The following is a 72,089-nucleotide window of genomic DNA, read 5'->3' on the forward strand; positions in this document are numbered from 1 at the left end:
AGAGCACGACTCTTATCTCTTACTGCCCCAACTATAACATTAAATAGGATTTTTTACATCATGATTTACACTAAAAAATATAATATATTCCACCAATTCCAAGATTTTGAGAGTAAAGATGGTTAGATATAATCATCTTGTGGTATTTTATGACACTGACGTGATATATAAATATATGAATAAAGTATATTACTACAAAAAAAAAACAGTATGATGAATAAATATAACTACAATGAAATAACTGGACAAAAATCTACAAATTACATGAATATATATCAGTAGATTAACCATCCGCTTTGATTTAATACTATATGTTGAGAAAAATACATCTTTGTTACATGTTATAAATACATGTTGTGTGAAATGACACCTGAAGAAGAGCAAAACAGGAAACAGAGGGTATCAGAATTAGGAAACTGTTCTTCGCTCCACTTTTTTTTAATCCATAGAAAAATCTCATTTGATCAATTAAAAATGATTGGTTTGTATTTCCAAAATGTATGGGAAACATTTATTGTGTATTTTTTTCAACGTAAACGATAAAAAACAGAGGAAATGACATCGAAATAAAAAATAAAGAAGAAAAAAAATAATGCTACAAAAATGTGATGCAAAAATATGTTTCTTATATTGCACACATTACAAAATAACATTAGACATGGTGTTTACTTGAGGTGATATAAGATATATTGCACGGACGCTACAGTTGCATCTATTTTATTTTAATTTTGTGATAATTTACTGTTTGAATATTAACAACATAGAACAGGGATTTGACTATTTAGGTCAGAGATATCATAGTTTGTACAAATAAGTTCACAAGAAACATAAATAATACCATATTAAAGTTTTAAAATACAAAAAGCTATGTTTAAATGTGATGATATTTACATGAATACATTTGTGACAAACTATTATCTATAATATCCTAAAATACTAAATAAAACGTTTTTGTTTTCTTTTTCTTCTTCTTTAAAGTAAAGATTCAGAAGATTTCAACATGTAGTATATTGTGATGTATAGAAGAATAATACTACAAAATAAATACAGTATGATAAATAGATTAAAGTTAAATATTAGGCAAAATTATACATGCATTAAATACACACATATATACACTATAATTGAGCCACTAGTTTTTGATGAAATATCAAGAGTTTGGTAACCCAAGAAGCTAACAAATGTATCTTTAAATGTTATTTAGAATAACACCTGAAGAAGAGCAAAACAGAAACAGAAAAATATTAAGATATTTTCTCTGCTTCTGTTTAATATCTAAAAAAACTTAATTGATCAGGTAGAAATTGTTGTACTGTATGTTTAAGATGTATATGAGACATAAATTATGTATTTTGTAAAATTGTGTATAAATCTGAGGAAATACTTTTAAAGTGAAAATTACATTGAAATAAAAAATAAACAACTAAAATAATGCCAAAATAAAAAATGTAATGAAAAAAATGTTTTGTTTTTAACACTAATTCAAAATATTATTAGACATGGTGTTTACTGAAGGTGATCTAGAGCACGGAGGCTACAAGGTTACACTTCAGTGATTTAACATTAATAACAAAAAGCGGGCTTTGACTATTTATGTCCGAAATATGATGTTTTGTACAAATAGGTTCACAGGGAATAAAAAATGCTACATAATGAAAGTCTTTAAATATAAAAAGCTGCTTTTCAAAGGATCTGTCTCGTCTGCAGTTGATACAAAACTCTGCAGCGAGAATTCTGAGCCGCTCTAGTAGAAGAACTCACATTTCTCCGATCCTTAAAACTCTTCACTGGCTTCCAGTTTCTTTCAGGATCAACTTTAAAATTCTGGTTCTTACTTTCAGATCTATTCATGGTCAGGCTCCTCCTTACATCACTGATCTGATCCAGCCTTACACCCCAGCTCGGGCTCTGAGGTCTGTGGATCAGAATCTACTTATGGTTCCTGAACACGGTTCAGGACCAGAGGAGAGAAATCTTTTCAGGCTGTTGCTCCTAAGCTTTGGAACGATCTTCTCTCTCTTTGCTCTTGATGGATCTACTGACTCCTTTAAGAAACATCTTAAGACGTTTCTATTTGTTCAGGCTTTTCCTTGAATTTCTCGAACTCCTGTGTTGTTCTCAGTATTATCTTGATCTTTAAAGTATGTACTTTTTTGAGTATTGTTTTGATTGTTAAAGCGCTTTGTGACCCTGGTCTCGAAAAGCGCTATATAAATAAATATTACTTACTTACTTACTTACTTTTAAAAATTGTTGGATTGTATGTAGATGTGGGCAAAACATAAATCGTGTACGATTGTATATAAATCACAGAAAATATAGATGCTCAACTTTTGATTCGATTAAAAATAAACAAACAGAAATATTACAAAATCAAACATTGTGATGCAAACATGTTTTTTTGTATGTAGCAGAAATAGTTCAAACACTGCATAATAATGTGACTTGTCGCATTTCTTTTAAAGACAAATGTGATAATTTAGTGACCGTTTATGTTGTAGATGTGATATTTTGTACAAATATGTTCACAAGAAACACCAATTATTAAGTTTTTCAAAAATGTAAATCTACATTTAAATAGGATTATATTTACATAAATACAATAGGTAATATTACTAATACTAAAGTGATGAGAAAATGCTTCAAAAATGCGATGAAACATGACAACATGAAGAGTTTATAGACTAACTTAAACTTTGGGACACGGTAAGATTTGGTTACGTTTTTTTTATTCGTATTTTTTGTCTGTTTTCAAAGAGTTCCGATCAGTAATGGAGTGCACGAGTGCTCCTCCTATGATGCAACACTAATAGACTCAGGGACTCATACATTTCTCATGATATTGTACTGTTTAATTCTGAGTTTGGGGCCAGAAGTGGAGTAAAAGTATATCAATAATAAAGTCATTCCATCTTTCCATCCATCCTCCATCCATCCATCCATCCATCCATCCATCCATCCATCCATCCATCCATCCATCCATCCATCCATCCATCCATCCATCCATCCATCCATCCATCCATCCATCCATCCATCCATCCATCCATCCATCCATCCATCCATCCATCCATCCATCCATCCATCCATCCATCCATCCATCCATCCATCTATCAATTTATCCATCTTTATATCTCTAGAAAAAGTAAACCAAACTGTAAATCAGGTGCCAGACATTCCAGATAAATGGTTCATGTCGGCGTCGAGTCGAACCCCGGATCTATAAAAAGACTTGATGCTTTTAAGGAAGAGAGAATGAAGAGAGAATGAAGGGAGGAACAACAGCGGGAGGCTCTCACTATATTAGCTCCTCAAATCAAATCACCGCGGAGCCAAAGGCAGCGGCATTAAACAACGCCAGAGCTTTTCGGACGGACGGAAATAAAGGGAACGCTCTTTGAATCCGTCCATACTTCATAGATTTTAATGGCTAAAGGTAAAGTGAAGTGTGTTAACTCTGATAACTGCATTACCACGGGATGGATTTTTAATGCACAGAGTAGCTCGGACTATTTAACACTTCCCACTCGGGTTGTAAATGAAATCACGCTCTTAGTCCGTTCCTCTTTATCAAGTCGCGTTGAATCGTTCGCCGCTAATTCCGGAGACTGACGAGCGAAAAAGAAGGTTTACCAAATTTTTACATTTGCAAACAGCGAGAGGCGCGAAGATGGATGTCCTGTTTCCGTCACGAGCGGCTGAGATCACTCAATACTAATCAACAGGCTGGACACGAGCTGGTCTTTATCACTTTGTCCCCTTTATATGACTCCCAACCTTGGCGACGGGACCACTCGCCTGATTTCTCATTTTGTTGCAGTGCCACTGACAGTGAGCGGCTCTGATTGAGGGGATCCATTAGGGATCAGGCTCAGGAAAGCCGGCGTGATGGATGAGACCAGCAGTCACCTTCAAAGCTTGCTAACAACACCTGTATCCTTTCTGTCACACACACACACACACACACACACACTTGCTGACACACACAGATTCAGTGGCATTTGAGTGTGAAAGCATCGACACACTTTTATTGCTGAGTATTATGTGTCGCTGAAATATTTGGATGAAACTATGGAGCAGGTTTACAGAATTAGTAACTTTGACAATAATGATATATTTTAAAGTAACACACTAGGTCAAGGGTCATTTCTTCGGGGGACAAAGTATACCCTGAAATTATTGAATATTTTATAAAGATTCTATAGACTAGACTATGACATATTTTATGACAAAAAATATGTTTTCCAGAATATACTGTATTTTAATAATGCAAATATCTCTGTCAAAATGTTACTTGTAATACAATAGACTGTATTATATATCAGGGATCCCCAATATTTCTCATCGAACCAGTTTAATGTTATAATCACGGACCGATCTTCAATTAAAAAGTATAAAATTAAAACATAAAGAGATTTTTCTACTCATTTTCACTTGTTTATAGGTTTATTTTGAAGTAAACTCGAATGAAACAAGTGTTTTTGACGTGTCACAGACTAATGTTTTTCAGAGAAAATACCTTAAGTTTTTTTTTAAAACTAAACAGTTTTCAGGCAGTTATAATAAATACTACAGAAATTGTCTATTACCATTTAGTGGGAGCAAAATATGTTCGATACGTAAACTTGAAAATGCATTAAAAGAAAGACTTTTGCATGTTATGTTTAGAATTCAAACATTAAAAAGTATTTTTCCCCGAAATATGTTTATATATAAAACATATACAATTGCATTAGAATTATTTTTTGACAAAACTGAAAAAAAAACAAGTTTAAAAAAAATATAAGACTGAATTATATACCAGGGATCCCCAACATTTCTCATGTTCAATTAAAAACAATAAAAATAAAACATATAAAGTTATTACATAACTATTCCAATATATATATGATTATAATATGTGAGAACTTGAAAATGCAATTATAGAAAACTAAAAATGAGTCAATTAATTATATATATTGTTTTAAAGAATAGTGATATAGAGAATAACAATGATAGAGGGATGTATTTTAAAGTATATATTTAAAAAAAAAGTAAATTAGTAACATGTTTTGTTGGAGTCCAGAGTTTTATCAAAATACAGGCAACTGGCCACATATGACCCCGGGTCACACTTGACCCCAGTACACCACAAAAATAAATCACTAAGTTTGTGTTTTAATAATTTTCACTAGTCTACACTTTTATTTTTTGAGTAAACTCGACTAAAACCAGCGTCTTGACGTTTCAAGACTCACAGACTAATGTTACTTCAGAAGAAAACACCATATTTTTCCTAATAATCAACAGAAACGACATCAATTGACTTCCTTTCTTTTGGACCCGGGCCTGGTCCTGGTGACTCAGCGTCGTGGCCGACGATGCGTTCACTGTCATCACGTAAAGAAAAACACACTGGGGTCTCGCAGTAGGAAATTCAAATGGATATAATAATAGTTTCAGAAGTCGAGAGACTCTTTCCAGGACGTGTACCCCGATGCTAGAAGCAAACCTCGACTGTCCGTCACTCAGACTGACAGCCGGCGAGGAGAGAGGGATGAAGAGGAGCTCGGAGGTCAGCGGAGTGGCGTTGCACGGGGAAGGTAGACTCTGATGGGCACCAAATGAACAAATTATGACGGGCTCCATTTTGCCGGATGGGGTCACCCCTCCCCCCCCCCCGGTCTCTCCTCCACTCCTCTCCTCCACTCCTCTCCTCTCTGACAGTTCAATTTCCCCCTCTCGCCTCCCTGCTCCTGCCGGCTAATTGTGAGTGAAGCCTTATCATTGGGCCCCCCCGTCCGGCGCCGGCCCCCGAGAACGGCGGCGTCGGGGAGAGGAGAGCGGAATGTCAAAATGTTATCCGAGACAGAAAACAGCCAGAGAGACAGAGGTCACACCCGATAAGACCGGGACGTTGATCCCAGAGACAAACGCCCGACAAACACTCGCCCGACACACTCGCTGGGACATGATGTTACATCACACTCTGAGGCTCCATGCTGTCATGGAGAAGTTTGACTCGGATGATGTCTTCACGTCACGGCTCTAGATGTGTTGATAAAACATTGATGCTGTTTCTTTTTTTAATAGATTTATTTTTTATTTATTTAATCTGTTTATTTTTTGTCAATACACCTTAATATATATTTATTTTTTAACATTTGAATTGTTTTTTCCTCTACATCAAATTGTTATAATGATTATTGTTTTATTTTTCTTAATAAACTCTATTTTCTCCTAAAATTAAGGGCAGAATTATTCTACGTTTTTATCAGAATCAGGAACTTTTTATTGCAAGTGTTGAAAAAACACTGGTGTCAGTACAGAATAAAAGTGTGAAATAAGATAACGAACTATATAAGCAACAGAAAAACTGAACCAACTAGTACAATTTTTGATATTTTATAATCCAGTATTTTATACGATATGATATAAAAGGCTTGCCATACGTTTTAATACAATATAAAAGTCTAAAAATATGATTCAATTCAATATAAAAGTCTCACGACGGGATTGATACGATAGAAAAGGCTCAGAATACAATTTAATATATAATATTAAAGGCTAACAATACGATTCTATACAATATAAAAGTATCACGATTTGATTGATACGATACAAAAGGCTCACAATGTCATTTAATACAATATATTAAAGGCTCATGATGTGATTCTATACGATATAAAAGTCTCACAATATTATTCAATCCAGTATAAAAAGGCTCATAATAAATACGATATAAAAGGCTCACAATAGGATCCATACGAGGCTCATCTTCTAACTTGTTCCTAATGTATATAATTGGAAGGAAACAGTGGTCACAAGCTTCCTTAGCTGTTAATGGAAAACTGCAGTACTTTTTACAAAACTAAAAATTGTACCTAAAAACTGAAACTGGACCACTTGTAAAAAGATTCAGTCCAACTTGAAGGAAAAAATATGATTTTGTCTGTTTTATAGTAATATGTCAGTGCAATCAGAATATGAATGTTTGATTTAAAATTTCAAAAGTTTTGAAGTAGTATTTTTAAACAGTGCATTATGTATTTATTTTAATAATTGAATTCAATCATTTTTATACTAAAGGTTGATTATTGTTTTTATAAATGATTTTCTTTACAAATACAGTTTGATATTCCAATACTTATAATTCAAAAATACATTTTCTAAATTAATGTTAATTAATTCTTATTCTTCAATATGCTTTTAAAGGCAATTAAAAAATGTTTTTTTTATTAGATTCAATATTTGTTTTTAATTCAGAGCCTTTGAAATTCAATAAATAAATGTTGGTATAATCGTTCCAGCACAAAATACGAAGCACCGGCGTGTAAATCCATCAAAGTGGTTTCCAAAGCAATGGAAATAAAGCAAAAATAATCAGATTTTCTTCTTTTCTTTTCGTGACAAAAACCTGGTAATGGACACATTTCCTCAGTTCCCGACTTCCATGGTCACATGATAAATGAAGACGATGAAATAGACTCATTAAAAGTCATCGTTCAGACTCGGGTCAATGAAATTGGGACACAACGGGTTTGCTTTCCAAACATATTGGATTGTGCGAGGAAATGAAAGGCGTGCGTTCGGGGCCGAGTCTCCAGATTGATAAGCTCAACAGAAAAGATGCATCATTGAGTAAAACACTCGCCGTCGTCACAGCAATCTTGCCTGAGAGCCCTCGACGGCGCAAAGTGGAGCCGAGGCGTGTTATTTACAAACCAGAGGAGGCCCGGTCCAAATGACACCTGAGGATAAAGCTCATCATAGCCGTCTGTGGACTTTTTGTCGTTTGAAATTGAACCGTCGCCGAGTGGCAGAGTGTTCATTTGGTTTTCCTGTTCAGACGGAAGATGGAAGAACGTGAGACAATCTCGGCGCCGAGAGCAGCAGCTGGCCGCTTTGCCGGTCAGGCTGATCCCGGGTCAGCGGCGTCTGAATGCGGCAGGAACTGTGGCGAAGGAAGCGCTGACCCCAGACGTCCCCCATCACGGCGAGGCAGAGGACAGGATGAGAGGAGGCTGCAGACGAGATGGCTCATCTATATTCCAACATCAGGACCGAGGGTTAATTCCACGGTTAAAGATTAACAAGGAGCAAGAGAATGATGGGATGGCGGCTCTGGTCCGTACGCTTAGATCAACCCCATTAGGACTGATGTGATTTCAGATCAGGGCCTCCGGGCAGAGATTACCAGGTGACTTTTGGTGACTCTTTCAAAAAAGTACAGGAAGAATGTGAGGAAATATCAACGGGATATCAAGCTCCTGTCCAGGAGTCCGACGGGTAAGAAATGGGAGAAATAAAGGTGGAGTTTAAATTAATTCCTTATTTTATTCATGTACCTCGACCTGAACTTCAATGTAAGAAAATATTAACTAACAGGCAGTCGGAGGAGTTTAGGGAAAACTAGGGCTGAAGCGATACACTACGATACAATATAAGTATACAATTACAAGTTCATGTACAATAATGCAATACAGTATAAAATGCTCCTGATACGATTCAATAAAATATAAAAGGCTCACGATACAAAACAATACAGTATATAAAAGGCTCATGATATGATTCAATATTGTATAAAAGGCTCACAATACAATGCAATACAGTATAAATGGCTCATGATACGATTCAAAACAGTATAAAAAGCTCACAATATGATTCAATATTGTATAAAAGGCTCACAATACAATACAATACAATACAGTATATAAAAGGCTCATGATACGATTAAATACGATATAAAAGGCTCACGATACAATACAGTACAGTATATAAAAGGCTCATGATACGATTAAATACGATATAAAAGGCTCACAATACAATACAGTACAGTATAAAAGGCTCACGATAGGATTCAATACAATATAAAAGGCTCACGATATAATACAGTATAAAAGGCTCACGATAGGATTCAATACAATATAAAAGGCTCACAATACAATACAATACAGTATAAAAGGCTCACGATACAATACAGTACAGTGTAAAAGGCTCACGATAATATACAATACAATATAAAAGTTTCATGATACAATTAAATGTGATATAAAAGGCTCACGATACAATACAATACAGTATAAAAGGCTCACGATACGATTCAATACGATATAAAAGGCTCACAATAAGATTTAATACAATAGAAAAAAAGGCTCACAATACGATTCAATGCAATATTTGAGGTTCATGATAAGATTAAATTCAATATAAAGGTTGAATTGATAAAACTGAAAGCAGACACAGTTTTAAAAGCTTCTGGAGCAACTGTATCCTCTCATCCTCAGTCATCGCCAAGATCTTACAGATGTCATTTGCCGTGTCAGCATGAATTCAAGGCATATCCTGAGAACACAAAATTATGAAAATGAAAAAAGTAAAAAAGTTGAAGCATCTTTAATCTAAGAAATTGCTGACAATTGTTAAGTAAATTCTGGTGAACATACCTGATTGGTCCAGTTGTAAACTACTGTAGCAGTTTAATTGTACTACCATAGTTCAAGTATTCAATTGTACTTCTAGCCAATTTTGATCATTAATATATTTAATTCAGGAGACTGAGAGGAATTCCGTAAGATAATCAAGATTCTACTTCAATCATGCTGTGCCCTCTATAGGCCTCACAAAAAAAGCAGTAGAACCACAGTCGTATAGATAACCTGAGGTTTTATAGTCCCGACACTTTTACACTTTTTCATTTTCAGCATCAACTGCATTCTATTGTTTTCCTGAGGAGAGGTTATGAAAACATTAAAAAAGTTTAAGCATCTTAAATCTAAAAAATTGCTTTTAATTGAAAATGGTCAGAATTATTTTACTTTTAGAAGTGTAGAAGTTGTAATAAGGCTTTTTTACATTTTATACTGTAGCCATCAGTGCAACGATGAGCGAAAAGTTTATATATAAGAGTATTAGAATGAATGGTCTTCTTTTCATGAAAGTAAAACAAATTTCCCTAAATAACCCATTTTCCTATATTTAATATATTTATAAAGACTTTAAGGTGTATTATTTATGCGTATTTTAACGTATCCTCACACCGTTACCGCGAAGATCTTCTCTGTGCTCCGTCGTAAAATGAACACATTAATTTTTAATCTGCCCGTTCTTACGTCTTCGGGGGAGACCGGGGTGACCTCGGCGGCCGGTCCAGACTAACTAATGGCGGCGTGAACTAAGCTAATATGTCATCATCAGCTCACAGTGCAGGAATGATGTGCTATTAGTCGACTAAATACTCCTGCCGCGCGCCGACACACTTAGCATCTGTGGACCCGTTTAGTTGGGACGCCTCCATGAAATGGAGACACGAGAGGGACGGGCACGGCAGTGACCCCGACACATACAGACAGAAACACACACACGCCATCAGGACATGGTGACCCCTACATGCTTGATGAGACGGTGGGGTGTGTGGTGGTGGTCGGGGGGTGGGGGGGGGGTGCTGATATGCGAGTCAGGCAGAGCCACATTTGTAAAAAGAGATAGCCAATTACAGCAGATCGGCCTGGAGGATAATAGCCTGCCTGTCAGGGTCTGTGCGCACCATACGCAAGTGTGTGTGTGTGTGTGTGAGTGTGTGTGTGTGTGAGTCTGCCTGAGCTCTCCAAGAGTGAATACCAGGTTCCTATTTTCACCTATTTGCCCTATATCTTCATCTGAAAGATATTCATTGGAGAGCTGCAGCTCCGGGTCGTTAGTAAGATTCATCTCCTCGGAGGAGGAGGAGAAGAAAGAAAAAAAGCCCAAAATGTTTGAACAAAAACATCGACTGTACCGAATGAATTACGCGGCGTTTGTGGTCGTTTCTTTTACTTGAATCGTGGGGTGACTTCTGGGGTGAGGGTCTGTCGAAAAGTCCAAGAAGAAAGACAACAATGGAGGTTGGGAAAATGGATGAAAAGATCATGAAATAAAAGGCGATAAAACAGAAGGAAGGCGATAAGAAGTGGGACGTTTAAGGCATCAAAGGCTTCTGCTTTTATTTTGAAGGGAACAGACAGTGATGACAGATTTTAAAAAATGTACTAACTGAAGTATATGGCCGTCATCAGAATATTAACACTTTAAATTGAGTGAATTTATTTTTTTAAGCATTAATTATTATTTGATTAATAAGTTAATATTTTATATATTAAAAGGTACAGCATATTTAGGTTAGGACGTTTTATTGAATAATTATAATTTAGTGAATAAATGTGAATAATATTTTTTTTTAAATGCTAAACTTTTTTTTCAATTCCATTACTAATTTAATAAATTAATAAAGTCAATCTAATCTTATCTACTAAAAAAAAGAAATTTAACATTTACATGCAAAAATAATTAAATTCAAGTATTGAAAACAAATTTTAAATTTCAATTTCCAAATTGTTTAATTAATGTATTTAAATAATTAGAATAAAAAAAGAACCAACATTTTAACAATTTAAACATAAGGGGTTGAGATTAAAAAGGAATACATTATTATTTTATAATTGTATATTATAATTATTCTCCTTCAAGATAAGTATTACACTTACTAAAAGTGTTTTTTGTTTTAATTTAAACATCTTCAAGTGCATGAACGTTCATCTTTGATTTGGAGCCAACCGTCCGGCGGACCACAAAAGAATAGCGTGACGAGCCAGGTTTGGCCCCCGGGCCTCACGACACATGAGATTTAGACGACACCACACACGGACCTCGCGTCAATCAATCAATCATCGTGGCACAGAGTTCTCAGGGAAGAACTGGTCGTGACACCTTCCTCATAGAGACATCTGAAATGGAAGCGAGAGGCTGAGCGATAAAAAAAGACAATGGTTTGAAAAGCCCCGACATCAGAGCTCGTCCTGTACTTTCACAGACACATGATCTCCTCAAGGACTCGGCGCCGTCAGCCGCAGTGGTCAGTGGACTGAAACACGGGGATGATGGACTATCAGAGGAAGAGAAACTGTTCCTGGGAATCGTGTGGATTTAGTGCTCTGGTGCTGACACATGGCTTTGAGCATTGCTAGAAAAGCACTTTACCTCTTCAGTGCTTTTATCGCGGCTACACACTCCATAAAACACACGTCTCCGAGTCGCACAACACACACACACAAAACACATGTGTACATAAGCAGGTGCCTTCCATACGTCTGAAGATTTCAAGTTAAAGAACTTTTCAAAAGCATAAGTTTGCTGTAACTATTCATGGATCTGAGAACATTATTTCTTCCTTTAGAGGAAGGCGAAGAAGAAAATGCATGCAGGGTGGAACCACACGTGACAACTGCGCGAGACACTGAATTATTGTACAATGTATTATGGTTATTTTGAAGCCGTACCAGACTCTACACTGTTGTGTTTCCACCGGTCCTGCTGCCTACTCTAGATGGACGGGTCATCATGACCCAGTTCCATGGAACGTGGAGGCCATGGTGTATTTCCCAGACCCAAAAATGTCTAGACCTTGTCAATAACAGTAACAATAATTGACAATAACGTTTCTTGTGTTGGGATTCGAGCCACCTAAACTCACTTACAACCAGAGTGGAGCAGGTACTATAAAAAGTATCTGCTCCAAGATACCTCACTGGTGGAAGCGCAACACAAAACCGGTATAGCTGAATCGAGTCGGTGAAAAAGATTACGTGTAATAAAAAGTCTTATTTATCTTTTTCTGGCTCCCTTTACTGTTGGAACAACTTAATTGCGTCTTCGTGAAAACAGAAGCGTCTCCAGCCAACAGTCTACTATTGCAATTGTTGCAAAGAATTGTTTTTCTCATTTCTTAACTTAGAAATAATTAATAAAATAGAAATCATGGGTGTAAGAAAATATCGGTATAACGATACATCGCAATATTTTTATTCTCGATATTATTCACTGTATCGATTTTTTTTAACTAGATACTGGATATTGCATGTTGCTCCAGGTTGTTTGAGACGGTTAATGCACTTCATTGTGAATTGTTAATATAATTTAAAAATGTTGTTAATATTTTAATTTTTTTTCTCCTAAAATCGCTTTCGTATTTGATTAGAGAAAGAATTTACTTAATCTTTGATGTAAAAGCCAGAGAAAGTGTTATATTGTTGTTCCTACAGTATCGCAATGTATCGCAATGTACTGTAATATATTCGAATACATCTCAATATATCGTATCGCGGTATGAATCGTATCGCCAGATTCAAAGCACTAATAGAAACGCAAACACAAGTCAACGTCTACGACAAACGTCATCAAAGAAAATACGAATATGACTAGTGTCATAGTACTCAAGAGTACTTTTTTAAGGGTCTCAGTTTCGTTGTAGTATCGAATGCAATTTGACTCAAGAAGAAAGAGTTTTTACTCTGAGCGTACGACCGTTTTTAGTAGAAGATCCACAAACTTCTTAGTATAGTTCTACAGGGACATCGACGAATGCACTGAAAGCATCTGAAGAAAGTTTCTCTCTTCTTTCTCCCGAACTTTGATTATTTTGATGTTTATCTACCTTAACTTCTAAGTCTTTAGGCAACACGAGAAACCATCTTAGGGTTGGGGAGCCCCTGATCTTAAGAACCGCAATACGATGTTAAGAATGAAAAGATAATCTTGTAAAATCAGGTTGTCAAATGAAGAATGTTGGCGACAGGCCGGGTCGTCCGACCCCCCCGGGAGGATCGGCTCCTATGGGCCGTCCAGAGACAATCAAGAAGCCTGGACGCAACAAGGGGGACCATAGAAGCCCAGGTCGCCCCTATACGCTCCCTCTCTTCGTATTCATCTCAGTAATAGAGATGCAAGCTCCGTAATGCTCGCTGGGAGCCAAGCATGAGATTGAGGATTTCTCACACGCCATGCATTATTCATCGTCCGGGGCAACAGAGTGTGTAAGATGAGAATTACACAGCATGAAGAGAACAGGAGGAAGAGGACGGAGGGCTGGAGGGGGAGGAAGGAAGGGGAGTAAAGGTGAGAGATGGTCAAGAAGTAGGAGGAAAAAGAAGTGGAGAAAACAAAGGAAACCGTCAGATGTCCATTTCCCATTTGTCTCAGGTTAACCGCGGGATGGTTCTCGGAGTCGGGGAACGGCGGGGCGGAGGAAATGAATATGGATCCGGGGGCTCGGCCGAGCCGGCGCAGAATTTGCATTTGTTAAATGCGCGTGTTGTGAGTGGGTTTGTATTCCGAGCACAGACCGAACGGCGGACCAGGAAATTTCAGGCTTCTGTTGCCATTCGTGTCCGGCCTTCGTTCTCCGTAATGAAAAAACAGTGGGAAGTGACTCAGAGCTGAAATTGATTTGTTTAACAATGCGAATGGAACAAAGTCGGAGGCACGGACCAAAATAGGAGGCACGCCGCCTCAAATGAAACCTCGGGAGCAAAGAAATTGCGAGATTGGGGCCGATGCAATTTGACAAATGACTTGTGCGGAATGATATAGAGCATTTTTCATTAGAACGAAATTGGAAGACGGATGGAAAAATGAGTTCACGGCCATTACGATGCAAAAATATAGATGTATATATGGAAGAGATTCGAGGCGCCGGCTGAGATTCCCCAGGAGATATCATTTACATCTGGAAAGTTCTTGACCACAGAATTACATTTATTCAAAGTCATTTGTTTCCTGATTGGAATTATTCAATCAGAGCAGAATTTACTTTGTAGAACACAAGTTATTAAAGAGTCTCGTTCGAGCGCGACCTCACGTTATTTCTCAGGTTAAAGAAGAACTTGCAGCATTTTATTACAAAACTAGTTTGTTTTATTAGTTTGTGAATCTGTGTCATTATCTATGTTCTTCTTTTAAAATGTCCCCGATTGTGTTTGTTCTCCATTGCAAAATGTACATTTTTCAACATTTTTTAAATCAAAATCTTTGTTAAATTTTGGCCAAAAATGTGTTTTTTCATTAGTTAAATGAAAACATCAAAACCTACAGTAAAATTGTAAATATATGTATTATTTGTCTTGCTTTGGAATTTGACATTTTCTTGTATTTAATTGGTTTTCTCGTTACATGTATCTAAAGTCATACTAAATGTTTTACAAAGCATCTAAAGTGTGATTCAAATCAAACAATCTTAATCACTATCCTTAAAATGTGTCCTCACTTATTTATTTAGCTGAAAGAAAATGCATAAATATTGATTTGTATACTTGAGGGACTGAATGTGTTAATAATAATAATTTTTCTGTTGTGTGAAATTTGAAAAGAGAAAAAATGTAACTTTATATTGTAAATATGGTGGATCAGCAACAGGAGCTCATCTTTGTCAGTTTAAATTGATTACATTTATTACATGTAGTTGTTATCACATGACCTACAATGAGGTTCAATCATACACTATATTTTAATGGAATAAAAAGTGAATTAAATACAATTACATTAATGTTTATCTGCACTTGTTGCATTAAGTGTAGATAAATTAAACTGTTCATAATTTCAATCTATACAATTGCAGCTTCATTAAAAATATTTTAACAAATAAAAATACAAATATTGTGATTGTCGTGATGCATTAATAACATTTTTTGTGAGAGCAGCAGAATTCTTCAGGGAGATTGTGATCTTCGGAAAGTGAAAGATTTCCGAGCGATGCAAATAGAAACCTGGTCATTTAGACAGACTTCCTCTTCGTGATGGAAACAATTTTCACATAAATAGAACATCGCAAACCAACATAATCATGTCAAAAAAAAAACAACTACCCAACTAGATTTAACGTCATAGACAAATATTTTGTCAACACTTTTTTTTCTGATTTGAATTGATGACGCTAATGCTAACTAGCACAGAAAACAGTGGTTAATGCTAGAGATGCACAATTGAGTCACTTTTCTATGCATTAACCAACATTTAGAAGTTAACTGAGGCATCTTAACTAACTTAAGGTGAGTCCTTAACAAGTACCTTGCCACTCCTTAACAAGGTACTTTCCAGGGTGTCCCTTTCATTTTACCTCAAAGACATAAAATCCTGAAATAAGAAGCTTTTATCTGTTTAAAATGTCATTTATTTCCCCTATAAAGTCAGTATTTAACATATATTTTAATTAAAAGTATTGACCCAAACACGATCATTCCATGACAGACTCTCATTTCGCACCTGACGCGGCGTTTCCTCGCCGGCGAAAAAGCCTCGGCGTCTCTGCGTCTTTTCGTGGTCCGGCTCCGGTGGACGAGAATGTGATGGTTAGTGGCTTCTTAACTTCCCGCTGATGAAAAGCCAGTATTAATTTGGCCTACAGATTTCATTTGTTCCGAACAGGAAAAACAATATAAATCACTTTTAGAGTGATTAGAGAGAGGGTTGGATTAATCCCGGCTTGATTAGGGCATTATGCTGCCTTGTTATGGACACACAGGGTGACTGACGGTAATTACTGTCTGTAATAGGAGGGCGCACACTCATCGGAGTGTGTGTGTGTGTGTGTGTAGGTGTGTGAGAGTGTGTCATTATGTCCATCCATAGTTTGACTGAAACCACAGCTGATAATGTTTGCTTTTTTTTCGACAATAACGTTGAAACTGGAGTGTGCGACGGAGTCATGGCTTTGTTTATGATTATTGATATCCTTAGACAAACACTCACGCCGACTAACACAAACAGATGGCTGTCGGCGAGGATGATATTACCGCCAGCAAAATTAGGGAGGTGCCAAATCAGCAAATCGAAGCCCGGTGGCAACAAGGTCTTACACAGCTCTACGCAAACACAAGTGACTCCGAGTACACTTGAACACTCGTGGAATTCAAAACATCCACGAAATAAAAACACTTCTTTAATTTATAATAATATAGACTTTTTGTCCTCCAGGTATTTGTGATGATAATGATGATCAGACTCATTGTAAAAAAACTAAAAGAATATCTTTATTTATGAGAAAATCAATTAAAAACAACTGTTATTTTGAAGCATCGTAATCTAATATTTGAGCTCCATGAGCCTTAAAAGATATTTATTAGTGATTATTACCTCCATTTATAAGATATTTAGTCAAATTGAAATACTCATTATGCATTAAAATAACATTTAGATTACAAGTTCCTTAAAAAGAAAATAAGAAAATCTCCTTTAAATGCAACCTTCCTAGATCCAGATCTTGTACTAAATTAAAATACTAATAATAGGCGGAATATTTGACATCAAAAACTTCACAATTCAAGAGTATCATAAGTAACAAAATCACATTAAATAAGACAAAAATGTAAACCTTTTTCAAATAACACAGAAGATCGTAACTTACTCAAGCAAACCTAAAGACTAATAATTATTTATTTTCCTCCACAAAACTCCGACATCATTGTTTTATTTTGTTTTAATTCTACTGAATAATGCACAAGCATTAAATATATTTTAATTTATCTCCAATTATTGTCTTAAATTTCAATTAATTTAAGTGATTTTTGTAGATCATTATCATGTTTTGTATGACCCCCATCTCGGCTCTGAAAATAGCTCCTGTTAGAGGCTGTTGCAATGCATTGTGGTACTTGACGGAAGTGTCCATATAACAAATACAACATAATAGACATAAGATCTATGGAACCGTAAGTGACACTAGCGTTACAGAACTCACTGGCACAGTTGGAGCAAAGAAGAAAGTGCAGCATCTTCCAACACATCCTTCAAAAGGTTTGTGGAGTCAGATGGTAATCCACACCAGAAAAATGTATTTATCTGATTCGTTTTTCTTCTAGTTGTACGAGGCAGACACAAATTTGACAGACGTGGAGAAAAAGACGTGAAATTTTTTAAAGCACTGTCTTATAAAATGAAAAAAAGACGCTTTAAAGATAAAAAGATATTCTCCGAAACACAGAAAAGTCAGAATAACATTAATATAATTGAGAGCTTTTTTGATTAGGTAGGAAAAACGACTTGTATAAAAACAAGGCTGTCTTTATTTATTAATTTTATATTTAATTTGATTAATTTATGGTTGTTTAAACTATGGTTTGTGTTTAGTATTTCATAAAAAACACTCTCCAGCGACACTCTGAGTGTGCGAGTCGAGCTGCTTCCCCTGATTCTGCGACAATTTACCCATAACTTTAAGGGTAATTGACTTTAATCTTTGCAGAAATGCATTGTGCAATTTGGCACTTAAAAGCTGTCTGAGAACTTGCCACGGTATTTATCATGCCTGAACGTCCTGCAGGTGCGCAGCCGAGTATCTTTTAGCCGACATAAGGCGCCCAATGAGATGTGTCCCATTAAAGTCATGCAGGAAAATAAGGGCTGCACAACACTGTCTTTTTTTCCCCTCCTCTTTTCTCCTCTTCTTGAAGGCAGCCTCCATTTCTTTTCATCACATCATTGGTTGAAAGGGACTATAGCACGCTGTTGGCTCAGCAGGACCCCCGCCACCCCCCCATCACCACCCTCCCTTTGGGCTGTAAAACAACAATCTAGAATCTTGTTTTATGAGTGCACGCCTCTGCTCTTTGCATGTTTATGTCCAACATTTGGAACAAATGGCATCCATTGGCTGGAACAACACAGATAAATCCAGTCAATTCACGAGCGACTGGAGCGCCGCGGGGCCACCGAGAAAGTGGCCCACTTGACGGCTGACGAGAGGAGTGCTTGCATTATTCAATTAATACCTGAAAGGCGGTTGATTTTATGCAGCATTTACTAAAGCAGCCACTCGTCAATGTAAGCGGGGCGCAAACACAAACAGAGACTTGCATCCTGGGAAGGAAAAAAAAAAACAAAAAAAACACTGGACTCCTCTTCCATTTTGCCAAATCAAATATACAGTGAGAGCAAGCTAAAAGGCACTTTCAATCAGCCGCTCCGGGTCTGTCTGTCAATCCCAGAACAACAACAATCTAGCCTACTTGGAGTGGTCTAGTCAACATCCATTCCCCAATAAATTCAATCAGTGATGCTTTTTGTGTGGACGTGTGTCCGTGTGTGTGTGTGTGTGTGTGTGTGTGTGTGTGTGGGTGTGGGTGTGTGTGTGTGTGTGTGTGGTGTCTTATGAGGGAGGAGGTTGGAGACTCTTCCTGACAGGGATGCTTAAGAGCCGGCGAAGGTTTTTCAAGTGACACCTGCATATGCTGAATATTCAAGGATGGAGACGTACCTGGACGGATAAAGGACGTTTGATTCGGACTCAGAGACGCTTGGAGACGCTCAATGTCTCGTCTAGTTCCAAAATAAAAACTATTTCAAAACCTAAAGTTGGTTAAAAAAAAAAATTAAAAAAAGGAAGATAATATAATGTCAATCTCTTTGGGAATTTGGGGTGAATTCAAGTGATTTCAGGGTCACATTACAACACGCAGCCTGCACATGGTTTAAACCTTTGTCTTATTTCTGGGTCAAGGTGACCCAGAGGCCTGAAAACAGATGTATTTGGATTAAATATTTCTTTCAAACTGTCTTGATTTTAATCTCTTTATCTTGTTTTAACTCTGTAGCACTTTGTCCAAATGTAAAGTGCAATAAAAAAGAAAATCTATTCATATTATTAATGTTGTTATTGTTATCCTTGTTGTTATTATCATTATCACTATCATTATCATAATAATAATTATTACCATCATGATAATTATTATTATTATGCTTTGACTCTTGGTCACCAATTTTACTTTAATCCTATTTGTTGTTTTATGTCTTTAAGTCTGTCTTTTGTTATCTGTTGTTATTTCTTAGCCATGATAAATTAAACAAAGAATATCAGACTTCGATAAGATTTTTTAAATATTATTTTGTGAGGCACCTACAGACATATTCATGATTATATTTAGCCTTTCAATATCTTCATACTTTCATTTTCATCTTTGATCTATTAGTCTTCTATTTTCGTCAAATACACAATGTCAGGAATATCAGCAAAAGACAGTTTTTGAACAGTATTTACAATAAAGTATCTCTAGAAATAAAATCGGAAAATGCCAATTGTGGAAATTTTATTTCTATTTATAAGACACAGTTTAGTTATGACACAATTCTTTACCAAAATACAAACAAACAAACAAATCTTGGGCCTGAATTGGTTAAAGATGTATTACCTTGTTCAGCATTAGGTGTGTGTATTTGCAAGAATCTGTCGCTACGATACGTAACACGATGCAGGTAAGGTAAGGTAAGGTAAGGTAAAACTTTTACAACGATATTTAGTGATACTGTAGTTACAAGAATATATTTGTAGTATTGTCCAGTACTTGACTCTGGTGTTGTGATAGTGTAGTAACAAGTATATATGTGTAGTATTGTCCAGTACTTTACTCTGGTGTTGTGATACTGTAGTAACAAGGATATATGTGTAGTATTGTCCAGTACTTGACTCTGGTGTTGTGATAGTATAGTAACAAGTACTGTATATATGTGTAGTATTGTCCAGTACTTGACTCTGGTGTTGTGATAGTATAGTAACAAGTTTATATGTGTAGTATTGTCCAGTACTTGACTCTGGTGTTGTGATAGTGTAGTAACAAGTATATATGTGTAGTATTGTCCAGTACTTAACTCTGGTGTTGTAGTATTTACAGACCACATGACTCTTGATGAAGTCGTAACTGCTTTGTTTTGAAACCAAAATAAGTCAAAACATCAGCTTTAAAAGCTTCTGGAGTCACTGTATCCTCTTGTCCTCAGTCATTGCTAGGATCTCGGGGGATTTCATTGTTTACTTAGCTGTGGAGGACGTAATGACTGCTGCCATCTAGTTTAATTGCAACTAAAATATGAACAAACGCTATGAATATTTGCATGTAAAATGTTTAATGGTTAACAGTTCAATTAAGTGGGTCTAAAATAAAATAAAGAAAGATATGATTTAAAGCCAAAATAAAAGGTTCATTAAATTCGATAGATTGGTGTCGAATATCGATACAGGATTGTGAGAAAAAAGATAGAAAACACCCCTATTCAACAAGTATTAGAGTTGATTAAACATTAATGCATTAAAATAACTTTCATTAAATGTGCACCATAACATTGTCAATAAAGTTATCCAAACCGGCCACATTTGCCTGATACTGAAGACACGACCGGAGAAAGTTGTCGAGTGTAAAAGTGTGGAATCATTTTTGAAAACGACGATCTAATACAGGTCTGCTGTGTTCAGGCTCCTTGAAGTGACAATCTGCATCACAAGTTCAACAAATATTCTCAAAGTTCCAGAGGTCACAGAGCTAATAACGTGGACGTGGAGGACAGTGGGATGGAATAATTGAGTGTTCTGGGGTCACCTCCCCCTCTAAATATAAGAAAAAGAAACAGTGCCGGCGGTCTCATCATGGCTCCGCGCTCTCATTATTTAGCCACAAATGGAAATGCAAATGGCTCGCTTTGCTGTGGATGCCTCAAATTTATTAAACTAAAAGGTTTAATTTCCATTTTTCTCAGCATCAGCTTTATTTATAAATGTCGTGCCCTATGACGACCCCGTTATTTTCTCCCTCTCCTGCCGGCTCTTAACAAATTTGCTCATTAATATGGAAATGGAGAATCAATGGCTTTCTGGGCGACGCGGGGCTGATTTCCTGGCGCTGTGTAATGTGCTCTGACTGGTCATCAGCGCCGACAAATTCACAAACACACAACCCTGAAGAACTGCTTCTCATGAACGCAGCATGATACCTTCTATGCAGTTCACAGGCTCGCACACAGAGGCACACAATACCAAGTATAGTAGACTTTTTAAAAATACATTTGAATAAAAACACGTGAGGTTTCTAATAGATTGTATAATTAAGTATCAAAAAGAGACACAACTGCTAATGTTTTGGACTAGACTGTAGAAAAATATATTATCATTATCATGCAAATATTTTCTAAATATACTTTAACATGTTTCCATATGATTTCATTTAAAATAAAATCCTTGATTTAATCCTATGATGTGACATGTTGGATTTATTTGCTCAAGTGTTGATTACATCTAAATTTAAATATTATTGTGTTATTATCTTGTAATTTACTTAAATTTGCATATTAAAACATATTTTCATTGTGTTATATTTAAAGTTCCTATAATATTATTTAGGTGTGTATCTTTTAGATAATGTCATGTGAATAAGAGTCTAATCAATATGATAATATAGAATATATATCATCTTGTTTCAAAGTTTATCAAGTACTGTGTTTATATAGTACATAATATTGTTTCTTGGTTCTTTTTTTATTTCTGCTCTGAAGTAAAATCTTGGACCAAAACTTCAAACGTGAGTTTAAACATTGTATTGATTAAGTTTCTTCACATGAAAAAAAGTTCTTCTACAGTTCTTGTTGTATGTATTGTTGTTAAATGTATTAAATATTGTAGTAGTCTTGAAAATGAAGTAAACCAGACATACTGGGCATGAATATATTATCTTAATAGTAGTAGTAGTAGTGGTGGTGGTGGCAGTAGAAGTAGCAGTATGACTAGTATTATTAGTAATAGTAATAGTAGTAGAAATTAGTAGTAGTAGTAATAGTAGTAGAAATATATAGGATATCCTTATCGTATATAAGGATTAGTAGGATGAGGAGAAGTTATAGTAGTAGTATTGCAGAAGTAGTAGTTGTAGTAATAGTAGTACATTTAGAACTAGCAATAGTAGTACGAATTGAACTAGTAATATTAGTAGTAACAGTGGTACAAATATAATTAGTAGTTGTAATAGTAGTACACATACAACTTGAAATAGTAATAGTAGTACAAATAAAAGTAGTAAGTAGAAGAAGATGTTGTTGTATATTAATATGTTATATATTATCTTAGTATAAGTCGTATTAGTAGTAGTAGCAGTAGTAGTAGTAGAAGTAGAAGTAGTATTGTAGAAGTAGTAGTTGTTCTATTACTATTATATTGGTTTTGAAAGTAAAAGAAAGTTTTCCAGACGTAGTGGGCATGACTATATTACTATACTATACTACACTACTACCGGTAGTGGTAGAAGAAGTAGTAGTTGTAATAATAGTAGTACAAACACAACTAGAAATAGTAATAGTAGTACGAATAGAACTAGTAGTAGTAAGTAGTAGTTGTTGAAGTAATAGTATATGTACTGCTCGTATTGTAGTACTTTTGATAAAACAACGTTTACAGACAAAGTGGGCATGAATATGCTAGCTTAGCAGTAGTAATTGTAGTAGTAGTAGTAGTACTATAGTAGAAGAAGAACTAGTAGTACTGTTAATAATATAAGTACTGCTAGTATTGAAGTAGTTTTGAAAGTAAAACAATGTTTTCCAGGTGTAGTGGGCATGGATATATTATCTTGTTAGTAGTAGTAGTAGTAGTAGTAGTAGTAGTACAAATAGAAGTGGGCATGGATATATTATCTTGTAATTATTACAAGTAGTAGTAGTAGTAGTAGTACACATAGAAGTGGGCATGGATATATTATCTTGTAATTATTATAAGTAGTAGTAGTAGTAGTACAAATAGAAGTGGATATGGATATATTATATTGTAATTATTATAAGTAGTAGTAGTAGTAGTAGTACACATAGAAGTGGGCGTGGATATATTATCTTGTTATTATTATTATTAGTAGTAGTAGTAGTACAAATAGAAGTGGGCATGGATATATTATCTTGTTATTATTAATATTAGTACTAGTAGTAGTAGTACTTGTAGTAGTACAAATAGAAGTAGGCATGAATATTATCTTGCTATTATAATTATTATTAGAAGTAGTAGTACTGGTAGTATTACAAATAGAAGTGGGCATGAATATATTATCGTGTTATTATTATTATTATTAGAAGTAGTAGTACTAGTAGTAGTACAAATAGAACTGGGCATGAATATATTATCGTGTTATTATTATTATTATTAGAAGTAGTAGTACTAGTAGTAGTACAAATAGAAGTGGGCATGAATATATTATCTTGTTATTATTATTAGTAGTAGTAGTAGTAGTACTGGTTGTAATACAAATAGAAGTGGGCATGAATATATTATCTTGTTATTATTATTATTAGAAGTAGTAATACTGGTAGTAGTACAAATAGAAGTGGGCATGAATATATTATCTTATTAGTAGTAGTAGTAGTAGTAGTAGTAGTAGTACTTGTAGTAGTACAAATAGAAGTGGGCATGAATATTATCTTGCTATTATTTTAGTAGTAGTAGTAAAAATAGAAGTGTGCATGAATATATTATCTTGTTATTATTATTATTAGTAGTAGTAGTAGTAGTACTTGTAGTCCTACAAATATACGTGGGCATGAATATTATCTTGCTATTATTATTATTAGCAGTAGTACAAATAGAAGTGGGCATGAATATATTATCTTGTTATTAGTAGTATTACTGATAGTAGTACACATAGAAGTGGGCATGAATATATTATCTTGTTATTAGTAGTATTACTGATAGTAGTACACATAGATGTGGGCATGAAGACTTGTTTCCTGGTGAGATCCGGTCCATTTGAAGGGCCGTGTGTGTCCAGAACGACAGCAGATGTCGGCGCGTTAATAAGCCATAATATCAAGTCGTGCTCAGCCAACCTCCGCGGGCCTGAAATAACACTCATAGACATTAATGAGCTCTAATTGCAGCAGCTTCTTATGCAGGGAAACGACCATAATTGCATCTGCAGCTTTTAACAGCGGCTCGTCGGGAACGACTCGTCCCTCGCCGTCCGTCTGCCGCCGCCACACTGCAGAGTGAACTATCACACCTCTCCACTCCGGGCCTCGACCTAATGAACATTTCCAAATGGCCATGACCAGCTGGTTAAGAGACTAATGTAGCAGCTATTAGCCCGAGTGGTTGTTTCCAGCGACTCCGGAGGAGGAGAGCGGCTGGAGAAGCTGGACGAGGAGCGACGACTCTTCCTCCAACACCACCGTGTTTGTCTTTCACATTCTGCAGCAAACAAACCATGTGACGTATCCTCGGCCCATAATGCATTAAGGCTTATTAGGGCTTCAGGTGTGTGTGTGTGTGCGTGTGTGTGTGTGTGTGTGTGTGTGTGTGTGTGTGTGTGTGTGTGTGTGTGTGTGTGTCTTATTAGCAAGATTCAGTTTCACTCAAGGTCTCAGTACTGCGGTTGCAGACCACTGGACATTGATTATTCATAGACTCTGTGATTGGGTCCATTAATACGAGATTAGAGAAGGAACCGATGCTCATTTTGTGTGTGTGTAGGTGTGTGTGTGTGTAGGTGTGTGTGTGTGTGTGTGTGTGTGGACTGAATTGTAATGAATTACAGTGAATGTTTATAAAAGCCGCAGCATAAACGCACTGAGAGAATACATTAAAATGGAAGATGCTTCTTAGCAGGAGCAGATAAACGGAGGACCCTCAGATAATACTAGTGTGACACCTCTTGTTCTCGAGTGCTGAGGACATGTTTAGAACATGTGTCGTCATGTTTAAATATTTCCTCTGAGCTGGTCATACATGTTGTTGTTTGGTTCTCTCACTTTGATTCGTTTTCCTGAATTCCCTTCAACGGGTTCATTCAGAGTCAATAACAGTCCTTGAGCAAACTCATCGGGTATGTATTGTTATTAGTATTTGTTGTAGTATAATTAATAGTAGTAAGAGTAGTGTAATTATTACTAGAAGTAATAGTAGTAGTAGTAGTAATACAAGTAGAACTCGTAATATTAGTAGTAGAGGTAGAAGTCATAGTAGCACAATAAATCTTGTAGTAAAAGTAGTAGAAGAAGTGATTGTAGTAATAGTTTTAGTAGCAGTAGTAATACTAGTGGAAATTGAGCCACTGTAAGTAGTAGTAGCAGTAGTACTAGTAGATCTAATTTTACTAGAGATCTAACTAACTAGTTGTAGTAGTAGTAGTAGTAGAAGTAGAAATAATAGTATTAACTATTACTATTTAATACTATAAGTAATAGTATTAATAGTATTGGTCGAAGTTGTGGTTATAGAATTAGTAGTAGAATTATGAATATCAGTATAAGTATTCATAGCAGCAGTAGTAGTTGTAGTAGTAGCAGCAGTAGTAGTAGAAGCAGTAGTATTAGTAGCAGTAATAGTAGTAGAAGTAGTAGAAATAGTTGTGAGAAAGGAACTAGTCGATTAATTATAATCGACTAGTTCCTTAATTTGTTCCTAAATATTAGAGTTAATGACAGTAGTAGTAGAAGTAGTTGTAGTAGTAGTAGTAATAGAAATACAATAGTTGTATTAGTAGTAGTAGTAGTAGTAGAAGTAGAAATAGTACTAGTATTAATGGTATTGGTCGAAGTAGTAGTTGTAGTATTAGTAGTAAGTAGTAATAGAAGCAGACGTAAAAGTAGAACTAGTAGTAGTAGAAGTAGAAGTAAAATAATAAATAGTAGTAGTAGAAAAATTGGAAGTAGTTAAAGTAATAATAATAGAGTGGGTAGTAAGTAAGTAAGTAAGTGGGTAAGTAGTAGTAGTAGTAGTAGTAGTAGTAGTAGTAGTAGTAGTAGTAGTAGTAGTAGTGGGATAATTAATAGAAGTAGAAAGATAACTACTTGTATTGTCTTTTTTATTGAACCTGTATTTCATTAATACATGTTCACGAAGTCAAGTACAACAAACTTCGTCAACACATCAAACATGGCAGTGTTGAGGAAGGTATTTTTCGTATATTTGTTAAAATATTGAATCTTAAATGATTGTTTTGATGACATCTCCACATTGTGGAACTGCTATTAATTCTGTGTTTACACAACATACTTTAAAAGTATCAGATAAACCAGTTCAACATCTCAGTTGTGTTGAAATATATTATTATAAATGAATAAAAATGATTTTAAATGACAAACTCATTTTTAATAAAAGAAACTAAGATGCTGCGTCACTTCGTCAAAAACACAATCATCCTCCGCGTGATGTTTCCAAACAAAAGTCACTCTTTGTGGAGAAGCTGCGGTGAAATTATCTGAGGCTCCATCTTTCGCCTCATACTGAGAGATTTCCCGCCTAATAGCATTTGTTCTCCAATTGAAACTTAATCTGGGTAAATGGTGCTTAAATGTTTAAATCACATTTACAGGCTGTCAACTGATCTGATGTTCTTCACATGGTCACCCTTCGTTTGAATGAAAATAAATTGATGGCAAATGAGAAAGAATTCTGGAAAGAAAAAAAACTAGAGCGTCTGAACCTGTAACTGCGCTATAGCGCCTCCAAGTGGCCGCTGTGCGCGGCTGAATGACAACACATTAGAGATGCCATCAGGGGGGTTGAGACACACAAAGACACAAGAGAAATGATTCCCACTAAATAGTTTGAGTGTCGGATGAAGGAAGGCGGTCAGATTTATGTCGGGGAAGCGTCTGAGTCGGCAGATTGAAGCTCTAACAGGCGGCAAAGATCATCTCTGCAGCAGATGCTTCCATAGATCATCGTCCTCATCATCATTAACATCATTGCCTTCATTAACATCATCATAATCCGGCGGAGGAGACGACTATGATGTTTTAACCAAACAGTGTTTGTGCACAAGACACACGACATTAGAGAGTTTATTTTCCGGATCCATCACCTCCTCCTGGATCTTCAAAGTGTGTTATTGAGGGGCTCGCTTTGTTGATGCTGTGACTGTAAGTCACTTCAAAACATAGATATATTTTCATTATATGTATTTAGAAGTGAATATATAGTTGTTTTTTTCGTCCACAAATCGGTCACGTTGGTGCGTAGATCAAGTTCTCTTTGACAGAGGGATCCCCGACACATTCCAAGACCAGTTTGGAGACATAACCAATGAATCTACTCCAATAAAAGTAGAATACCGAGAGCTTAAAGGAATATAACATCTCACTCATTTGAATGTAAAGAAGAGAGAGCTCTCATAGGGATGGTTTCATGTTTTTCTTTTGGTATACAACGTGAAACTAATGCTGTTAATATGGCTTTAAGTGAAAATCTACTTCAACAATATACAGAGGGATTTATAAAGTCTATCTTTTCTAATACATACACATAGTATTGGTATTTGCTATTTTAACTTTTATTCAACAGGCATTTGTTATTTATTACTGTATGGAAATGTTTTGATACTTATTAGATACTCCCATGATGCAACACTAATAGACTCAGGGACTCATCTATTCCACTTAGGCTGTTTAATTCTGAGTTTGGGGGCAGGACTGAAGTGATTTAAACAATTTCAATAACGTTTTACCTTACCTTATAAGATGATTCTATTCCATGTTAATCTTTGTATCCTTTTTCTTTGTTCTTTTTCTTTGATCTATGTCCTTTATCTTTAGATTTAGATTGTGTCATCTGGCTTTTTATTGCACTTGTTCTTGTTTCATGAAACTACCATCTCTGTTGCTGTTGGCTAGAACAAAACAAGGGATCATTAAAGTTAAGTTAGTATCTAAATGTAAATCTAAATATATATATATCTATATATCTATATATATAGATATATATATATCTATATATATATCTATATATATATATATATATGGTGAACTTTTCATGATGATGAAATGTTTCCGTCAATGAAGGAAACATAGAAAAATAAAGAAGGATCTCCTAATGATCCTTCCACGTTGTGCCATATATCGTGTCTATTTGTACATGTATTTTTAGTCAACTTTTTGCAGTATTAGAGGTATCCAATTTACTAGACGCACTAAAAAAAATAATAAAGTGTGAATCCATTCATCAATATTGACTCATAAAAAGAAACTTCTAGTGATAAAACGACGTCAAAGTCGTGAGCAACATTTTCTTTTCCAACAGTAGTGGAGAGAAAACAACAACGATCAGGCCATCTAGTGGTCAGATGATGACACTACATCTCCACCAGTGTTGTGACCTTTTAGGTGATGTTCATGACACAGAGATAAACGAATGAAAAAATGAAGAAAGAATTATAAAAACAATTGAAACGATTATGTTACGACCTTTTTAAGCCTATATTAGCGGTTTTTATTGACAAGCTACACAAAAAAAAAAAAATACAAGGCATAAAACGTTTCCCGTATTTTAATCAATTTATTTTAAGTATTTATGAAAACTTCAATTAAATAGAATTTCATAAATAGACTTGTTTACGAAACTTTAAAAAAAAAGTACTTCTGAACATCTTGAGAATGCTTTAAAAATACCTTGGTAATAACCATCCTAATAATTTTTACATGAAATTTTCATTGTTTTTTATTATTTTTTATTGTACAAAACTTTAAATTTTGATTTCGTTTTGGGATTCTTGTGTTCATTTAATGAGCTTAACACAAGTTAAACATGCCGCATTCTTCCTTTTGTTATTGTAGGTTAGGATAACTTTCAAATTCTATTTTAATTCTATATGTAGGCATTTTATTCAAAGCATGGTCAGTGAATATTTTAACATTGGTATCCGGTCGGTATCGGCCGATAATCAAAGCCCAGGTATCGGTATCGGAAACATAAAAGTCGGATCGGTGCATCCCTAAAATAAATATCAGCTTTTTAATTCTATACGTAGTAATTTCTGAGGTTTTATTCAAAGAATGACCATTTAATCTCACAAGAAAGTTAATAATTTAGTCCTGGTGTCGGATCAGGATTGGTACCGGTTGCTACTCAAAGCCCAGGTATTGTATCGCGACCATAAAAGTCGGACCAGTGCATCCATGAAATTAATATAACATTTTTAATTCTATATGTAGTAATTTTTGCTTCTGTTTTTTCAAAGCATGACCAGTGTAATCTCACAGTACGGCAAGAATATTTAAAATAGGTATCGGATCAGTATTGGTATCGGCCGAAAGTCAAAGCCCAGGTATCGGTATCGGTGCCATAAAAGTTCGGATCGGTGCATGATTCAAATACTGTATAATGGAATTAAAGAATCTTGAATCTAGTAGTGATCCAATCTTGTGTGCTTTGTGGGAACATATAGCGTCATCGCCTGACTCAGACTCACCTGCTCTGACGTCACGCTCTCCGCGGTGCTGAACGGGTGACGTCAGAGTTCCTCCTGGAGGAGACGGAGCGCGACCGCCATCTGCAGGAGGCGGCGAAGACTGCAGGCGGCGACAGGAGGCACCGATCCTTCACCGGAGAACCGGGGGGCAGCTCGTCCACGCAGGCAACCGTAATCCGTGAGGCCGAACCATGTCCGACTTCGACAGCAACCCGTTCGCGGACCCAGACTTCAGCAACCCGTTCCAGGTACCGTACGGTCGCCGGCAGCAGGGATGCTCAGTGAGGCCGGGGGTAGCATCATGCTAACTTGTTGTGCCTGGAAGTTAGCACGGGAAGCTAGCTAGCCTGCCTTCAGTGAATAAGTCCATGTCATAGTTTATGAAAAACACGACGTGTAAAATATAAAACTACGATTTTACATAATATTTTACCACTATTTTTGACAAGAAACTGTGCGATATAACGGACACAGTGATGCTAGCCGACTAGCTTCCACCACTGGCTGTCAACACTGATGTTTTGCTAACGTCGTTGCTTTTTCTTTCACATTATCAACCGTTATTTGCTGGATTTATTTTAAGTTTCAACGACATAAAGTCTGAAGATGTGTACAAATGTCGCAGGATACTCTTCCAACAGTAATCTTCCATTCATATTGCAGCCATGTTGTTTATTTATATCACTACTGACTGACTTTGTCTCCATGTTGCCTCGATCAAGTCTCAACAATCTTAAGTTTCTTAGTTTTTCAAGCCGTGAACGCATCTCCATGACACGAATGATGCGTTCACGGCTCGCTTGAATGTCCTCCCCATTAGATGACTAGAAGTATTTGTAACATGAAGCTTTATTCAATTCCTACTACAGAATAACCCTTGGCAACAAATAAGTATAAGTTCAAGTGTACTTTAAGTATACATATTGTATGATAAATTAAAAGTATTATACTCAACGTTTACTTTGGACTAACTATAATTCTAGTATAGTCAACTGATGTATATCTTACTTATAAGTATGATGTACGAGTATAAAATTATACTTATGAGTATATTTTAATGAAATGTCCTTCAAGTACTATTTGGGCACGTTTTTTTTTTTATTGTGGTGATCACAGGTAAACTGCAAAGGATTATGGGAGTTGGATTCACACATTAAAAGTGTATGCCTGGGAAACTTAAGGATGTCGGTTCGTGTCCCACTTAAGTCTATTAAATGTCTTACGATTTACTGTGTGTTAATCGTGGTTTATTGAAGTATACTTCATTTTTTTTTGTCTAAAGATAAAGAACATGGATCAAAGAAAAATACCAAAGACAAAGGATACAAAGACTAACATAGAACAGAACATCATGATACTTTCACTCCACTCCTGCCCCCCGAACTCAGAATTGTGTGTCGTAATAGTATACTTTTTTTTGTTAGGGGAAAACTCAAGCTACACTTACGCAAGTGTTATACAAAGACAACACTGGTATCTTATTATTTCTGATACATGTAAATAAGACGGATATATTATAACATTAATAAGTACTGCAACGTCAAAAATATTAATAAGTGTGAATAAAAATGGATTGAAAGAAATTTAAAAATACTAATTAAGATGCAAATTTTTATACAAAGTACTTTATTTCATATTGTTTTATTAAGTTTATTTTAGGTCTTTATAACATATTTTTACATATTTGTATTTTATATTCTATTTTCAATATATGTTTTTTTAAATAAAAGAGGTCGGTTTGTAGCTCATATTGTATTTTTCTCTTTTTTTATTCATGATTAATGGTTATTTTTATTAGGCTTGAAAACAAAGCAGCTTTGCTGAGATTGTTAGTGATTACATGCTGTTTGAAATTATATTATTAGATCATTTTTCAAAGCGATTAATGTCTAGTGAATACCATTAAATGTCATGTTCTTCTACTCGTGTGTGTATATTGTAATATATATCAATGTCCCTACGAGAGAATAAAAAATAAAGTTATCGCATCTTATCTTTTCTTATCTTTTTATTTGCTTTTTATTTAGGTTTTTGTTAAACGCATGTTCATGTTGTCCTCACTGCTCTGCAGGACCCCTCGGTAACACAGGTGACCAGTTCCGCCCCGCCTGGTGGTCTCGAGGAATACAACCCATTCACAGATGCAAGAACGGTAAGAATGTTGTGAAGGAGTTGATGTTCATTCTGATGTTCAACCGATCCGCTGATTCATTTGCCGTCTCTCCCAGTTTGACTGCAACCTCGTTTTTTGGTCCTAATTTTTATAAATAGTAATGTCTGGTTTACAGGCAGCTCCAGGAAATGCCCCCAAAACTGCCCCTGCACCGTCCCAGAATACACAACCTGCCATCATGAAGCCGACAGAGGAGCCTCCGGCCTACTCACAACAACAGACGCAGGTACACACACGACGCACAACATGAACAATTCATCACAGTCGTCATTAGATACAGATTCAGTGATAAGATCACCAGAGTCAGTCCAACAGACGACTATAAGAGGTGCTGCAGTCGAGATCATGGGTCATAAAATAAGTGTACCTTTGTTTATAAATGCTTTTGTGTATTTGTTTTATTATTGTTATTATCATATATATTGTTGCACTGTATGTTTTCTATCTTCTATTTCTTATTTGAACCTGATGACAACTCAAATTTCTCCATTGTGGGAAAAATATTTATATATTATATTAATTAAAAATAACAAATTAAGTAAAAATATTTTCACCACATCTGTTTCTCAACAGCTTTTCAAATTGATTAATAGATTGATTGATAATCCCTTATTCTTCCCACATTGGGGACATTTTAGATTCATCAGTACATACAAATACAAATATTAAAAACAATATAATAATACAAACAATATTAAATAAAGGTACATTATTAAAACACTAACATAATAGGTAGGTAGGTAGAACTTTATTGATCCCTCAGATGGTCTAAGTCTAAAGATAAAGAACATAGATAAAAGAAAAATAACAAAGACAAAGGATACAAAGACTAACATAGAACAGAACATCATCATACTTTCGCTCCACTCCTGCCCCCAAACTCAGAATTATAAAATCTAATACCAAGAGGAATGAATGAGTCCCTGAGTCTATTAGTGTTGCATCATGGGAGGAGCATTCGTGTTGCATCTGCTTCTCTGCTCACTGATGACAGTCATTATCCATGATAATAATAAATATTAAATAAAGATACATTATAGAAACAATAACATCATGTTAATAATAGAGAAAACAACAATAATAATGTGAAAATAATAAATGATATGTAAATTATAAAACATTAAACATAATAAATAATTATAAATGCATCAACAACAATAACCATTTATAACAAGACAATAAATATGAAGACTACATTTTATTTTTATATTAAGATTATATATTTACTATTAAAAGACCTGACCTGTTTATTTTGTGAAAGCCTGAAATAAAACTTTTTAATTTGTTTATTTAACATTTTGCTTCTTCCATTAATTTTTCATGTTTTTTTATATCAATTCTTGCAGTAATACAGCTCTGCATTTAATTGTTCACTCTTAGATCACACATTACGCTTTTAACATTATTTTTTTAAATTATTTTGTTTTATTAAAATGGCTCAACAGCGTCAATGTAAGATACCTTCTTTCAACCTGTTTTCATCTGCCCGTGTTATTACTCTTCTTTACTCGTAGAGACTCTTGGTAATCTTTCTTTTCCCTCTTTGTCGCCTCAAACAAACACACAAGCAGCCTTGAGTAGAAATGTTTCACTCTGTATTGGATTTTATGCTGAAAAGTGTAAATATTAACATTTTATTAATGTCAGTTTGTTTAAACCGAGCCAGTTATCTTGGGAGACAAACGGACAAAAGAAAAAGGTTTAAAAGGCTCTTGTCGTTCTCTGAGGAGGTTGTGTGTTGATGCTCAGGACCAGGCTCGCGCTCAGGCCGAGCTGTTGAGAAGGCAGGAGGAGCTGGAGAAGAAGGCGGCGGAGCTGGACCGGCGGGAGCGAGAGCTTCAGTCCCATGGTGTGGCAGGTTTGTCGCAAACAGCATGAAGAACTTCTGTAGAAAAAAAGTTGACTCTTGATGCTCTTCTAGCTGTGGATCAAAGGGTTTCAACTCAATCAATGTTATAGTTAACAAAACTGTCTTGAACATCCTTTTATTCAATCCATATTTATTACTGGCATGAAACCAAAATATATCCAAACATCAGCTTTAAAAGCTGCTGGAGGCGACTGTATCCTCTCGTCCTCAGTCATCGCCGGGATGTTTTCACTTAAGCGGCTGAGGACATTGTACTGACTAGCAAAAAAGTTTCATTGAAACACAAAAGATGTGAATGCAGTCATGATTTGCATGTGAATTGTCTGAATTATTTTATTTAATACACACTTTTATACACACTATTGATATATTAACCATTAAAGTGCTGCTGATTCAAAACGGAATTGTGAAAAAAAATGTAAGTGTCTCAATATTTTCTGACAACCCACCTATATATATATATATATATATATATATATATATATATATATATATATATAAATAATGTTTAATGGTCTTCATTTGGTCAGCAGTACATACAAATATTATGACACACAGTACACATATTAAAACCAATATAATAATTAAAAAATAATGTTAAATAAAGATACATTATGGAAACAATAAGAATTATTATAATAATAAATAAAACAAATTAGTTACGTGAAAATAATAAATAATACATTAAGCAAGATAAATAATTCTAAATACATCAACAACATTATTCTTTTTTTTTTATTAAAAGGCCTGACTTATTGTTTCTGTGAAAGGCTGAAATCAGACTTTATCATTTTGATATTTAACATTGTGCTTCTTAATGACGTGCCTAAAACTTTTTATAATTCTGGCTCCAGGTCGCAAGAACAACTGGCCTCCCCTGCCGGAGAAATTCCCCGTCGGCCCTTGTTTCTACCACGACATTGCCGTGGACATCCCAGTGGAGTTTCAGAAGACGGTGAAGATCATGTACAATATCTGGATGTGTGAGTGGATCTCGTACCGTGTCACGGTTGAACGAAGGATTATTGCAGGCGTTGAAGTCTCTGCTCCAGTCCACGCAGGCACACTGTTCGTCAACATGTTCGGCTGCCTCGCCTGGTTCTTCGTGGACTCCACCCGCGGGGTAGACTTCGGCCTCGCGCTGCTCTGGTTCCTGCTGTTCACGCCCTGTTCCTTCGTCTGCTGGTATAGACCTTTATACGGAGCCTTCAGGTACAGCTGGGAATTAAAAAAAACATTATATTTAATTAGGGCTGCATGACATATGGAAAACATGTGCGATTAATTTATAATTTGTTTTTGTATAAATCAAGCATTTCTTAAATATGCACTTCGACCAATCAGTGGCATGTTCTGTAAAGTTGTACATTTGTACTTCTATGTCAAGTTGTTTTATGTCTCCGTCCGTCTGTGAACTGTGCAGCGCAGCTTGTTAGGCTCGGCTGCTATGTATATACACGTAATGCTAACTTATGATCTAGTCAAACACTAGTGATCCAGTCACTCGTCTCTTTCAACCTCCTTTGTTAAAGCAACATATCGTAAGAACTTTTCATCTCGTCTCAGTTGTTTTCTTATAAGATCGTGAACTTCCAAACAAACCTGTCCGTCTTCTACCGTATGCTAACGAGCTAAGTTGTTAGCGTCATTTATAAAGTGTTATGTGTGCGTGTACAAAGAGGTGGATTTATTATTGATTTGGTGATATCGCGACGCGCCGGCGGCTCCTCTCTGATGTCGCTCAGTTTCGCGGGACTTGCATCAGTTTCCTGCGAAACTGATCGACATTTTTCTCCGATCATGTCGACACAGAAGTGCGGAAATAAACTAAAGGGAAATATTGCATTATATTCCTTCTCTAAACCCCCGGACCTCCACTACAGTACTCGCTCCTGTGCTCGACTGCGCGTGCATGCGGCTACATTTTTAGGTGAATGAAAAAATATCACATTAATATCGATATTGCACTTCAAGACAACAATACCGAATATCGCAGATATTTCCAATATCGTGCAGCTCTATATGTAATTATTCTACAGATGTATGTTTCTCACTTCGCCGTCTTTCTTTCTTTCAGGAGCGACAGTTCGTTTCGCTTCTTCGTCTTCTTCTTCATCTACATTTGTCAGTTTGGCGTTCACGTTCTACAGACCATCGGCATCATCGGCTGGGGAACTTGGTGAGTCCCGGGAAAACGTCGCTGTTCTCTCGCGAGGTGATCACTGATGCTGTCGTCTTGTGTGGTCAGTGGTTGGATCGCAGCGTTGACGGGTCTGAACACCAGCATCCCTGTGGGCATCATCATGCTGCTGATCGCCGCTCTGTTCACGGCGCTGTCTGTGGGGTCGCTCATCATGTTCAAGAAGGTAATGAGTTTTTATACCTGATTTATACCGTTGTTAAGATATAGCTGGTTAAGTTAAAAAAAAGTCATTTATATCATAAATACCTTTGGTTCTGGAGTAAAGTGTGTGTAAGTATCATTGTATACAGAAAAGGAAATAGAATCTACGTATTAGAAAGTTATGTGAAAAAGAATATGTATTGGCAATAATCTGGTGATAGGATAAGTAGCACGACACAGAGTCAACGATGCGATATATTGTATATAGATGTGTATTAATCTTGAGTACTTAACTCTGGTGTTGTGTTACTGTAGTAACAAGGATATATTTGTAGTATTGTCCAGTACTTGACTCTGGTGTTGTAGTATTTACAGACCACATGACTCTTGACGAAGTCGTAACAGCTTTCATTTGTTTTCAAACCAAAATATGTCCAAACATCAGCTTTAAAATCTGCTGGAGTCACTGTATCCTCTCGTCCTCAGTCATCACACAGGATATAATTGTCCCATGTAGCTATAGAGGACATAATGACTGCTGAAATTTTAATCGCAGCCATAAAATGAACAAAAGTGAATATTCATTCATTTATTTTTTTGTTTTTTTTGTAATACATAAATGGCACTTTTTGAAATCTAATTATTTTGTTTTCTACACACTTTATTGGAATATAAACCATAAAATAACTATGATATAAAAAAAATGTGATTTGAAAGCCAAAAAGGTTTTAGAAAATCAATACACTGCTGTTGAGTATCTATACTGTGTATCAACATTTACATATATATATATATATACAGTATATAGGGGTGTCAGATAAATATTGATACACAGTATTAATACTCATTTACAAATCTAAGGAAATGATTTGAAATGGGGAATAAATTATATTATTATAGAAATAATTCTGCATCCTCAATACTCAAAAATATATACAATTTAATTGAACAATAAATAATAGTAAGTGTTGAGAGATATAACAACTCTTTCTGTTTTTAAATCAACCAAATAATGTATGTAGTAAAGATGCCAACTCAGTTTGATATGACAATGATATTATATTATCTCTATTTAATGATTGGAATTATTTAGATGTGTTTTGTTTCCCCTCTCATCGAACCTCCTCCTCACAGGTGCACGCTCTGTACCGGACCACCGGGGCCAGCTTCGAGAAGGCCCAGCAGGAGTTCGCCACCGGCGTCATGTCCAACAAGACGGTCCAGACGGCGGCCGCCAACGCCGCAGCCAACGCCGCCACCAACGCCGCCCGAGGAGCCTTCAAACCTCACCCTTGAGCAGCGCCTCACACCGGCGTCGGCCCCAAGTAGGAGATGCACAACTACGGCAGCGCTGGTCATCAATCCAAAGGAATGTTTTTTAAAGTAACTTAAAGGTAAAGGTGGTTAAAGAGTGGTCAAAGTAAGATGGAACTAGTTTCCAAGTTTACTCCAAATTTCAATAAATGAAGGACATCTGTACGACGAATGGCTTAGAAAAATATATTTATGTATTTAAGCAGTTTTTAGATGAATCAGAATCTGAACTTGTTTTGATGGAATAGAATCAAATGAATTAAAGTGAATTAAATGAAATAATGTAAGATGAATTAAATAAGAGACTCATTGAAGTAGACACATAAAAATCGTCGAAAACTAACTGGGGAAAAAATTAAAATCAAGTCAATTATTGTTAAAAATGTTAAATTATGCATTAAATTCCTGCATATATTTCAATTAAAAGATGATATTTACGTGTGTATAAAATCAGATCCTCGTAGAACTTAATCTACCTGCTGTATGTTTAGCGCTTTTGTGACCCTGGTCTGGAAAAGCGCTATATAAATACAAATTACTTACTTACTGTAACTGGGAAAGGTCAAAGGTTACAGGTACCAGCACAGCTGTACTTGTGCACCACCACCCGCCCCCCCACACTCACATCACTCCCCCCCCCCGGGTGACTCCAGGTTTGGTCTCAAGTGTGTTATCTTGTGGAGCTCGAGGGAGTATTGAGGTTGATGAGCAGCATCGGTGAGAAGCTCCAATATCTGCATGTCCGGCTGTTTGGCTTGTCGATGGTTTTTCTTCATTGACTCCTACAAAAAAAAAAGCCTTCTCAGATACAATCAAGGGCGTCTGTTTTCTCCTCTACTGCTGCTAAAAGACCCGACGACCCCTCGGAGATTCTCCTTTTTTTAGCTGTCGCTGTGACCGAGCCATAAACAAGTAGATCATGACCTACTGATAGGAAGCATGAGGGGAATCTGCAGGTAGATCCTCTGTGAAGGGAAACGATCATTTCAGTTAAAAAAGATAAAATGATTCTGTAAAATATTACAGTTTGGTTTTACTGAAGCTTTCACCGGTGGTGTGGTGGGGATGAGGATCAGCACCTCTAAAAGTATTTTTAGTGACACTTTAGATCAGGGAACACAAATTAAATATAAATACAAAGAGATAAAGAAGCAGATAAAATAGCTACATTTAGCATAGCTAGCTACACATTGCTAAAAATCTCCCTTGAAATACAAAACTACCCTCAAATGTATAGAGGTGTGTATTAGTAAGAATCTGGCGATACAATATTGTATCATGATACAGGATCAACGATAAAATGTGATTATCGCGATACTGTAGTAACCGTATGTGTCTAGTATTGTCGAGTACTTGACTCTGGTGTTGTAGTATTTACAGACCACATGACTCTTGACAAAGTCGTAACTGCTTTAATTTATTTTCAAACCAAAATATGTCCAAACATCAGCTTTAAAAGCTGTTGGAGTCACTGTATCCTCTCGTCCTCAGTCATTGCCAGGATCTCTCTGGATTTCATTGTTACTTGAGCTACGGAGGATGTAATGACTGCTGGAATTTGAATTGCTACACAAAAATGAACAAACGCTGTGAATATTTATTAATAATACATTTAAAAAATGAATTATTATGTTTACGCATTAATAACTAAATTTAAACCATGTGTGGAAAAGTAGTTAAAATCAACATGTGTTCTCTGATTTAAAGTGTGACTTTAATATTTGAAGGTGAATCAGCAGAAACCGAGTAGAATGGAATCTTCTTTGCACACTTTTTTCTTGACTGGAAAAAGGAAGAAATATCGATACTTTCCTTTAAAGTTCATCTCAATCTCTCGAGTCAAAAGTTTTGACCACAAACTGACCCAACTTGCCTTTTTTTACGTGGACGGTGATGAAACCTCGTTGGCTTAAAGTCTGTTTACTTAAACATGTTTGCGTCTCACGCCGAGCATCTCACCGTCTTTCACGACATCGTCATCAGCACCACTTTGCTGCTAACCATATGGACGGCAAGTGTTTTTGAGCGCCGCCTAGTGGCCGAGACGCTGCATGAGCGACTGCTGCTCCTGTCGACTGGGTTACAGTCCCGCGAGTGTTTCCGACTTATTTATCTGCAAGGATTGAGGCCGAGCAACAGTATTTTCTTCATGTCGTCATGTTTGGAAATATCTGCACATTTCATGTTGACTTTTCTTTCTATTTATGCTGTCGCTTCATTTTAATGTTTGTGTTTGTAGACTCGAATGTAGCGACAGCTTGTTTTAAAGGAGCCATGGAACCAAAGTGACTCTTTTCATAATAACATTTGATTCTTTACGTCCTTTTCTTTTTAACCGTTGTCGGCTTTGAAGTATCAGTTTACGTCACTGTTGATGATCCTGAATCTGCCGTATTAGGTCACATGACGTGTTCTATGGCTTCTTTAAACAGGAAGTGTGTGTGGACTGAGTGAAAACTTCCTCGAGTGTTATTCTACTGTGCAGAAGCTGTGAGAAGTTACGTCTGTTTTTAGATTCCCATCTTGATTTGTGACGTGATTTCCTGCCTTTTTTTTTTTTTCTTTCGTTCCTCATCTCACGAACTCCTCCGACGGCTTTAGTCGTTTAATCCTATGAAGCGAAGACGTTTGTGAGTTATCACTCGGTGTTATCAACGAGCTTCAGTACGAAGATTTTTTTTTATGTTCCTGATCGTCGACTGTGTTATTTCAGTGAAGTAGAGACAGAATATCTCAACTTGTACATTTTGTAAAGAATTTGATCCCCAAGTTATCAATCACGTGTAAAAAGAGAAAAAACATGTACTGCACTCTTGTCTGGCCTTTGTCGCATGTGAAATAGTTTTGAGTTTTGTATATTTATGGTATTAACATGGAATAAAATTTGAGAGAAACTTTGGAGGTTTTTTTTCACGTTTGTTGAATCATTTTTATTAGTTTCAGCTGTTTAATGGTTCACTTAACAAACTGTGGCCAGTTTTGGAAAAAATCCGGAGATTAGAAACACTGTGATGTACTGCTATACTGTAGTAACAAGTATATATGTGTAGTATTGTCCAGTACTTGACTCTGGTGTTGTAGTATTTACAGACCACATGACTCTTGACGAAGTTGTAACTGCTTTAATTTGTTTTCAAACCAAAATATGTCCAAACATCAGCTTTAGAAGCTCCAGAGTCAACTGTATCCTCTCGTCCTCAGTCATCACCAAGATTTCATTGTTCCTTTAGCTGCAGAGAACATAATGCCTGCTTGGAAGTTTGATTGCAAAAGAAAAACACTGTCAATCTTTGCGTGTTAATTGTTAATGAATAAAAAAATCTAATTATTTAATTTTTTTAACTTTATCAGAACACAAACTATAAAATAACTACGATGAAAATTAAACACAATTTTAAGCCAATAAAATCTAAAATATTAGATAAAGTTCTGTTCGGATCTTCAAACAAAAAATCACGATATTAAGTATGAATATTTTCTTACACCCCTACATTATAGTAGTCAAATTGTCGAAGCTACTGGAGTTGACTGTATCCTCTCATCCTCAGTCATCGCCAGGATTTCCTTGTTCCTTTAGCTACGGAAGACGTCGTGACGGCTGCCATCTAGTAGCAAAAGTTTAATAACAACACAAAAATGCCCAAATACCGTGAATACTTGCATTTAAATTGCAAATATTATTATTATTTATTTAAAAATAAAAACAGCCAAACTTCAATCTTTAACATCAAAAACTTGTTTATTCAGTAAAAAACAACAACTCGTCTCTTGCTCCACAAACATGAACCACAATGTGCCACGAACGCTGTCAATCTTGTTAATGTAACAAAAACAGCTACAAAAAAACTAATTTAGTAACTTTCACAAACTATGACTATTGCACATGTCATCTACAATGAAAGAATTTTTTTTTTTAAACGCTAAAAACTAACATTTAAGACCATAAAGTCCAACATGTACATTTCTTTCCGTTGTATTAACTCACACATGTTTCAGACTCGGAGAGGTTGAGCTCCATCTTTTACGAGAGGAATTCTCTTTGAAGCCGTAATCCTTAATGCGATCACACTCGGCGTTACCGCGACCTGCTGCGAGAAGCGCTCGTGTCGCCGCAGACACGAGCGCCTGTTGCTTGAGCGAACGCAGCTGCTGACGCTCGGAGGTTTCCACCTGTTTATGGACCAACATTCCCCTGAAGACATGGACGCGCTGATGTCATGGGTTTGATCTCATACACACCAAGATGTTTATCTATTAAGATGGTTTTAAAACTACATTAAAATGAAATTAAAGGAACTTAAGATCTACAAGGGAAGAAACTACAGATGAAACTTTGTTGTTATTTTGATTTAAAACACGTTAAAATGTCATATTAGACGAGTCCATGTACCTTCTGCAGCCCAGGTCTAACTATTGATAAAAATATAGTTTTAAAGAATTATAAAAGGTGTCGTAAAATGTTTTCCAACTTTAGGCATGAAAAATCAATGTTATTTCAGATGATGTTTGTTATACAGATTATGATTCTAATCCTCAACGACAGTGTCACAGGGTGAAATGCTAACATTGTGATCGACTGGCTCACGAGTCCAACAGTTAGATTTAAGTAAAACTTAATCTTAACCATATTTAACGACCAAATTAATCATTTCAAAATAGTTTTTTGGGCTTGTCTGCTTGAGACCTCGGCTCCTGCAGAGGTTGCCATTTTCAATGTCACCTAAAAAAAACTGCTTATTTTTAGTAGACAGTAGATGTAAACATTGCAGGGGAAAAAGTTACATTTTTGATAAAGAAATTCATTTTTTAAACAAGAAAAACATTTTCAACTTCTTTGAAACTTAAAACATTTTTTGAACATAGTGATATTGTCTCAAGGGGGCCAAAATATTTGTAAAAATTAAATTGAGGGCCAAGATTTTTTTATATTTTATTCTTTAATAAGTTCTGTTTAATTAAATTTATTATGGTAAGTTTTTTTTCAATTACTTCTATTAGGTTAGTTGAGTATTACAATTAATTAAGGTATTATTTTTACATTAAACTTACCTAATACTATTATTTGACAAACATTTAACATTAAACGTTTTATTTTTTAACTGTTCTAAAGGATGATGATTTAATTTTATTCCTGATGTGAAACGCTTGAAACCTTATGTCACCATGGAAACATGAAAATTAATCTACTTTTAGTAAAGTTAGTCTTAGTAAAAAAAAAAAGGAAAAGTGTAGATTTATATAAACAACAGCAATTGAACATGTCATGGCAACAATGAAACATTAGCAACACTTTTGTTCTTTTCAAATCCATTTTTAAGTGCTTAAGACGGGAGCCAGTTTTGAAAGGTTGACCTCGATGACCCCCGGCGACCTAGGGGGGGTCCTCAGAGAACACAGATGAGGCTCTTCCCCTCCTCGATCTCCTCCTGAACTCGATCGCCGGACGTGGCGACCTCGGCCTGAGCGGAGAGGACGGCGCACAGGAAGGAGGCCAGGGTTCCTCCGATGGCCGTGTAGAAGGCCCAGCCCAGCGAGCACAGGGCGGGTCTGAAGGGCGACGCCTCCTTGCCGCAGTAGCCCGCGACCTTCTCCGACCCCCAGCCGCCGGGGTACAGCATGAGGCCCACCATGAGCAGGAGACCTGGAGGAGGGAGGGGGGACAGATGGAGAGCCCGGTGACTCAGGACCGTCTGAAGTGGTGATGACAGAAGGAACTATTTTTCCAGCGCCTGCAGAGTGAGCTCATGTAATCACACGTTACTGCGTCCACAGTCGCGCAAACAAAGCTGAGCTGTTGGGACTTGAATCAGGACAAGATGTTGCAATATTAACTCAACACTACGATGTACTGAGAGTTTGTTTGGTCCAGAACTTTCTAAATAAACGGACAAATTAAACGTCAGAAATATTTTAATGGTCATTATCTTTTCTCTCAGGGATTTCTATGACTATTATTATCATTGGAAAGTGTTTATGCTGAGCAATAAAACAAAACAATACAATATATCGTCATACTATAGGACAAAGGATATATTTGTAGTATTGTCCAGTACTTGACTCTGGTGTTGTGATAGTGTAGTAACAAGGATATATTTGTAGTATTGTCCAGTACTTGACTCTGGTGTTGTGATAGTGTAGTAACAAGTATATATGTGTAGTATTGCCCAGTACCTGACTCTGGTGTTGTGATAGTGTAGTAACAAGGATATATGTGTAGTATTGTCCAGTACTTGACTCTTGTGTTTTGATAGTGTAGTAACAAGGATATATTTGTAGTATTGTCCAGTACTTCACTCTGGTGTTGTGATAGTGTAGTAACAAGGATATATTTGTAGTATTGTCCAGTACTTCACTCTGGTGTTGTGATAGTGTAGTAACAAGGATATATGTGTAGTATTGTCCAGTACTTGACTCTGGTGTTGTGATAGTGTAGTAACAAGGATATATTTGTAGTATTGTCAACGAAGTCGTAACCGCTTTAAATTGTTTTCAAACCAAAATATGTCCAAGCATCAGCTTTAAAAGCTGCTGGAGTCACTGTATCCTCTTGTCCTCAGTCATCACCAGAATTTACAGACCACATGACTCTTGACGAAGTTGTAACTGCTTTCATTTGTTTTCAATTCACCAAAATATTTCCAAACGTCAGCTTTAAAAGCTGCTGGAGTCGACTGTATCCTCTCGTCCTCAGTCACCGTGGGGTTCTCGCTGGGTTCTCAATATTTAACAGTACTTTATCGATTCCTTTTTTTGCTTAAAATCATATTTTATTTTGTATCATAGTTATTTTATTGTTTATATTTCAATAAGTATCATAAAATAAAATAATCATAGTTTTTTAAATTTACAATTAACACACCCATCGATTGTTCAGTCTTTTTATATGTTTTGTATGTATTTATTGTATTTATGTATTCATTTGATTGTATTTCTTTATTTGATTGTATTTTTTCAGCAGTCATTACGTCCTCTGCAGCTAAAGGAACAATGAAATCCCGCTAGAGCTTGGTGATGACTGAGGACGAGAGGATACAGATGAAAGCAGTTACGACTTTGTCAAGAGTCATGTGGTCTGTAAATACTACAACACCAGAGTCAAGTACTGGACAATACTACACATATATCCTTGTTACTACACTATCACAACACCAGAGTCAAGTACTGGACAATACTACACATATATCCTTGTTACTACACTATCACAACGCCAGAGTCAAGTACTGGACAATACTACACATATATCCTTGTTACTACACTATCACAACACCAGAGTCAAGTACTGGACAATACTACACATATATCCTTGTTACTACACTATCACAACGCCAGAGTCAAGTACTGGACAATACTACACATATATCCTTGTTACTACACTATCACAACACCAGAGTCAAGTACTGGACAATACTACACATATATCCTTGTTACTACACTATCACAACACCAGAGTAAAGTACTGGACAATACTACACATATATACTTGTTACTACACTATCACAACGCCAGAGTCAAGTACTGGACAATACTACACATATATACTTGTTACTACACTATCACAACACCAGAGTCAAGTACTCGACATTACTACACATATATCCTTGTTACTACACTATCACAACACCAGAGTCAAGTACTGGACAATACTACACATATATACTTGTTACTACACTATCACAACACAAGAGTCAAGTACTCGACATTACTACACATATATACTTGTTACTACACTATCACAACACCAGAGTCAAGTACTGGACAATACTACACATATATCCTTGTTACTACACTATCACAACACAAGAGTCAAGTACTCGACATTACTACACATATATACTTGTTACTACACTATCACAACACCAGAGTCAAGTACTGGACAATACTACACATATATACTTGTTACTACACTATCACAACACCAGAGTCAAGTACTCGACAATACTACACATATATCCTTGTTACTACACTATCACAACACCAGAGTCAAGTACTGGACAATACTACACATATATACTTGTTACTACACTATCACAACACCAGAGTCAAGTACTCGACAATACTACACATACATCCTTGTTACTACACTATCACAACACCAGAGTCAAGTACTCGACAATACTACACATATATCCTTGTTACTACACTATCACAACACCAGAGTCAAGTACTCGACAATACTACACATGTATCCTTGTTACTAGTATGACTATATATGGTATCGTTGCTGAAGTACCGCGATACAAATCGCCAAGAAACACGTCTCACCTGCGATGGCTTGCATGAGGCCGCAGATGTTGAAGATACTTTTCTTCAGGATGCTCTGGAAGCACAGGCTGAAGATGGAGATGAAGGCCACGACCCCCAGCACCAGCGTCCCCGCCGCCAGGAACAACATGGCCGCCTGCCAGAAGCCGCTGGCCACCTCGGAGAAGGTCCCGGCGTAGGGTCCGCAGCTGACCCCCCCCGCCCGACTGCCCAGGCGCAGGCATCGACTGTAGAGACCCAGAGAGGGTCGGTAGTCCCCGGGGTCCGGCCCGGGGTCCGGCCCGGCCCTGCTGGAGCTGGAGTCGGAGCGGGGGAACCCCAGCAGCCAGTCGGGGCTCATGAAGGCGATGAGCTCGGCGAACGCCACCAGGACGCTGAGCAGCGTCCAGAGCATGGAGCGGCAGGTCACGATGACGTGGCACATGGTGGTCTGAAGGCGTCTCTCCTACAAGGCACCGAAACAGCTTCCTTCGGCCATGACCTCCGACCCCTGCAGACATGTTTGGAAGCGTGAGTCATCGCGGGTGACGACGGTTCAAGAGAGCGCGACGGTCTTAAGATAAACATCTGGTTAAACATCAGCTGTGAGCGACGCTCCCAGATGTTACAGTTCAAACAAGCGATGACTCACACCTGCTGTGACGATGACCTGCAGCAACACAACAACAGTTAAAGTCACCACAAGTGTGTCGAGTGTTACAACCACACAACCATCTTAATAGACCATAGTATTTAAGGAGACAAATTCTATGTTGTGACTCTGGTAATATCTGACTTTGAGTAAAGAAACAAAGCAAAGCAAGTTTAACATGTAGCATAGCCAGCTTAATGTGTAGCATAGCCAGCTTAACATGTAGCATAGCCAGCTTAATGTGTAGCATAGCCAGCTTAACATGTAGCATAGCAAGCGAAACATGTTGCATAGCCAGTTTAACATGTAGCATAGGCAGCTAAACATGTAGCATAGGCAGCTAAATATGTAGCATAGCCTGCTAAACATGTAGCATAGCCAGCTTAACATATATCATAGCCAGCAAAACATGTAGCATCGGCAGCTAAACAAATGGCATATCCAGCAAAACATGTTGCATAGCCATAAAACATGTAGCATAGGCAGCTAAACAAATGGCATAGCCTGCGAAACATGTTGCATAGCCACATCAGCATGTAGCATAGCCAGAGAAACGTGTATCTTAGCCAGCAAAAGATGTAGCATTGTCAACTTAACATGTAGCATAGCCAGCTTAACGCGTAGCAACGTGTAGCATAGCCAGCGAAACATGTAGGATTGTCAACTTAACATGTAGCCTAGCCAGCACAGCATGTTGCATAACCAACTTAATGTGTAGCATAGCCAGCAAAAGATGTAGCATTATCAATCTAAACATGTAGCATAGACAGCTTAAGGTATAGCATAGCCAGAGAAAGTGTAGCATAGCCAGCGAAAGATGTAGCATTGTCAACTTAACATGTAGCATAGCCAGCTAAAAATGTAGCATATTCAGCTTAACATGTAAAATACCAATCTAAACATGTATAATAGGCAACTTAACAAATAGCATAGCCAGATGAATACGTTGCATCGAAAGCTAAAAACCTAGTATAGTCAAATAAACACGTAGCATAGCAGCTAAACATGGTAATAACATGTCCCTTGGATGCAAAATGGTCCTTTTATGACATTAAAATGAAACATGATGAAAGTATTTTGTTCCTGGTCACAACATGGTTAAACTGTTTTCTGAAGATTATGAGAATTTTTGTTGCAAGTTTCACATGACAAAAAAAGTTTGGTAACTAGTGGGTTAAGATTAGGAAAGGAATGTTGCATTTAAAATCTGCTGAGTCATGTTGGGTTAGGTAGTTGAGTTTGGTAAACCATGAGCTAACAGTCACGGTTGCCATGGCGGCGGGAGGTTAATGAAAGGGGACGAGTTTCTCAGAAACCCAGTGATGTCACGACCAATAGAATCCAACACACTTGCAGGAGAAATGTGGGAAACGTTGTTGCTTCTGTGCTCAGAAGGTCATCGCACTGACTCATGTTCCTCAAGCACTTGCTCAACACAGAAGCTCCGTGGAGATAAACTCTGATGGTTTGACGTCGGCGAGGAAACCAGCTGATGTGATCTCAACACACTTCCAGTAAAAACTCAGACCACATCATAGGGGAACTATCTCTCAGAAGAGTCAAAAGAAGGGTCAGGAAAAGGTTAAAGAATAGATTGTTGCTGAAATAGCATTTAAACAAGACAATAAATATATATAATTATTTCTTTATTCTATTTTCCCCACATTGGGGAAAGTTGTTTCAGCAAAACACACAAATTAGGATAAACGGTTCAAGTAATAAGAAAAATTATATAAAATAAATATAATAATACTAATAAAATGTAAAACTAAAATAATGACAACTTTAAGAATATATAATGATAGAATTGTAAATATATCTAAATATATGAACAACGATGAACAGTAACAAGACTAGAACTACAATATTCTTTAATGTACACACTAAAGAAGTACAGCGAACCAAAATAACAAATTAAAAACGAAAAACTGTGTAAAAATGTACTCTAATGCACCATTATTACAACAATGTTGTCTGTTTTTTTTTATCTAAAGCACCTTGTAAGACTGAATGAAGAACCTTTATGAATAAAGTTATAAACATTTTATTAGTATACAAATATAAGTCGCCAAATGCTCTCGACATAAATGGGTGAACTGAATTTACGGCAAAAAAGGCTACACATGCTAACAACTATAACAAATATGAGTTGGCGCACTTTGGAAAAAAAATAAAATAATAATATAAAGATACTTGTTGTTTATATTGATATTATGTGTCGATAACTGACTGTATAGAAGGTATGAAACTGAAATTAAGTTTATTTAAATGTATAACATAATACACAACTATAAGAACAACACAACAATAAGTAACTTAAACGTTTTGTTCATTTGTGTGATTTTGTTAATAATATAGCAACAGTTAGCATTTCTTAGCATCACAGTTAGCGTGCTAGCTTCATACTTTTAGTTGGTAGAATACTTTAAATAGAAAATTATTAGAAATAATTATGACTATTAATCTTGTAGGACTCAAACGTGATAAAGTTGCCGCCGCAGACTTTGGTTTAAACCTTCAGTTTAAGTTCAAACACAACTTTGTCACGACAGGAAAATTCATGTCATCATCGGCGTCTCTTCGGTAAATCTTTTATCTCAAACCTCACAAGGCTCACAGTGTGTACTTATGATACACACACCAGATAACAGTGGCTTTAAATTGAAGGAGTTGATCTAAAGAGAAAAAGGTTTTCAAGTTTACGAGACTGATATTTATCCTAAAGTGAGTCTGTTATTATAAAAAAAAGAAGACATTTTGGATGAAAAAGTCTAGAGTAAGAGCGAGAGTTGTTTTTTAGTTCACAGAGAAAATGATAAAGCCGAGGTCTGTTGAATACATTCAATTATGTCAAGACATTAAAAGACGGATCCACCAAAGAAAGGAAAATATTATCAGGTTTAAGTTGCGTAAAAAGTGGACTTTAAATTGGGCCTTTACTTCCTGTTGATTTTTGCATATTAAGCATTAAAAGAATTCAAATATTTCCTTCACAGCAGCTCACACACTCATTCATTCATAAAGACGGTTGTTTTCTGTGGTTATTGTCAGATGTGTATCGTATCTTTGCGTCACGAGTCGTCGACTCGAACGCTTCGCTGCTCGCCGCCCGACAACGCGGTCCGGCGCGCCGCCGTGTCTGTGATGCTGCGGCAGATTTCCTAGAAGATGATATTTATCTGGGTCTAGGTTCTTTAATCTGGACCCGCTTGTTCCCACACTCCTCCGGCCTCAGTTTAGGGTTACATGTGGGAGCTCCAGCAGCCACGCTCCAACACAAACACTGTGTTCAATCAAAGCGTCGGACGGAGAAACCAGCCAACCACATAAATGATGGATCTGGATAGAATAACTATTGTCAGGGAGCAGGTAAATGGAATTTATCCAAGTGACCTCATGAGGATCTGGATGCTTGCTTGAAGGTCATATTTATAAACTATACTGATTTAATAAACACCTTTATTTAAAAGTACATTAAATTCTACGAACCATCATTGTCTTGGTCTTTAGTGAAGACATGAATATAGTAATAATGGCACTGATAGACGCAGATACACCATCTGAGGTCGTCCTTAACGTCCTTAAAAGATGTGACATTTTGCAACTGCAGGTCCAATAATAATGCCATCGAACTGTGTTAATGTCATTAGCGTGGACTTCAGGCGTGCGACTCTCCACTCCACATACAAAGATGCCGGGTCTAGAAACTTAAAATACAAGGTTTGGACCTGGAACAACCTTTTAAACACCGTTTGTGAAAAACTGTGACTGTAACCCAGCTAATGATGACCATCAGGTTGTCTAGTAGCCCTAACTCTTCTTGACTTGTTTCATCCAGCAAGGTATGTCAAGAAGATACCATTTTAAGTACCTGCTCTGCTCTAGTTCCAAGCAAGCTGTGCCGGTACTAAAAAGGTTAACGAAATACCGGCCACTGATTGGTAAAAGAAGAATGTCACTGAAGCGAAACCCAAGGAACACACAACACACAAAGCGCCATAAAGACTCATGTAGATTGTTGGTCCTGAAAAGTGGTTCCATGGTTCTGTTTGTGTCTGGTAAGTACACCATTGCTAGCAAGTTTGGCGGAGATATGTTCTGAGGGCTACGCCTACCGAGAGTAGGTGGCAAGGTCGGTGGAAATACAAGAAAATAGAGTAGTGTCACGCCAAGTCAATTCGGGCACGGCCGGAAGTGTGAAGTGGAAAAGCGTGATAAGATTGTTGGCGATAGATATACAAGGGAAGAGGAAAGAGCAAATAATGGCGTCCATTGATGTAGAGGGGGTCATGAGGAGGTCAAGTGTGACTATGGAGCGAGGCCATGGCAGGTGAAGATGGATGACTTGCAGTGGAGAACCAAAAACTAGTACCAGGAGCCTGAGCAAGTCATGATACGTGGAGGTTCACTAGCTTGACTGGTCGGTCTTTGGTCCTGAACCCACCATCACTAGACTGGAGGACAAAACCGAGCCCGTCCCTTCAACAGCCTTAAAAATCCATCCCACAAAAGCGATTAAAGAAGCATCTGCACCAGGGAGACATGTCATGTCAAGGTCATATCTGTTTATTTTACCCTCCTGTGGACCTGGTTAAGTTCTTAAGGAGGATCCCATGACCGACCCTGGGCAAAGTAGAAATGTAAATTTCTCCATCTGGTCCTGGGTATTTCCTCATGGTCTATCCTAGCTGGGTCTGGAATACCATCAGTGGAAGGAACCCCCTCAGCTAGCTCCTCTAAGGAGAGACAACTAACTGACTTAGGGAACTAATCTCAGCCCAAAACGACTTAAACACATTCATCTGCGGAGCCACGATCGCCTGCATCACGTCATGTTATAATTAGACAACCCTCAGATGTGGACCAGAACCACAGCACCGTCACGACCAGTGGCTCAGCTGCAGCTGCGGTCCACGAACTCCACCACAGAACCGGTGATGAGACACCAGCCCACCAGCACCACCCTGACCACACCATTACATTAACACCTTCGGCTAAACAACTGAAACCGAGACGCTCCCATTCTTAAGGATGATCCACCGGGTCAGGCTCGGTCCTGCACCTGGAGACGTGGGACCAGAAACCACGTGACTGGCAGTTGCTGCAGAGAAAGTTGCTTCACTCGAGCAGAGATGTTCGTAAATGGTGTGTGAAGGGAACAGTCAGAACTGGGCAGGACAAAACGTATCCCTCTTTTCATTAAAGAATGCTGCAGCTGGAGGGGACGAGAGGAAATAAAGCGGCGCTGCACGGATATAAAACCCACACCTGGATCGTTGGGAGATGAAATCATGATTCCGAACTTTCATTTCCTTATTTCCCCGTTTCAGATCTCGCTTTTGATGAAGTCGCGGTACTTTATCTGAGCAGAGGCTGGACATGTTTGGGGCGACCAGGTCGAACCTCCACTGCGTTTCATTTTTTAATGCTGATTAATCGATGCTGACGAGCATTTTTTACGTCATCTCGGTCGACCAATCAAATGACTATATGCCAAAATCCTTAACACCACGGAGTTAACCAGACGCTTGGCCTCAAGTCACCGTACATAATTCAGGCGCTACAAAAAGGTGGCATCCATGAGAAAGCTAGGCGGAGAGAACAATGCTAAATCTCTTGTCAAGATTAAATAACAAAACAATTATTAATAATTACAAGATACAATAGAATTTTATAGGCACTACTCGTTTAAGTTATTTATTTAATGTTTTACACGTTTTTTATTGTTTTTCTGTCCATTATTTTATGTTTTTGTTCATTATTATTGATGTTATTCAATAGGATTGTGTGATAAATCTCTTTTTAAGATTGACTTTTGTGTGTATTTTGGTTGCGCGGATTTAAAAAACGTGTATATAGTAGTAGTAACAAACGCTCTGAACACGCTGAGAATTAAACAATCAAAGCCCGGATTTCACGGTGAAATATGGATAAAACAAATCAAAATTAAACGCAATAAAATGAAACTGGTTTCAATGTAGGTCCATTTTATCCGCCATTTTGACTTGGATCGACCTACATTTTTTAAGATGCTACTTGAGAAGTGGCAGGAAGTGCTGAACGCTTTTGATTGACATAGAGTCCAAGAATGCAATTTTCCCAGATTGCAGAGAATTATCTATAAAAAAAAAAAGCTCATTACACTGACTCTACAGTAGGTGGCAGCAGAAACAAAAGTGGACAGAGGCAAATACTGTTTTTCTATTAAAAGTGCAAAAAATATGTTTTTGCTGAAAGGTTTTTGCACTTTTTTGGAATTTTTACTGAAGATAAACAAGATTACACAATTCAGTGGTAAATCATTTAGATTTATTTAACTTTAATTTATGTTATATTTATAGTTTCTTCTTAAATTATCCCTTTCAAGTGTGTCGCTTAGTTATTTTTATTTTCATAGTTCAAAAGTTAAAATAAGATGTTTTATTATTCAAAACAATTTATGTATCATTCGATTCATTTAAAATTGTAAATTTGCTCTTACTTATGTAGCACTTTTCTTTGATTTTTAACACCCAAAGTGCTTTATAGTAAGTTCGTATTCACCCATTCACACATACAATCACAAACTGATGGGAGTAGGCTGCGACGCACCATCAGGGTTCATCTCATCATGCAGGTCTATTTGTTTATTCTATTAAACGTTGTTCTTAACCAATCGTCAACGAGGTTTCAGAGTAAACAGGAAGCAGGTATCAGCCTGGACTCACTCGCCCACGAACTCATTGCATCAAAACGCATGACTTCCCTCCAGAGCCGGAGCGTCGAGCCAAGCTCGCCGTGTGAGCGTCTCTGGGCCAAAAAGAAAAAAAAAGCCCAAATTAAACGGGCCCTCGTCGTCCCTTCTGCAGCTCCGCTCAACAAAAGCAGCACAAAGGGAGCCGACCACGGCCCCTCGCGAGGACCATCCACCCCCGGCTCAGAATGTTCTCCTTCACTCTCAAAGACGGGCCGCCGTGGCCCCTAACCTATTCAGTGTGTGCAGCAGCCCGGCCCCTCTCTGACTCCGGGGCGGCCCCCTCACTTTCCGACGCACAAAGACCCCTGGTGACCCCCACATTTCACTGGCACAAAGAGGGACGGGACAAGAGCGCCGCTGCTCTCCCGCCACTTCTTCAAACGGCTCCTGAGGGCCTCAGAGTTCTTCTCGTTGGGTGGAGGAGGAATTCATTCAGAGTTAGTCATGATGAAGTGATGCATCCAAAATATCTCACGATTACTTTCCCCTCTTTCTCGCTCGTCATGATGAGGCGCTAGAGACGCAGATGTGGGGCGACAGGAGGAGAAACAGACATGAATCAACGATCGTCAACTTTTGTCCACGTTAAACTTTGAATTAACTTTATTAGACTCAAGTATTTCTCACAGTATCTGGTCAACGTCCAGTCGTTTGTGTCGTTTCTTGCTTTGATTTGTGGAAGTGAAGGTTCAAGACTTCAGATCAAATGAAGATTTAACGTCACGCCATGTTTTATGTCAACAAGCATAGAGTTTAACAAACAAGGCACAAACACACACAGCACACCAACACATTAACACACACACACACCAAAACATAAACACACAGCACACCAACACATTAACACACACACATAAACACACAGCACACCAACTCATAAACAAAAACACACTTCCCCAACACATAAACACACGGACACACAAACACACACCACCCCAACACATGAACGTACACACACAACGCCAACACATGAACGTACACACACCACTCCAACACATGAACATACACACGTCACCCCAACACATGATCGTACACACACCACCCCAACACATTAACACACATACACCACCCCAATACATGAACATACACACACCACCCCAACACATGAACATACACATACCACCCCAACACATGAACATACACACACCACCCCAACACATGAACGTACACATACCACCCCAACACATGAACACACATACACCACTCCAACACATGAAAATACACACACCACCCCAACACATTAACGTACACACACCACCCCAACACATGAACGTACACACACCACCCCAACACATGAACGTACACACACCACCCCAACACATGAACATACACACACCACCCCAACACATTAACACACATACACCACCCCAACACATGAACATACACACACCACTCCAACACATGATCATCCACACACCACCCCAACACATGATCATCCACACACCACCCCAACACATTAACACACATACATCACCCACTTGCACACACTGTACCCCAACACAGAATCAGAATTAGACACAGAACCACACAAACACACAGAGCTAACACATACCAAACTACACCCCAACACATAAAGACAGGCATCAACACAGTACGTATATACATACACACCACCCCAACACAAAAAAACGTACCAACCCAACACAAAATCAGACACAAACACACACACAACCCAACACGTATCAGACACAAACACACATCACCTCAAAATAGAAGCCGATACAGTAAAGACTACATGGAAACACAACTGTTATAAAAACAAATAAGAAAAGTTCATCAACACTGGATCAAATAACTGAGTCAAGTGTTGTTTTTACTGAGGTTTTCAAACAATAACTTTGAAGATGGTTCAGGTTAAGATGGAAGATGTGCAGTGAGAGAAGAAACATGTCTCTTGTTGTGAGTCTGTGTTGACGCACAAACGTGCGACACAAACACTTGACGCTGAAACTAAAACCATCTGAAGAGTGTGACACGGTTGAACTTCTGAGCGAAGAGAAACCAGCCATGATCTCCAGCGTCCTTTCCTTCAACAGGTTTACACTCGCTCTCAGGCAGGTTGTCAGAAGTGATTCTGGGAGACAGGTCAGGACAATCGCTCCGCAGTCACCACATGAAATATTTCCCAGAATCCCTGGGAGCGCCGAAGAAGACGCCGATTTGTGGTCGGACATTGTTGCGGGGAAATGGAGGATTCTGAAGGATGAATGTTGATTTGCTTTCATCATTGCGACACAGTTTGCCCTTGAACTCAGCAGAGAATAAACACTGGACCCGTCCCAGGTTTTGTTTAGTTTGTGATGAAGTACCCCCGCCCGCCCCCCCACCCCTCACACTCGGGGCTGCCTGGGTGGTTCTGGGGCCTCCTCCCTGCAATCCAAGCACTTGGAACAGCAGAGTAGGTTTGAAGAAGTTTTCTTATACAAACCTTTATGTAAACAGTTACTAATAAATCTACAGAAAAATACATGTTGTTTCTACCTTTACTCTTCAGCGATGAAGCCAAAGACAACATACAATCATTTTTGCTTAATATTTACATGCTGTTTCCAAGTCCCATAATGCACTGCAACATTCAAAGCAAACACTAGATTTGTAATCCAAATTTAATATTAGATGAGTTGAGATAGAACTTGATTGATCCCTTGGGAAATACCTTTTGGGAGAATTATTACATACATCACATGTACAACAAAGAAAGACTTTATAATTTAAGATTTACACTGTATTTATTACTTAAACCTTCATTTTACTTATAATTAATTACACCCTCATGAGATTCCACAACTAGGAAGACAATATGATCATCAGGATTCAATGAAAACATGTAAAAAAGTAGTCAATAAATTATCTTTGAGACACAAAAGACATTTTTTTCCACCAAAATTCACTGTCAACAGTCCATCACGTTAACTGACCAATTGTCGTTGCGCATGCGTGTTTAAATTTCCCGGATCACTCAGTTCAAAATAAATAAGAAACTGTTATCTTGTGACTTTTTCTTTTCTTCTTAGAGAAAAGAACAAAATTTGCATTTTGGGCGCGTCTTTATGAATGTTTTAAAACTGAGGCAACTGTGTTGTGTCTTATTTCAGACTGAGTTGGATTTAACTCGTGTTTTTTGTTGAGAAATGGATCAAATTAAAAGCTCGTCCTCGTGCGCGTGTGTTCAGTAAGTCCTGACGTTTACTCACGTCAGTGAAGAAGCTTCTCTGCGGCTCCTCGTCCCTGAAGAGCGACTCTGGTCTGGAGCTCATTCACTCGCAGCTTCTGCCTCCTTCCCTGCTCGACTTGAACACTTCCCACTTCCAGCTGACGTCTGTTCTCTCCTCCTTCTCCCCCCCACACCCCCCATTACCCTCATACACTTCTCTCCCCCCCACACCCCCCATTACCCCCCATTACCCTCCACACACTTCTCTACACCAACAAGATTTACACTCGAATAAACCATGTTTCATTCAACAACTGAAGGAATCTCAGAAGATTCAAAGTTTAAAATCAACCATTTAAGAGACTATTTTTTTTATACGTTTAATTGTAATAAAGGTTGAAGCTTAATACACAGTAATATAGTTTGAGTAGATTAAAAATCAAAGTTTTTTAACAAAATGTTAAAGTACGAGATTCAGAAGTTTTTTGGGGTTTTTTTTATTTCAAAGTTTAAGCTCGCTTTAACTTTGTATTTACAAGTTGTCACAGTGCTCTAATTATATATATTTAAATATTATATATATAGTTTATTATTCAGTTAAGTTTAATAGTTTTATATATATTTAAGAAAAACATATTATTGTGTAATTTAGGATATCACTAAACCCTATTACGTCCCCATGAAAAAGAAAACGTTTTATTTATTGTATTATCTTAAATAATAGCATAAATATATAGTAAAATAATGTAATATTAAATAATTTATTTTATGTAAAATAGGGAAAAAAAGGGAAGAAAAAATGGAAGAGTGACAAAATCGTGCCTGTGGATGCTGCCCTCTAGTGTTTAAAATTGCAAACTGCAAGATTTTGTATTTTTAGCTGTACCTTTCATTTTTGTTCTTAACATATTTTTAAATTTGCCTTTAGTATATATTTGCCTCCGAGAATCATTTTTGTTCTTCTGTTTAGTTATTATTATTTATTTTTGCAGTATTGTTTGTGCAGTTCATGTTCACAACGCTAGATGGAAGTAGAGAGTTAAGCACGGAATTCAACACTGGTTTTAACGGTTTGTCTTGGACATTGAATTATGTGTGTAGAATAATGTTGGTTTTTTTTTAAAAATACCACCATGTTTCTACTAAATATATTTCTCATTTATACACATCAAATTTCGATCTAGAAGCTGGAAGTCTATTAACTGCTAGTCTGGCAGACGCCTGTAGGTGGCGTGATGCGGGACATTAGCAGGTGTCATAAATCGTTTATTTGCATTAAATACCTCAACAGAACATGTGTGATGAATTCCAGAACTTCTGTGACTCACACAAAAGCGGCTCCACGTTTGTTTGATCACGTGGTTCAGCAGCAGCTTCTTCTCAACTTTCTCTCCTCGGAGCCTCAGAATGTAAACTTTCCCAAATGCGGCAGCGAGACGTCAGCACGTCATGCTCTTATCTCTAAACAGTCTAAGAACCCTCGTCCATCAATCTGACAACGACCAAAAAAAAACACTCAAGTGGTTTTCATTGGCGCTGAAAAGTTGTGTTTTTCTAAAATAAGTGGTGAAAACAATCTTTGAAGATGGAAGTGTGTTTGCTCGACGTCATCACAGTGAAATGATTTACAATTTCCTGCCTTGAGTTGTTAAAAAGTGAAGAATTTACAGACAACACGACTCTTGACAAAGTCGTAACTGCTTTCGTTTGCTTTGAAACCAAAAAACAGCTTTAAAAGCTGCTTTAATCACCGTATCCTCTCGTCCTCAGTCATCGCCAGGGTTTTGCAGGATTTCATTGTTTTTTTTAGCAATGGATGACGTAATGACTGCTGCCATCTAGAGGCTGAAAAGTTTCATTGAACTACACAAAAGGAAACAACAACAGATAAAATGAACCACATCAAAACACACACCTACACTAAAGTACACAAACTGAAACAACAAAAATATTCCCAACCTACACGTGACTATACACTATTAACAACTGGAATAAACACAACTTAAGCCATATTTTAACGCAGAACACAACAACACCATATTACCATCAAGCGCACACACTAGAACACACATTTGCACCCAGATACTAACACATATTGTGTACATCAGACTTCAATACATACAAAAAAACATCACATACTGAACAAAGTGAGACACAAACATTCACACTAAAATCCATAATCAGACACACATATCTGAACACACTAAAACACACATACAGTGGGGCAAAAAATCCTGGAAAAAATCCAGGAATCCACATTGTAGGATTTTTAAAGAATTTATTTGTAAATTATGGTGGAAAATAAGTATTTGGTCGCTTCAAACAAGGAAGATCTCTGGCTCTCACAGACCTGTAACTTCTTCTTTAAGAAGCTCTTCTGTCCTCCACTCCTTACCTGTATTAATGGCACCTGTTTGAAGTCATTATCTGTATAAAAGACACCTGTCCACAGCCTCAAACAGTCAGACTCCAAACTCCACTATGGCCAAGACCAAAGAGCTGTCGAAGGACACAGGAAAAGAAGTGTAGACCTGCACCAGACTGGGAAGAGCGAATCTACAATAGGCAAGCAGCTTTGTGTGGAAAAATCAACTGTGGGAGCAATTATCAGAAAATGGAAGACATACAAGACCACTGATCATCTCCCTCGATCTGGGGCTCCACGCAAGATCTCATCCCGTGGGGTCAAAATGATCATGAGAACGGTGAGCAAAAATCCCAGAACTACACGGGGGGATCTGGTGAATGACCTGCAGAGAGCTGGGACCAAAGTAACAAAGGTTACCATCAGTAACTACAACGACAGGGAATCAAATCCTGCAGTGCCAGACGTGTCCCCCTGCTTAAGCCAGTGCATGTCCAGGCCCGTCTGAAGTTTGCCAGAGGACACATGGATGATACAGCAGAGGATTTGGAGAAGGTCACATGGTCAGATGAAACCAAAGTAGAACTTTTTGGTATAAACTCAACTCGTCGTGTTTGGAGGATGAAGAATACTGAGTTGCATCCCAAGAACACCAGACCTACTGTGAAGCATGGGGGTGGAAACATCATGCTTTGGGGCTGGTTTTCTGCTAAGGGGACAGGATGACTGATCTGTGTTAAGGAAAGAATGAATGGGTCATGTATCGTGAGATTTTGAGCCAAAACCTCCTTCCATCAGTGAGAGCTTTGAAGATGAAACATGTCTTCCAGCATGACAATGATCCCAAACACATCGCCCGGGCAACAAAGGAGTGGCTCCGTAAGAAGCATTTGAAAGTCCTGGAGTGGCCTAGCCAGTCTCCAGACCTCAACCCAATAGAAAATCTGTGGAGGGAGTTGAAAGTCCGTGTTGCTCGGCGACAGCCCCAACACATCACTGCTCTCGAGAAGATCTGCATGGAGGAATGGGCCAAAATACCAGCTACTGTGTGTGCAAACCTGGTAAAGACCTCTAGTAATCGTTTGACCTCTGTTATTGTTATTGTTAAGGTTATATTACAAAGTATCGAGTTGAATTTTTGTTATTGACCAAATACTTATTTTCCACCATAATTTACAAATAAATTCTTTAAAAATCCTATAATGTGAATTCCTGGATTTTTTTTCACATTCTGTCTCTCACAGTTGAAGTGAACCTATGATGAAAATTACAGAATTAATGACCTCTGTCATTATTTTAAGTGGGAGAACTTGCACAATTGGTGGCTGACTAAATACTTTTTTGCCCCACTGAACACACTAAAACCCATGTCTACTCACACACACACGACCAAACACCAGAATTCACATACGCCGCAAAACAACACAATGGCACACATAGAGAAGACACTCTTCCACCTCGACATCAATACACAACAATGAGACACACACTAAAACACACATGGTATATTGTGAAATATTTTACTATTTTCTGTGTTTGCTTTTGTGTAGTTTTTTGCATGTAAATATTGTCTATATTTACATGTGAACACACTTATTGAGTTTTTTATTATTGTTGTTTTGGTGTATGTTGGTGAAAATCTCATTTTAAAAGAAGGGGGAAAATAGAAGTTTACTGTGATGTTATTGTCTTCTAATGATCCATCTGTCATGTGATCCTTCGTCTAATTGGGCTCAGATTCTCGCGATCGCTGGTTCTTTGTTCGTCTGCATGAATCACTGTGTTGTGGAGAAACATAACTCAGGAAGTGAGGGGCTGCTCTGGGGTGATACCCACAAAGTAAACTCTCCTCCTCCAGAGAAATGGATCATTGTTTTGATAAAACATGAGTCAGCGAGGTCAGCGAGGTCGGAGGGAAGCTCCGGACGTAGACTCTTCATCTGTGTCACGGAGGAGAAATGAAGGAGGAAAAGGTCAAGAAAAGAGACTGAAGATGAGAATGAAGATGAGAAAACAGCAGCAGCGATGACACGCGACGCCTCCAACTGACGTTTGACGCCAGAGTCCGATGTGTTGTTTACTGCAAACAAGTCACAGATGATGCAACACGACGAGAGAGGCCTCTTCGTCACATGACTTCACAAACAACAACACGCTAACATGTCGTGTCACATGTATGACGTAGAAAAGACGAGAGATCAGAGGATGTCGCCAAATAAATACAATTAAAAATCACAGTCTGAACATAAACTTGCCTTTTTTTTTACTTAGAAACTGAAATAATTCCATTTTTAAAATGATTTTCATGAAGTTGTTTTCAAAGTTTGACAAATTAAATCAATGAATTAACTACATTTTAGAATAATTTGTTGAAAGTATTTTAAAATACCATCTGTATTGAATTTCTCCGTGAGATTTGTCTGTGGAGATCAATAAAGTATATTGAAAACAAGTTAAATCTAGTATTTATATATAATACCAGTGACTCTTTATATAAATATATATATATATATATATAGCTTGTCATTAGTATTTATTAATAACTTATTTAATCAATATCTGAAATGTTTTCAAGCATAAATTTGAGTATTAATGGAGAAATAAATGTGTTTGACTCACAACAATCACCAATAAATACTTCTGATGAGGATTTTTGTCTCACAAATTTACTTGAATAATAAAAATTAAAATAATAATACATTTTATTCAAAGGCATTTGAATTTACAACAGCAACGATCAATAAAAACACTTTAAAATATCTTTAAATCGCATTTAAAACAATATAAAACGATATATCTAACTATATATACATATATAATATGTATAATTGTTATGATTCATGATCAATAATAATGATTACAAGATTGAAAGATGTAAAATGAGTTTTCCTGGAGTGTGGCCACAGGTTCTACTCACAGTTTCAATGGTCTCGTGACTCACAGCCTCTCCCAGCTGACTGTGACTCCGAAGGATCCACTTCCTTCCGGCGACTGTCGGTAGTTTTCCAGGAGAGGATCCTTCAAATATCACTTCCTTTCTGTGGCCGTTGCATCACGTCGCCCCACATGTCCCGTCATGTTGAGATTCCTGGCGTTCCTGAGACAAGTGCACCGGAACCACGGTGAAGTATACGAGTCAGAAACTCTTGAAGTACTGATATTTGGATTGAGTGATGCTAACAGTTAAATGTACTTCTATCCCACATTTTGTTTGTGTGAGTTTTTTCTTTTCATACAGTTGTCAATTTCAAAAACATCGCTAGTACAAGCAGCTGAAATGAGTTTTCTCCGTAGTGACATAGGAGGTCGGGAGGGAGACCCAGGACACACCGGAGAGAATATCCTCTCAGATATACAGCGAAAATTATGAATGTTTTTACTCATTTTTAAAATCTACTCCACCTCTTAAAACTTCTTATACAAACTGATATAGTCGAACAAATGTCCCCTTAACACAGAAATACATAAGCACAGGTGGAGGTTATTACCCTTGACCCAGAGACAACACAAGGGATACCGCAAACACATTTGTTTTCAGACCAGAGGAGAGAAATCCTTTTCTGGGAGTCCTGTGTTTGTCTTATGTGTTTTGATCTTTTAAAGTATATATTTTAACTATTCAAGCGCTTTGTGACCCTGGTCTAGAAAGATCTTTACAAATTACTATTACTTACTTACTAACTTACTTGGTTTATCCAGCTGGTGTTTCATGGCCCAAGGTCGGCTCCATCCCAAGCATCACCAGATCTTCACAAAGGAGGATTCAAGGTCTTATCGCTCAAGATTTGGTTTTGAACCACATTTTGATTCATTCAAACTCATTTTCTACTCGCCCTCATGTCGTCTAAGGGTTAGGATTACTAGAGAAATCTGTTCCTTTTTGGAGTTATAGGTAAAAATACATCTTCATATGACGGTGTCAAAAGAAACTCACTTTTCTTTGTCCAAAAAGATGTTTAAAAACATCCAAATACCTCCATACTGCTCGTCTGTAATGTTCATTTTGTAATCTCAAAATCAAAATTAATTGTTGAGAAAAAATGAAGTGTTTATTTTAAGCTTGTTTATAGCAGAAGCTAAAATGCTAACATGCTACACAGACAGGAAACACTCCGGGCAGACAGTGGGAGATTGTGTTCCTGTCTGTGTAGCATGTTAGCATTTTAGCTTCTGCTATAAACAAGCCTTAAAGATTGACTTCCTTCATTTTCTCTCAACCATTCTTCTCATGTCGAGGCTTTAATACAAGATGAACGTTACAGACGAGCAGTATGGAGGTATTTGGGGGTTTTTAAGTCTCTTTTTGGAGGAAGATAAAGACGACTGAGCTCCAGTTGCTACATTAAAATGAACAAACATTTTTTGTCCATAACAATAAAAAATAACTACTCTGAAAATAACCCCATACTTTCAACACTAGGGTGAGTAGAAAATGATTAAAGTTTAATGTAGGGTGAAAAAAATGCACTTTAACTTAACTTAACTAATTGGTTGACTTTTCTAAACACAAAGAATGAGGTGGAATTCTGTGTTTTAAAGTTTGTCAAAGTTCCTTCTTCAGGTCAAGCGGCTCATTTCAACCAGTCTTTAATTAGACAGGATGTGAGAGTGCGAGGGCGTGACGTGAACCGTCCGAGGTAATGAATGGTTTTAAATACATGAAAAGTTACTTGAAAGCGGCTCCGCCCGGGCCGAGCCTCCGAGAGTCAACATCGGCTTCGGATACTTTCAATTCCTCGGATACCTTTGTGATCCTTGACGATGTTGAGCAAGAGCTTTAACTTGGTCATTCCATTCAATATTAGCCGCTCATTGTTGAGCAGATTCAGACGTGTGTCAGCGCAGGTGTGGAAGGTGTGGAAGAACATTCTGTAAATTCATCCATTCATTCCCAGTCACCTCAGGAAGTCACTGTAATCTAGAGTCAATGTTTACATAGAAACAGAGTTAACTGTTATTTCAGGGTCAAGGTGACCCAGAGGCCCAATGACAAATGGGTTTGTGCTATCCCTTGTGTTGTCTCAGGGTCAAGGTGACCCGGAGGCCAGAAAACAAATGTGTTTGAGGTATCCCTTGTGTTATTTCAGGGTCAATGTGACCCAGAGGCCCAATGACAAATGGGTTTGTAGTATCATGTGTTATCTTAGGGTCAAGGTGACTAGGAGGCCAGAAAAAAAATGTGTTTGAGGTATCCCATGTGTTATTTCAGGGTCAAGGTGACCTGAAGGCCCCAAAAAACATGTGTTTGAGGTATCCCTTGTGTATTTTCAGGGTCAAGGTGACCCAGAGGCCCAAAGACAATTTTTTTTGAGGTATCCCTTGTGTTGTCTCTGGGTCAAGGTCAACGACCTCCCTGGCTTCCATCCATAAATACATGTGCAGTGGTGGTGGTCGTCGAGCCAGAAACAACACAAGGGATAACACATTTTTGGGTCACCTTGACCCTGAGGTGAAGGGTCAGTCTTGGTATGATTTCACTCAGCAGGTCAGAACGCTAAATGTGTAATCTTGAGGCTGGTATGGTATTAAATCGGAAAATGTACATTTTCTGGCCCTATTAGTCGTTAAATGTGGCCTGTCGGACAAATATATTAACGTTCATGTTAAAATAACCTATAAAGATACCAGTGTTTAAGATAAGATAGGAACCATAGATTATTGATGTCAACAATTATACACAGACTTGGAATGAGAGTTTAACCGATGTCGGAGTGAATAAACAAAAAGATGATTAAGATAAATCCAATTTCCAAGAATAAAAAGACCATATCACAATCAGACTCTACACGTCTTGTTGCAGATAGTTTGGTGACATTAAACTGTTCAACTATCTTTGACCCTGTCATATTATTTATTTCACTCCTGTTGTTGGACAATTTAAAAAAAAAGAACAGAGTTACTTCACAAATACAACATTAAAGTTCATGTCAACAGCAAGCATGAGGAGGAACATCCGGTGAATCGGTTGCAGAACTTTGAAATTGCACAAAGTTGAACTCCTGTTACCGTTTCGACATCCACATTTTGGAATTTCACCATCACGCCTGTCATCACGGTCAGCAAAAAGAAGTGATTTGATATTTTTTAAATAAAGGAAAGAATCTAATCTTGGAGTGAGATGAGCCTTCTTTCTTCATCTGATGTCTGGTCGAGATAAAAGCCAACGCAAATCAGAGAAGAGTTAGAATCATGTGTACAAAAAACAGATTTAAATTCAACATAAACAAGCCTGGCTCAATAAGTCAAATGCATAGTTTCACTTCCGTTATGTTCCAACAAAAGTCAGGGCATACGTGTCGACCAGAACAGGAAAATAAATCGTACGTGAAAAACTTTTCTGTTTAATAAGGAACTGATCACAAGGTTCTGGCTCAGTTTGAAGCTGCACACAGATATAACAGCGTTTTGTTCTTTTTAATCCATCTTTTAATAAACTTTAAAAATTGTTTCACTAGATCTACGTCATTTTAACAGAAGCTTTCGCTACCAATATTCTGTTGAGTCATAGTTATTGTGATACGCAGGATTTTTTGTTGTTGTTGTTTTGTCACAGATTATCTAGGATTAGATTTTACACACATCCACTTCCTTTCTGATGAAACAAGGGAATCCCCCTGTTCCCTGATCTGCTTCCCTTCTCTGGTCGCTGCCCACTCGACCATTTCAACTTGTTTCCTGCCGGAGACGACTCACCGTGATGGAATGAAGAAGACGATCAGTTAGAGCCGAGTTACTTGTTTAATCTTGTTGAAGCGAGTTATTTATTTTATCACGGAATCACCTACACTCCTCCTGCAAACTGAAGGGTTCAGAGATATTATAACTTAGTAAAGTATTACAATTGCCAAAAACCTAGTAGAAAAACCATTTAAAAAATACCTGTAATGACCAAACCATGCAACAATATCATAGTATATACTTCTACAGGTGGTTTTGTACGATAAGAGTTTTCTATTTCAGTAAACAAACATGTAATAAAATGGCCTTGATCACCAACAAACCTCAGTTTTCATGTAGAGAGTAATACTGGTGTGCCCCAAGGTACTGTCCTCTCTCCTTTCTTTACAACTACTGGGAAACTTCCTCCAAAAAATGCATAAACTTTGAAGTTTTAAATATACTTCTACGAAATAAAAAAGACAAATAGTCATTGTATAAATAACCACAACAAAAGTAACTTACTAAAGTAAGTAAGTAAATAAGTAAGACATTGTTTTTGTAATGTCATTACATTTCTAAAAATACTTGTTTATTGTTTAAAAAATATACTAATGGAATCAGAAAATAGTACTGGATCATTGTCAGCCAGACAAAAGCAATGTTATTTTTTAGTAAATTGCTTGTTTACTAAATACATTTTACTAATAATTGACTTAATAAAATCAGAATGACTTAATAACTGTACCAATGGAAATGTCATCCTAAACTTGAAAGTTAACAAAGAGATAAAGGTTTCAAATCAGAAGAAATGTTGAATGTTTATCATTATAAATGTTATAAAATAAGATAAATGTGACAAAAAGTGAGGTAAAAATGTCATTGATACTGTTAAGCTAACAAACCAGCTAGTATTTTTTTTACATTTTCTTGAAAATCTTGCTTGTGGGTATGAAGAGAGACCTTGAGCAGAACCAGACCCATTTTGAACAGCTGGGAAGGAGAGAGAGGGATTAAATGTGCAACCTTTAAAAAATGGTTGAAATATTAGTGCAATGTTGTGCGTGCAGTGTTGCGTGTGCGTGTGCATGTGTGTGCATGTGTGTGCAGCGAGGACCTCCGTGTGAGATGAAGGGGGCGGCAGTTAACCACATGTTCCAGCAGGACGTTCCGTGACGACCTCGTGTCGTCGAATACACAAACATGTGTAGGAATCACCAGTGTATTAATAGCCCGTGACACACGAGTGGGTTTGTGTGTGTGTGTGTGTGTGTGTGCGAGCGCTGGTTTGGCGTGTGCGTGTGCGAGGTGTAAACAATATTGTGCAGGCGGCGATGTTGTTGAGGACGTTATCTCTTTGCGGCTCAACCACGGCGGCAGATAAAAAGAGACTCGGTGATACGGCGCACAACAACACAACTGCCAGCTGACCCACTGTCACAACAAGACAACAGCGCACGTGACAATATTTGTGTTGGAAAAAAAGCTACAACGATGACTGATGTGAAACACAAGGAAATTGACTTCAATGTCTAGATAAACGGATAAAGTTGTGAACAAAGTTGTTTTTTTAAGACATAATAAGAATCAGAAACTTTACTGTCAGGGCTGTTAAAAAATATTGGAATTTTCCGTGAAGAAAGGATGAGGATGACGGGAATGGTTGTGGTTAAGAGTTCAATGTTTGGCCAGAAATGTTATTTTGTAAGCCAGAGGCAACTACAGTAAAACTTTTTTTTTATCAATAACCAAAGAGAAAGTTGAGGTGTTTTTCCACCAGGACAGAATCCTGACTCCGACAGGCTGGAACTTGAGATCCCGATGAAGTGAATTAGGAAACATCCAGCAGAGCCTTTGAAGCTGCTCAATGGACCGATTTAGATTTAATCCCCTAATCCATGAAACTGCTTCCTCAAGCTCAAAATCAGGATGACTAAGGGCTGTTCAAGAATCAAAAGTTGAGGAATGAGAATCCTCCTAACTTGTGAGGTTCTTCAGGGCCATCCTTAGTAGAAAGTGGTATCCCAGAATGCCTTGCACATTGACTCACTCCCTATAAAAAATTGCTCAATGTATTGGCTATTGGAAAAAAAACAATTTCAATCAATAAAGTTTTACCTTACCTTACTTCTCCAGGTGCACTGCTTTACAGTACACTGTGAGACGGTGCAGGTACTTGTGCAGTGTGCAAACTTCAACGGGGTAGTACTGTTACAAATTTAAACACTTCTGCTACACACTTACAGGAAATGACTCGACAACTTCTTCTTCTTCTACTACTTTTTCACACTGATTGCAACCAGTAGTTGGAACCATATCACAGACACTTGACAGCACTTTTCTCCAATTGAAACAAGTTATTAAGTTGTGTTTCATTGTGTTATCACTGTTGTTGTGTTGTTTTGTGGTCACATTTGTGTTTTCTAAAGACATCGACGCCGCTATCTGCCCCGAAGATGCGTCGTCAGTGACGTAGCTTCAGTTTAGCTTCAGTTTAGCGTCATCTACGTCACTAAGATGGAGGACGTTAATGTTGGAAAGTGTCCATCGATCCACACTCAATTTTCTGGCCGTTTGAGTGCACCAATTGAGTGCTCATTGCACACTACATTTGTGCACACTGCTCATCGGGACTCAAAATATTAAGTGAAAGTGCAGAAGTGTGCGATTTGGGACACACCCATTGTTAAACCCTGAAGGCACAACACACCAGATACTTTTTTAACTCTGGCTGTTTCTCTATCTGGTTCAATCCACTTAACGCACAAAAGGATGTGACGCGCTCCAGATAACAAACTGACGTGATGGGATGCAATGACGTAGAGTAGACACGAGTAAACTTTGTAAGAGTAGACCAGAAATGAAGATCCAGAAGCAGCTGAAACTTTCTATTTCGTCTTCAGTTACCTGCGGTGAGACCAGGTGCTCGACAGGTTTGTTTGAATCTGTTGCCAAGTATCAGCAACACGTGCGCTTCTGTTGAAACCTGGCACGACTGCCGGTGTTTACTGCCTGGTGGTTCGACGCTAGGGTTTATGACATCATGAGCTGTGGCCTGGAAATCCAAATAGATCATACATGTTCATATTCCGACCGTCCTCCAATAAAAACATCACATATATGAAATTATAGTGTTTTTTATCTCATTTTAAGTCACATCAGACTTGAATGATGAACAACATTTAACGGAAAAGTCCAGATAATCACAGAAAAATCTATGATAAAAAATTCAGCCTGAAATCCTGCCAATTGTTTATACAAAACCTTTTGTAAAGTTTCTAAAAGTAAGATTAATGTCTGGTAAAGCAAGTTTATTTTCAACCCATTGCAAAACTTTTCCTAACAATTCTAGTGTAATGGATGCATTTTTTCGATCTTTTTCAAACCAATCAAACAGCTTTTTAATTGAACCCAGATTAAACACTTAGATCTCTGTGTTCTTTAGGACATGTATGACTATGCAATGTCTCCATGACAACGTCAACAACAACAACAACGGCCAGTCTTCCCCAGTCGCCCTCAGGCCTCAATAAAAACCTATACATGCTCGGTGAAAGTATGAGGTAACGTCTGCGAGGCATGATGTCATCGATAAGAAGCTAGAATAGACATTCATTTGAGCGTCAATCACTAAATAAACAAATTAGACGATTCGATTATTAGATTCGTAAAAGCTTACTCATCATTTTTGTGGTGTCTTTACACGACGTCAGCAAACTGTGGCCGCAATGATTCTTAATATATAAGAAATATAAATCAAATCAAATGACTATTTAAAGTATTTTCAAGTTCATTTTTTAGTGGTTTACTTCCTGGTATATCCAGTTGGGAGGAAGCCAAGAGACAGACGCAACACACGCCAAATTAATATTATTTTAAATGATTATTATTATTATTATTATTATTGTAGTATTTTAAATTAGTATTATAAAGTATTGCTGTGTCTAATTGGAAAAAAACAATTACCCAAAGGAGACCTCCTGAGGGATCAATAAACTTCTACCTAAAATATATAAGCAGGACAAGTTTGTGTAAAAATTAAACATATCTACTAATAGCAGATATAAAGGTCTATTCAGTCGTGGATTTATAAGATAATGAACCATGTTTCGACTTCACTACATCTTCTTTCAACGCAAGTACAACAAGTTTAAAAGAGATTATTAACTCTTGTGTCGTCTCAGGGTCAAGGTGACCCGAAGACCCGGGAACAATTGATGAATATGCAGTGGTGGAGGTCGTTCACCTTGACCCAGTGACAACACAAGGGATACGACAAACAGGTTGGTTTTCAGGTCATTGGGTCACCTCGAACCTGAGATAGCACAAGAGTTAATGTATGTTAGGGGGAGCATCCTATGGTCTTGTTTTTCTAAATGTTCATGGTCTTTTTTGACATTCATCTGTCATTGTTATTTTTAAATCTGCATCAACAAAACTGTAATCTGTTGACGATCTTCTTATTTCACTCTGTGTTTCTCTGCTTGACGAACATAAAACACTCACTGAAGAATGAAGACGAGCAGGAAACTGTTTACACTTGAGCTGAAGTTTCCATTAGTGCGGCCATTTCTGTCACATTGTTTACATTGTACCTCGCCAGGTATTTGTTTGAAATAGTATCAGACAATTATCTCCTTAAAAACATGACGTTTCCGTTGAGGACCAGAGAAGAGAAATCTTTTCAGGCTGTTGCTCCTAAGCTTTGGAACGATCTCTGTGTTTGATGATCTACTGACTCCTTCAAGAAACATCTGTGTTTGATGATCTACTGACTCCTTCAAGAAACATCTGTGTTTGATGATCTACTGACTCCTTCAAGAAACATCTGTGTTTGATGATCTACTGACTCCTTCAAGAAACATCTGTGTTTGATGATCTACTGACTCCTTCAAGAAACATCTGTGTTTGATGATCTACTGACTCCTTCAAGAAACATCTCTGTGTTTGATGATCTACTGACTCCTTCAAGAAACATCTGTGTTTGATGATCTACTGACTCCTTCAAGAAACATCTGTGTTTGATGATCTACTGACTCCTTCAAGAAACATCTGTGTTTGATGATCTACTGACTCCTTCAAGAAACATCTGTGTTTGATGATCTACTGACTCCTTCAAGAAACATCTGTGTTTGATGATCTACTGACTCCTTCAAGAAACATCTGTGTTTGATGATCTACTGACTCCTTCAAGAAACATCTGTGTTTGATGATCTACTGACTCCTTCAAGAAACATCTGTGTTTGATGATCTACTGACTCCTTCAAGAAACATCTGTGTTTGATGACCTACTGACTCCTTCAACAAACATCTGTGTTTGATGATCTACTGACTCCTTCAACAAACATCTGTGTTTGATGATCTACTGACTCCTTCAAGAAACATCTTAAGACATTTTTATTTGTTCAGGCTTTTCCTTGATTTTCTGAGACTCCTGTGTTGTTCTCAGTTTTATCTTGACCTTTAAAGTATATATTTTATTGAGTATTGTTTTGATTGTTTAAGCGCTTTGTGACCCTGGTCTGGAAAAGCGCTATATAAATACAAATTACTTACTTACTTACGTTTCCATGTACTCTTGTTTCAAATAAAACATATTCAACTTCAAAAGGTTTATATTGTTAATTGAAACTATTGAAGTGATTTTACTTTTTGTTTGCCATGGTCAAGTACACAAACTAGTGCCTCTATATTAGTAATATACATATATATATATTATTAATAAATAAATATATATCACTTACATAAATATCTCAAACATATAAAAAGAGAATAATTTGTCGATAGTAAAAATAAAACAAGCACAAATATAGAATTCATTCAAACATTTTTTTTTATTAAAATTGTGTTCAATAAATAGCAAATAACAAATAAATATCATAAATAAACGTCAAACATTGTCAGTTTGGGCCTAGTAAAGTGAATTTTCAAGTGTGTAATAAAATTCCACTTTTTTTCCCTTCGGCTAAGTGCAGTAACAGTCATTGTGCGTCTCGATCACACTCGTGTCATTTCAAGTTTTGTCAAGTTCAAGTATCAGTTCTTCAAGTGTCCTCTGCTCCTCCACCTCTCAGCGGGAGCTGCTCGGACTGACGCCGGCGTCTGGTGCGTCCTCCCCGGGCTGCGTCACAGCGAGCGCACCGCTGCTTTTTCCTGGAGGATTTTCGATTGTTCTTTTTTTTTTTAAATAAAGAACCCGATGGTTCTGGTTTAGTGTTCCTCTCCAATTGAATGGATTTTTACTTGTCTCCGCCCAGTCTGTGGTAGACCAGCAGGGCCACCATGTAGCTGTTCCCCGCCGCGCTCTGCTCGAACCCGCGGCTGCTCTGCGGCTCCTGACCCGCGGGGACGCAGGCGGATCCGGGCAGAACCGAGTCGATGGTCGAAGCCTCTTGACAGGCGGGTCTTGACGCTGATGCGCCCGCTTGTTCCTCCGCTGACTGGACGCTCTGGATCGGGTTCCCGGTGCTGCCCAGCGGCGCGTCGACGCACGGGTCCTCGGAGTAGATCTGCCAGAGGACCACCAGGCACAGGAGGATCAGCCAGCGCTTGGCCTGGTTCTTCTCCGGGGGCGGCAGGTGCATGCGCACCTTGGCCGGGTACATGACCCGGGTGCAGCGCTTCTTGGGCCGGGCGGGCACGAAGGAGCTCACGGCGGTGGCTTGAGCCGGGATCCGCTCGAAGGTGAAGACCTCCGGCTCCGTGTTTCTCGTGGCCATCCTGGGGAAGGCGAACCTCTCGGGCTGGACCGTCATGGTCACGCTGTTCGTCCTTGAATACATGTTGCTTTCTGGTCTCTGTGAGGGTGTCAGGTGTAT

General features: G+C 37.5%; 3 protein-coding genes across 4 annotated transcripts in view; 1 reads left to right on the plus strand and 2 right to left on the minus strand.

Moving 5' to 3' along the window:
• The first annotated feature begins 29,881 nt into the window (after nt 1–29,881).
• LOC148090023 (secretory carrier-associated membrane protein 1-like) lies at nt 29,882–40,360 on the plus strand. Of its 2 annotated transcripts, none has more exons than XM_087811326.1 (9): nt 29,882–30,013; nt 31,837–31,917; nt 32,054–32,164; nt 33,688–33,796; nt 34,663–34,791; nt 34,861–35,020; nt 35,886–35,987; nt 36,057–36,174; nt 37,287–40,360. In XM_087811326.1, the coding sequence occupies exons 1-9, from the start codon at nt 29,957–29,959 to the stop codon at nt 37,446–37,448; spliced, it is 1,029 nt and encodes a 342-aa protein (XP_087667452.1). In that variant the 5' UTR covers nt 29,882–29,956; the 3' UTR covers nt 37,449–40,360. The 2 variants fall into 2 exon arrangements, with proteins under 2 accessions (XP_087667452.1, XP_087667459.1); XM_087811333.1 differs by having other exon boundaries at nt 33,688–33,787.
• An 832-nt stretch (nt 40,361–41,192) lies between these two features.
• On the minus strand, nt 41,193–56,386 carry LOC148090024 (LHFPL tetraspan subfamily member 2a protein-like). The gene is made up of 3 exons (XM_087811346.1): nt 56,290–56,386; nt 45,729–46,218; nt 41,193–43,107 (listed from the first exon to the last, which is right to left on the minus strand). The coding sequence occupies exons 2-3, from the start codon at nt 46,150–46,152 to the stop codon at nt 42,851–42,853; spliced, it is 681 nt and encodes a 226-aa protein (XP_087667472.1). The 5' UTR covers nt 46,153–46,218; nt 56,290–56,386; the 3' UTR covers nt 41,193–42,850.
• A 14,695-nt stretch (nt 56,387–71,081) lies between these two features.
• Nucleotides 71,082–72,089, minus strand: part of ier3 (immediate early response 3) — a 1,020-nt gene continuing 12 nt past the window's right edge. Inside the window, exon 1 of the mRNA XM_087785574.1 lies at nt 71,082–72,089. This exon is cut by the window's right edge and continues 12 nt beyond it. Coding sequence (XP_087641700.1) covers nt 71,511–72,053 — 543 coding nt within the window. The 5' untranslated portion in view covers nt 72,054–72,089 and the 3' untranslated portion in view covers nt 71,082–71,510.

This window comes from Callionymus lyra, chromosome 1, assembly GCF_982586985.1.
Source record: "Callionymus lyra chromosome 1, fCalLyr1.hap1.1, whole genome shotgun sequence".
NCBI lineage: Eukaryota > Metazoa > Chordata > Actinopteri > Syngnathiformes > Callionymidae > Callionymus > Callionymus lyra.

Coding starts and splice junctions, on each gene's coding strand:
- LOC148090023 (XM_087811326.1), top strand. CDS start 29,957: ATGTCCGACTTCGACAGCAACCCGTTCGCGGACCCAGACTTCAGCAAC. Junction 31,918..32,053: donor CATTCACAGATGCAAGAACG/GTAAGAATGTTG, acceptor TCTGGTTTACAG/GCAGCTCCAGGAAATGCCCC. Junction 34,792..34,860: donor CATGTACAATATCTGGATGT/GTGAGTGGATCT, acceptor TCTCTGCTCCAG/TCCACGCAGGCACACTGTTC.
- LOC148090024 (XM_087811346.1), bottom strand. CDS start 46,152: ATGTGCCACGTCATCGTGACCTGCCGCTCCATGCTCTGGACGCTGCTC. Junction 43,108..45,728: donor CCTCATGCAAGCCATCGCAG/GTGAGACGTGTT, acceptor TCCCTCCTCCAG/GTCTCCTGCTCATGGTGGGC.